At 31.2% G+C, this 71,150-nt stretch overlaps 8 protein-coding genes across 11 annotated transcripts; 3 read left to right on the top strand and 5 right to left on the bottom strand.

The window, feature by feature from the left end:
- The first annotated feature begins 5,847 nt into the window (after nt 1-5,847).
- LOC103503663 (ubiquitin carboxyl-terminal hydrolase 16-like) lies at nt 5,848-12,292 on the top strand. Its single transcript, XM_008467945.3, has 11 exons — nt 5,848-6,560; nt 7,627-8,893; nt 8,979-9,067; nt 9,613-9,698; nt 9,800-9,962; nt 10,064-10,184; nt 10,406-10,563; nt 10,712-10,796; nt 10,875-11,087; nt 11,376-11,437; nt 11,518-12,292. The coding sequence occupies exons 1-11, from the start codon at nt 6,283-6,285 to the stop codon at nt 11,927-11,929; spliced, it is 2,934 nt and encodes a 977-aa protein (XP_008466167.3). The 5' UTR covers nt 5,848-6,282; the 3' UTR covers nt 11,930-12,292.
- Nucleotides 12,293-19,879: 7,587 nt separating this feature from the next.
- Nucleotides 19,880-21,085, bottom strand: LOC103503662 (AT-hook motif nuclear-localized protein 17-like). Its single transcript, XM_008467944.2, has one exon. The coding sequence runs from the start codon at nt 21,007-21,009 to the stop codon at nt 20,146-20,148; it is 864 nt and encodes a 287-aa protein (XP_008466166.1). The 5' UTR covers nt 21,010-21,085; the 3' UTR covers nt 19,880-20,145.
- A 7,027-nt stretch (nt 21,086-28,112) lies between these two features.
- LOC103503660 (uncharacterized) lies at nt 28,113-29,738 on the bottom strand. The gene has a single exon (XM_008467942.3). It carries the CDS (start codon nt 29,677-29,679, stop codon nt 28,429-28,431), a length of 1,251 nt encoding a protein of 416 aa, XP_008466164.3. The 5' UTR covers nt 29,680-29,738; the 3' UTR covers nt 28,113-28,428.
- Nucleotides 29,739-35,249: 5,511 nt separating this feature from the next.
- LOC103503659 (kinesin-like protein KIN-4C) lies at nt 35,250-44,223 on the top strand. The gene is made up of 28 exons (XM_051083582.1): nt 35,250-35,480; nt 35,635-35,798; nt 35,936-36,082; nt 36,195-36,347; nt 36,451-36,698; nt 37,004-37,176; nt 37,350-37,474; nt 37,820-37,856; nt 37,948-38,039; nt 38,129-38,245; nt 38,331-38,444; nt 38,547-38,630; nt 38,709-38,916; nt 39,094-39,194; nt 39,391-39,489; nt 39,635-39,748; nt 40,124-40,240; nt 40,315-40,395; nt 40,785-40,856; nt 40,936-41,026; nt 41,123-41,151; nt 41,275-41,360; nt 41,551-41,619; nt 41,747-41,974; nt 42,155-42,287; nt 42,472-42,525; nt 42,608-43,210; nt 43,900-44,223. Exons 2-28 carry the CDS (start codon nt 35,664-35,666, stop codon nt 44,221-44,223), a joined length of 3,834 nt encoding a protein of 1,277 aa, XP_050939539.1. The 5' UTR covers nt 35,250-35,480; nt 35,635-35,663.
- An 807-nt stretch (nt 44,224-45,030) lies between these two features.
- Nucleotides 45,031-49,924, bottom strand: LOC103503657 (argininosuccinate lyase, chloroplastic). Its single transcript, XM_008467940.3, has 6 exons — nt 49,455-49,924; nt 48,685-49,065; nt 47,943-48,091; nt 47,269-47,560; nt 46,500-46,664; nt 45,031-45,571 (listed from the first exon to the last, which is right to left on the bottom strand). The coding sequence occupies exons 1-6, from the start codon at nt 49,785-49,787 to the stop codon at nt 45,320-45,322; spliced, it is 1,572 nt and encodes a 523-aa protein (XP_008466162.2). The 5' UTR covers nt 49,788-49,924; the 3' UTR covers nt 45,031-45,319.
- A 2,894-nt stretch (nt 49,925-52,818) lies between these two features.
- Nucleotides 52,819-56,962, top strand: LOC103503655 (protein NETWORKED 2A). Its single transcript, XM_051083580.1, has 2 exons — nt 52,819-53,202; nt 53,958-56,962. The coding sequence occupies exons 1-2, from the start codon at nt 53,109-53,111 to the stop codon at nt 56,753-56,755; spliced, it is 2,892 nt and encodes a 963-aa protein (XP_050939537.1). The 5' UTR covers nt 52,819-53,108; the 3' UTR covers nt 56,756-56,962.
- LOC103503656 (uncharacterized) lies at nt 56,792-61,877 on the bottom strand. 4 transcript variants are annotated; one of them, XM_008467937.3, is made up of 7 exons: nt 61,586-61,877; nt 61,312-61,501; nt 60,934-61,126; nt 59,926-60,027; nt 59,378-59,761; nt 58,167-58,308; nt 56,792-57,841 (listed from the first exon to the last, which is right to left on the bottom strand). In XM_008467937.3, exons 2-7 carry the CDS (start codon nt 61,380-61,382, stop codon nt 57,204-57,206), a joined length of 1,530 nt encoding a protein of 509 aa, XP_008466159.1. In that variant the 5' UTR covers nt 61,383-61,501; nt 61,586-61,877; the 3' UTR covers nt 56,792-57,203. The 4 variants fall into 4 exon arrangements, with proteins under 4 accessions (XP_008466159.1, XP_008466160.1, XP_008466161.1 ...); XM_008467938.3 differs by having other exon boundaries at nt 61,312-61,492; XM_008467939.3 differs by having other exon boundaries at nt 59,926-60,012; nt 61,586-61,875.
- A 2,296-nt stretch (nt 61,878-64,173) lies between these two features.
- On the bottom strand, nt 64,174-69,686 carry LOC103503654 (protein ECERIFERUM 2). The gene is made up of 2 exons (XM_008467935.3): nt 69,076-69,686; nt 64,174-65,233 (listed from the first exon to the last, which is right to left on the bottom strand). Exons 1-2 carry the CDS (start codon nt 69,538-69,540, stop codon nt 64,364-64,366), a joined length of 1,335 nt encoding a protein of 444 aa, XP_008466157.2. The 5' UTR covers nt 69,541-69,686; the 3' UTR covers nt 64,174-64,363.
- Between the last annotated feature and the right edge of the window lie 1,464 nt (nt 69,687-71,150).

The raw sequence follows: 71,150 nt of genomic DNA, 5'->3' as shown, positions 1-71,150 counted from the left end.
ACCTCATTCAAGCTGGGATGATTAAGTCCTGGTGGGAGAGGCAGGTCATCACAAGTTTTCTTTTTCATTTTTCAAATACTTGTGAATGTTCGGGTTAGTTTACGTTCAACTCGATTGATCTCATTGGACAACCTGTCTTAAGTTAGTTCACACTCTAGCAGTTGGATGGTAAACATATGTATAGAATACTACTCGGCGTGGATCCTATTTTTAAGCATAAAAACAACCTTGAAGAGTGTACAAAACTTTAATGTGATGATCAATTACAAACCAAGGGACTTTGATTATCTAAAATATATACTACCTTCGATGTTTTATTAAAGCTTGGAAGCAACAAACTATAAAGAGCAATAATAGTCTTTTTAAGGCATAATTAGTTCATGCAAGTTTTTTTGGTAAGACTCACTATATATAAAAAAGTTGCACAAAGAAGCAAAAGCGCAGTTGAAGCGAAAGTATGAAACTAAACACAAGACCTTTTGCATTTAAGCTTAATAAAAAGTTTTAATTAATAAAAGAAATATTACCCTTAAATGCTAATGTAATTTTATAACACACAAATTTAATTTTTCATGTAATTAATTTAAAATAACTAATTTTAATAATACATAAAATATAAAATATAAAAAATATATTAAAATAAGAACGAAAGTGGAGGAAGAAAACTCATTATTTTGACTACAAAATTTTTATATGAAACAAGGACACGATTATGTCATACTCATTTATCGCACACTTATTCTCATTTTAGTTCCCTCAATGTCCAAACGACCCATAAAAGGTGCACACAGCTAAAAAAGCTTTTTAAAACACCGACTATCTTTGTATAATGCATGTGGGTCGAATGTTAAAAGGAAAGAAATATGTACTATTTTCTTGTCCTCCTAAAGAAAGAAACAGGTCTTAGATCAAGGGTTTCTCTTTTCCATTAACCAATGGAAATCTCAACTCTTCAAACTTGCAAAATACACATACAACTAAGGACTAAGGAGGCGTAGGGTAAAAAGTTAAGTTGGTAATTATTATAAAAAGAGAGCAAAATTAAGGGAGTCGATGCGAATAATCATGTGACAAGTGTGAGTTAACGCTAATGATGAGGTAAAAAGACTCTTTAATTATGGTGAACTAAAAGATGGGTTAGTTTTTTTTCTTTTACCCACCTAACTTGGAGGTACGGTTGAAGATGTTTTTTGGAGCAACTTGAAAATTCGGGTTAGTCGGGTTACCAAATAAAGCCTCTAGCATAACTCAACCGCCTTTAAAATTCGGGTTGGGTCGTCCGGTAATAGCTTATTTTTTCTTTTTAATTTTAAATTTGTAAATTTACCAATAACACATAATTAATGCTAAAGTCTCGTTAAATTCAAATATAAAATACTAAATATCCATGGTATCTAATACAAACTTTAAACAAAAGACAAATATCATAATCGTTCTAAAAGAAAAATGTTAAAAATTCACAAAATTAATCAATAAAAAATAGTCAAACTTTAAACACAAATAAAATGTTTATATATATATTAATATTTATGTTAATTTGAGTTGGGTTGGGTCGGGTCAACCCAAAATTTCCTTTTAGACAACTTGCAACTCAACCTAACTCGACAAAAATAGAAATTTATAACTCAACCTAATCCTTACATTTTAGGTTGGGTAATCTAGATTGTCGGATTATTTGAACACCCACGAGACTATACACTCTTAACGTAGTTAGGATAATCTTACTCCCTGTTTCACTCACTGTCCTCTTACAAATGTATAAGACAGACTTCTTGGATGAATTTCATACCCTTAGTGCAATTGATTTGAATAAAATGTTCATACATTCATAAGACATAGAAAATGTACAGTTGCAAATATAGCAATTAGATTCAAAATAATTAAGAAACTATAAATATAGTTAAATCTATCAAAGTTTATCAATGATAAAAGTCTATCAAAGATAGATCGTGTTACAAATATTATAACAGTTTATTAACAATAGAAATTCATCATCGATAAATTTTGTTGTATTTACAACTTTTCTAAAATATTACTTTTATAATTAATTATATTTCCTAAAATTGTTATCTTTTATAATTACCTATAAATATTTATCATATAAATACCATTGTTTTTGCCAATAAACGCACCCCTTTGGAAAAAAGGATATGGAAGGTTTAATTTGAAGCATATCTTATCAAAAGCATTTTCTCATAACTATTCCAAAGTTCTTCATTGACATTTTAGAATTGTAATCACCAACTTCACTACAAATTAGTATTACAAAATGAAGGCATAGAATTATAATGTATTCTTTTCTTCCTTCTTAATAACAAAATTGATTTTGGTTTATATTAGTTTCACACGTTTTTTCGGTTAGTTTCTCACTTTTTTTATCAATAAAATATAGCTCAACTAACACAAACTATGAACCATCGACAAGAAGATCAGAGGTTCGAATTTTCTATTTAATATATTATTGAACTAAAAAAAGCAAACAAACAAAAGGAGCGTGATCTTTAATTTTGTAACTTACGTACCGTGTTGGACTTATTGTTTGTTTAAAGTTCATATATTTTTTCATTCGTTTTACTATTGGTTTAGTGCTTTCAAATTTATTGGTCATTTAATAATCAAATAGAACAATATGAATGGTTAAAATATCATCTAAACAAAAGTAATGCTTTATAAGCTTGAATTTTAAAAACAAACAAAAAAGATAATAGTAATCGAACAAAGTCTAAGTTACTCAACACATTCGAATTATCAATATTCAAATTAAAAAAACATTTGAATTTTGATCAAGGTCAAATAGTATAGTATAAATATGAACCAAGTAGGTTATACTAATCATATATTAATGATTTAAAAGCCATAATGGACTTTTTATGAGTGATTGGAATTAGATACCTTCCAATAGGGAAATGGACAATGGAAATTGTTTGAAAGTCATGAAATTTGAATCTAAAATGGGAAAAGAGAATATAATAATGCTAATAATAAAGTTGTGAAAGTAAAATACAACAAATGTGTTTTTGTCTTTTGGAATGTTTAACCATCCAAATTGCTCCTCTCATGTGGGCCCTTAGTTATTGCCACCCATGCACTTGCAATATTCCCTTTTCTTCATGCTCCCCCACTTACCCATTATTCCCTTCCCTAATATTCTTTTCCCAATTTTGCCAAGGGCCACGACTCGAGGTGGTCACGAAACCGAGCATGAATCTCACGTTATAAGCCAATAAAATAGACTACAGAATATGTTGTCACACACCCTTTTTCTCGCTTACTCACGTAAATCTGTCAATAAGTAAAGTATTATGTTATATGATACAGCTACAAGAAGTAGACACAAACGTATCAACGTCTTTACACAATTATCGACATTTTATATGTGAGTATGTTATTACAACATCTTCTTCTTTTTCTTTTTTTTTTTCTAATAAGAATTTTCTTTTCTCTTTTATAACTATAGTTTGTAATTAATTGATATTAATTTACAAAAATTTATATTCCTACTTGTTTTGATAAGTCAATAATAATCTATTAAAATGGTTACTTTATTTGTTCTTACAAATATATATATATATATATATTAATACAATTACTTATTTACATTAATTAATTGACTAACAATAACTTAGATATAATCTAGAATTAGTTAAATTGAGTTATTACAAACTATTAGTTTTATTGCTATTAATTATCCCTTCCTTCCTCTTCAAGTGGTTAGATCCGATATATCCTATACTTTTATTTCTTATCCTAAATGGTCACGGGTTTTTCTCTTTTCGACCTTTTTTCTTGAGTTATGTACGGTTTTGTTAGTTTTGGGTTTGCAATTTTTTGTTGTTTTGCTGTTATGTTTTAGTATTGTATCTTGATCTCGAGCTATGAAATCCTCTCATACACTTTTGCTTTTCATTGTTTTTCTGAAAGAAAAACTTTAATATCTTTATCGTATCAATTTTTAATTTTGTTTATTAAAATATATTTTTTCTTAGGTTACATTTAATTGATATATTTAGAAAAAATAATAAATAAATACTCCGACTTTTAACAGTCATATTTTCAAAAATAGCAAAATATTCAAACTATTTAACTAGTTTGCAATTTGAATTGACATTTTCCTACAATACTTTTTAAAATATTGATAGAAATGTTGACTTTAATACGCAATTCTATTAATAATTAGATTTTTAGTTATTTCAAAATATAATAAAATAAATAATAAAAAATTATTTTAAATAACAAAATAGTCGAAAATATTTATAAATATAGTAAAATTTTAAAATTTATCAATAATAAGTACTAAATCTTAATAAAAGTGTATCCGATTTTATAATTACTTTGTTATCGATAAATTTTAAAATTTTATAATATTTTAAAAATATTTAAATTTGTTTGATATATTTGAAAAGGATGAAAATAATAAATTGGTATTTAATTTTTGTATTTGAAAAGGGAAGAGAATCTGGAAATTGAGTGGATGCTAGCTAACTACCCTCTCTTTCGACCCCATTACATTCCCATCGCTGCCCGGTTGTCCCTCCGTATCGTTCTTTAAACCTTTTTGAGAAAAGCAAAAAAAAAAAAAAAAAAAAAAAAAGGGCAAAAATAAACAATAATAAATGTTTTTTTTTTTCTTTTTCTTGTTTCCTAAATTTATTTATTTAATAACATTATGAAAAAAACAAAATAAACAAAACATATAACATTTTGTATGAGCTTGAAAGTTGGATTTTATTATTTATGGGTTTAATTTCTCTATAATTATTGTAAGTTTGGAAATCCAACTTTCACATTTGTAGAACTTTAGGGACTCGATGTTTTACTATTGAAAGTTTGAAAATGTATTTGTAACTACTACTATACTTTATGAATGAATTTTGCAATTAAATAAAATTAAAACATCGTCCTAGTTCTCGTAATTTAAAGTTTATATTATTTTAGTTTTTATATTTTTTGTTATTCAATTTAAAATTCTTTTACTCACAATAAATCATAAATTTAGTTTACCCAAACATTTTTCACTTAGATTGATTAATTAATAATAATAATAACGTTAATGCAAAGAAATACAATATAAAAAGGTGCTTTTTCAAAAATAAAAAAAATAAAAAAACTATTTATATATTAAAAAAATTATCAAAAACAATAAATTTGACAAAATATAACAAAATTTCAAATTTTATCAATAATACACCTTGATAGACACAATAGAAGTTTATTAGTTTCTATTGTCAATAGAATCCAAAATTTTACTACAGTTTATTTTACTATATTTGAAAATGCCCGTTAAAAAAACTACTAAGATACATAGATATATTACACTTGATTTTTAGAGTGTAAATATTTTATCTATTTTTTTAAAATTTTTATAAAGAGTTTCAATTCTTTTTACTATTTACCACGATTTCTCTTTTAAAAATATATAATAAAAGATTATTGATAATTTAATAAATGAATAATAAACATAGAACTAAAATTAAGATATATTGATAATATTTGAAGTAAAAAATTGGAGTAGTCAATCATGATATTTTAATTTAAAGGCAAATGAAAAAAGAAAAAAGAAAATTTCAAACGTTTCCGACAAATCTCAAGCGAAGCCACCAACAATAACGGAAACGGCGTTAAACTAACAAAAACCAAACCGGTGCAAAAAACCGGTTCAAACAGGAAAAACGAGAAAAAAAAGGGAATATTTGAGGAGCGGAGAATTCACGCTTTCCAATACCAAGAGAGAAGGAAATTGGAATTCTTTGCCTCCAGCCAGACCGCCAAAAAAACCAAAAACCAAAAACCAAAAAAGAAATAAATTTTTATTTTGGAAAAAAATATTTAATATTTTATTCACATGCATAATTTCATATATCCTCGTTCTACCCTTTTTCCCCTTTCAGCATCTGATTGGTTTTCTCTTTCTCAAGAAAAATTGAAGGAGCCCTAAAATTCTTCTTGATCTGCTCTCCAATTATTGCTTTGATTGTTCGAATCGAAGAGATTAATGTCCTCCCAAGGTTATGTTCTTCTGTCTCTTGCTTGAACTGGGAACAAACATTTTTCTCCTGAGTGAAGATTCAACTTTCTTCTCTTTTTTGGCGCATTTGTTCCTTCCTTCATTGAGAAATTCGTATGCAGTTTTGATTTTCTGGGTTCTTTATGCATAATCAGCGTTATTCGCGGTATCGTTGGCCTACGAACCACCACACTCGGGGAATTTATGCGTGGTGGCGAGGTTATTAGCTTAGGCTGTGGTTTTTTTTTTGGTGGATGTTGTTGGTGGGGGAAGGATAAATGCTTGTTTCGGGAAATATAGGGCTTCAGGTCCTCTTTGTGTTTGTTGTTTTCCCAGTAATCTGCTTGGTTATACGGCGGAAATGGCGGCTTTCTGTGGCGAGGAAGGAAGAAATTAATCGTTTGTTGGTTTTGTCGTCTGAAGAGGCTTTTAGAGCTGAGCTTGAGGCATCTGCTAGATATTCTTCTTCATCGTTTACTCCTCTTGGTCACCAGTGTGCTGTCTGTTACTCTCCAACAACCACACGCTGCTCTCGGTGCAAAGCGGTTCGATATTGGTATGTTTATCATCAATCCTCGATACTTGGAACGATGAATCTTCATTTAGGGATTGAATCTATGTTATTTTCTTCGTACTTTCTTTATTGCCTCACCATTTGAGTTTTAGAACGGGTCTATTTTGAACTTAGCGTGTGAGAAATTGTTGCCTTCAGATTCTGGTAATATGATTCTATTGATGTTCGTCTTGAGCATATAAAGTGCTATATGCCCAGTAATTTGTTAGCTTGCCTTGTTTATCATAAGGGGAGCTCGAGAAGTAACTTCTTGCTATAACATTGGTGTGCAGCAAAACTTTGTGAAGTGATTGGAAAAGCGTTAAGCCATAAACGCATTTCGCCTTACCTTCTCTAATCGAATGTGCATCTCAATATTCTCTATGAGGATTTCAACATCAAATTACATAGTCTTTAGTTTCTTTCCTTAGCTACTTGAACCTTCCGATTTGCACTTTTGACCAAAGAATTTTCAGGACCCATCTCAAACTTTTTATTCTTGGTTTTCTACTTCGAATTTGTTTTTTAATTAAGGTGTAACGAGTCTTCTCAGTAACCCCTTTGGTGTGTAGGGATATCTCATCTCCCTATTTCTTTTGTACTTCCATTTTCAGACAGAACGTTTTTTTTGAACTTTTGTAATCATACCACTTCCCAACATTAGTTTATATTTACGTTATGGTTGGAAACAGGTTTGATCTATTGTCTTCCTGTTCCTACAATGTGTTACTTATTTTCCTGTATGGCTCAGTAATTGTGAACTTCTATGATTGGAATGGAAATGTAGCCCTGACAGCTCATTTATCAAATCATAATGATCACATCAAAATTTGACTCCTTTGTAATTTAAATTTCTACAGGAGTTGGGATGCTGTTTATTATCTTTGCTTGGGTTCTCTGGTGCTTGTACGTTCTAATCAAATAGTAGATAGAAAAATGATTTAAGTTTAATGTGCTGCCCATGGATCTTCTCCTCTTCCTTATCTACTTGGACCAATTATTTTATTAGAGTTTATTGTATACCAATCTTCATTATAGTTATATCAAGTCTTTCGGATTTTTTTTTCAGTTCTGGTAAGTGTCAAATCATACACTGGCGCCAAGGCCATAAGGAAAATTGCCACCCTCCCAATCATGCTGTTGCATCTAGCACAGATTTCGAGACGAAAGTAACAGAACAAGATCATTATGAATCATCTACATCTGACTCATCTGCTGCATCATTTTCTGGATTCTCTAGTTCAATTCTAAGCAGCGAATCATCTGATGATACTTCTACTAGTGATAGTAGTAGTCAAATCGAACCAGAGAAATCCGATGGATATATGTCTGCTGATGCAATGCCCGACTCACTTGAAATTACTAGAGGCACTGACATTGCTGATCAACCCAAGTCATTGACACCAATGTTTGGTAACCTTGTTGATTCCGTCGATAGTTTTCCCTCATCTAGCAAACTGAATCAGCTGAAACCCAGTGGTAGTCATGGAAAGGATTCACGTTCTTCCATTAATTCTTCTAGTTTTGTAATTAATGGCAACCATAAAGAGTCAGTTGCAACAGTTTCTTCTGATTTTTGGGCTAGAACACTTGACCATAAGGGATCTTCAACCGATTCCCTGAGTAATTCTGCCTTACCCAAATTGAGTGGAGGCCATGGTAGGAAGTTGCCTAGTCCACCATCATTTTCATTCAGCTCAACAAATATTTTGCAATGCGGCTCTGAGGGAACGAATGCATCCAGCACCACTCTTTCCAGTACCTCAGAAGATAAGAAAGGTAAAAAGCCTGTAGACGGAGAAAATTTCTCAAAAAACCACAGTATCCCTTCAAATGTGTGCAATTCTGCTGCTTCCAATAATCAAGGTCATAAAAAAACTGGTAACTTTAAGCCAGCATCAACTTCCCATGTACTTAGATCCAGGTCAACCTCAGCTGTTCGTCCACCAAATGGTTCAGGAGGAAAAACACTTGATTCTAATGTCAGCACCTCACCACCTTTGAGATGTGAAAGGTCAACTAAAGTTGTGGTTGACACTATTTCGAAGGTACAGAGTAAAGATGGAAATTTCTCACAAAGAAAAATTGATTCTGAATGTTGTGTACCTTCAAGTGCTGGAGGGACATCAGTTTCACTTTCACGCATTCAGTCAGGAAGAGTAGATACCATGCAGGCGACTTCTGGCATTCCCTCTCAAGTTGCATGTACTCTCAACTCTAAAAATGGCTTGAGAACGTCCATGTTGAAAGTTGTTGATCAGTTTAGAGGGTCCAAGTTGTTAAAAAACAGTCATGCTTGTACTGTCGCTGAAATTCCTGGAAGGTTTAACTATAAGGTTTTGTTCTATTTACTTTTTCTTTCTCCTTTTCTTTTATGAAACATATTTCAGACTTGAAATTAATTTTTCTATTCATTTTTAGGGGCTTTTCTCATATGATCACTTTGTTAAGCTTTATAATTGGAACAAGTTGGAATTGCAGCCGGCAGGCCTCATTAACTGTGGGAACAGGTTAGTGGTCACTGAAATAAGTATTGCTGTTTATGGGAATTATCGACTATGAATCTTTTGATTCTTGGCTGGTTATCACTGAATACATCAGATTTCTTTCTTTATTTTCTGTGGAAGAAAACCTATCTCACATTTCTTACAATTTGTGCATTTCGTTAATGAAGTGCTAGAACCTTTCTAGCTTGATCTTGTATTAGTTCAATTGTTGGTACTTTCTGTTCTTACTTCTAGTATCTTCCTCTAAAGCGTTGTCATAATAGTGAATTGCACTTACGGTTGTTATGTGACTGATACAACCTTCAGTTGCTGAGGTGTGGATTTGCTGAAAAATGAAACAAGAAAAAACCAGGGCTAGATTTGATTTGTGCACCTTGTAAGGTTGTAACTGAATGCAGGCTCATCAATTCTTAGTGAATCTAGTTTTTCATGATATATGCTTAGAAAGATACGTTTGGTGCTATTATCCCTTTTGATTTGAGTTCTTGCGTCCTATATTTATGAAGTTTCTTTTTTCTTCTGTCAACACTGTCTTTACATTCTTGCAGCTGCTATGCTAATGTTGTACTCCAGTGCCTTGCATTCACTCCGCCTTTGACAGCTTATTTTCTCCAAGGCCTTCATTCCAAATCATGTACGTTTCAGATATTGGGCTTCCTTTTTAGCAGTTTCAATTCCAAATCTTCTGATCACTATATTATACATCATATATACTTTCGTTTCTCCCAATATCAGGTATAAAGAAGGGGTGGTGTTTTAATTGTGAGTTTGAAAGTCTAATGTTGAAAGTCAAGGAAGGGAGATCCCCATTATCTCCTGTTGGAATTATTTCTCAGTTACCTAACATTGGTCGTCAACTTGGTAATGGGAAAGAAGAGGATGCACATGAATTTCTGAGGTGTGTAACTGAAATTTTCTTGGGTCACTCCTTCCATATTTATCATGGTGTAACTTCCAAATAATGTTAAACAAAATCATATTGAGAAGGTAATATGGCAGGTATGTTATTGATTCAATGCAATCTATTTGCTGTATGGAATATGGTGTGAGCTCATCGGGTTCTTGGGAAGAAGAAACAACTTTGGTAGGACTTACATTTGGTGGTTACCTTTTGTCAAAGGTAATTTTGAACTTGGAACTTGGAAGTCGGATTTTTTTCTTAGAAGGAAAAACATGTTGTAGTTATTAATGATATCCCTTAATTATCCAAGTAAGTTGGAGCTTAGAACTCATGAATTTTCTGAATTTGAAGTTTTTAACCACAAGTAGTTTATAACGGAATAGTTCATCAAAATGTGAAGTTCACCTTTAGGCTTTAACTTTCATCGTTTAATCAAACAGATAAAATGCACAAGGTGCCAAGGCAGATCAGAACGGCAGGAAAGAATTATGGACCTTACAGTTGAGATAGAAGGGGACATTGGTAGACTGGATGAGGCTCTTCGAAAATTTACTAGCAAAGAGATTTTGGACGGTGACAATAAGTATTTGTGTAGCAGGTGTGCTATATTATTTGTTTTGTGGTGCTCGTAGTTTTTATTTGATCTTCTATGTAATATGATATTTTCCGTCAAGCAAAACTTTCCAACTGTTCTCTTTCTTTTATGGTTTATTTACTTCTCATTAATTCCACTCATTATTGTTCAGATGCAAATCTTACGTAAGGGCAAAAAAGAAATTGAAAATACTGGAAGCTCCTAACATTCTCACTGTCGTATTAAAGCGCTTTCAGGTACTTTTTTATTTCAATGGTTATGCTTGCTCTGAATTGCGTATATAGCTCCTATGTTTATGTGTTATATATTTGCAGTCAGGTAATTTTGGAAAGCTCAATAAGCCTATCAAGTTCCCAGAGATATTAGATCTGGCACCATTTATACGTGGAACCAGTGATAAATCGCCCATATACCGGCTTTATGGAGTGGTTGTTCACTTGGATGTCATGAATTCTTCGTTTTCGGGACACTACGTGTGCTATGTCAAGAATGCCAAAAATAAGTGGTTCAAGATTGATGATAGCACGGTATACATTTCAATGTCATTTTTTTTCATTCATGGTCCAATAAAGCTTCATTTTGGTCATTAGTTAAAAAATATCAACTTTGTTTCCTTTCATTATCACATCTCAATTCAAACCACGATACTTCTGAATGAATTTTACTTGAATAGCCTGCATATTTCCTTTCACGTTTTAGTTATCATCGTGGCATTTGTTCAACAATCATTTAACAAGCCAATAGTTTGTTTCCTTCCATCATATTTGACATTTTTACTAAGCTTTATCTTTTCACCATTACTTTCTACTTTGCAGGTAACTCCCGTCGACATAGAAACCGTATTGACGAAAGGAGCCTACATGCTTCTTTACTCAAGGTAAATCAATATGCCGAGCTGGTAAGATTAACATTACTTTACTTCTCTTCTTTGTTCTGATTTTGTCAGCTACATTTTAGGTGCTTGCCCAGGGCTCCTAGATTATTACGGCATGGCACTGTTGCTGTCGATTCTAAGACGAGAGCAATGCATTCCAGAACAGATGAAAGGAATACAGCATCTAAAACCACAACCACCTCCACACGTCAGTCTTACACGAGGGATACTCCTGGTGAACCTGGAAGCATCGGCTCCATTCATTTTGGACATCCTCAGATTCATAGGATTTTTGAAGAGGACTCATCCAGTGATCATTCATCTCTCATCAGCAGTACCTCCGACGAAGGTTCCTACAGCACGGAGAGCACACGTGACTCTACAAGCGCCGATGAGTTGTCCGATTACATATTTGGTGATCCAGGGCGCGTATGGAACACTTGGCAAAATTTTCCACATCTAAACCCTCACGTTCATCCTCTTCATCTCTCGTGAATTTGAAGTGTTCCCTTCTGGCTCATCTGGACAGGTACGCATCGCCTTCTCCCGCTCGTGCAGAGCCTACTGCAGGAATTAACGGTCTTGCAGAAGATACTAGGGAAGAGGAAGCGTCTCGTTTTTGCCATCTAACTCGAGTAGACGAGGTAGAAATATAGTATAACTAGTAGTAGTAGGCAGTAGTAGTAATAGTTTGGAAACTAACACTGACCATCCATGTAGGTTATAACAATGTAAAGTCTTAGTGTATCTATTAGAAAAATCAACCCAACAAAATATACTGAATTATTTTAACTGTTATATACATTGAGTTAGAAATTGGTAAATAAGAGTTGGAGCAATGCTGTACTTTTTAATTTATGCATTTAGTATATGACTGGCAATTATATATATATATATATATATATATATATATATATATATATATATATATATATATATTGAGGGTAAACAGTGTACTTTTTGAGGTTAATAACAATAATATAATTGTAGAAATTGGGAAAATAATTAAATATTTAGGAGTCTTCTACTTCTTAGCTCATTTATGGCTCAATGGCAGAAAAATCAATCATCAAGTAAAAATTCAAGCAGAAAAGGAGTATTGATTAGTTTATTAATTTTATTGAGTTAAATAAAATATGAAGGAAAGGTTGAGTGATTGTTTTTAATTTCATATTTCAATATTAAGTTAATAATTAAACAAAAAATTTGTAAGTATGAAAATACTTGTTTAAAAGAAATAAATATCATTACCATTAGTTTCTTTCTTTTTTTTTAAATAGAAAGTATTAGTACTTTATCATCATGAACTTTTTAAAAAAACTTTTGAAATATTCTTATTGTTATTATTAAACTTAGAGTTTAAAAGTTAAATGGGAAAGTGTTTTTAGGTAAAAAGTACTAATGCTTTTCATATAAAATAAATGGTAAGGATTATTCTTAATTTTCTTTTAAGCTTAGAATTATTCTTGAAATGTTTTTAGGTTGAAAGATATTTTTGAACTCAAATAAACAAAAACAAAATTCAATATATATTTAAAGCTATTTTTAAAGATAGTAAAATATTATAGTCTATATACCATTTGTATCTGTTATAGATAGACACATATAGTAATATGATGTTTTGGTATATTTTGTAGATATTTTTTAAAGTTTTATTATTTAAAATAATATTTTTATATTTTGTTCGAGTTAAAAAGATATTTATGAAACAAAAAATACAAAGTTTGGTATATGTTTTCTAGAATTTAGTCAAGACGATACATGCTAGCGTCTATTAAGTGGAAACTTGAATTTGAATGGAAGACGTTGGACTAAGAAATCTTGGTGGAAATCCCATCATCTTATTAACCTACAAGAGAGATGTCAACATTGTATCAACTTTAATTTCCATTGTTTCCTTCATTATGGTTTAACAATTTCCCCCCATTTCAAAACAAATTTATTGTTTAATAATTCAATGAATAATATTCATTAAGTAATGGAATGTTACATTACATTTGTGCAAAAAGGAAAGAAAAACTTAATGTTAAAGGAATATCTGCCTAACAAAAAGAAGATTTACAAATTGAATTGACATTTTGGTCAAGAAAAGAGGCGCCAAATTATACAACAAATATATATATATATATATAATCATTTTTTTAATATGTCGAAAGCTTAAAGCTCGACGTATATAAATTTTCTTTTCTCTCCTAATCTAATCGAGATTTATTCCACCGACAGTTATACTTTTCTAGAATTTTTTGAATCTAGTGTATTTTTCTAAATATTTTTACCAACTATAATATTTAAATAAAAGGTGCCTTTTTAAACATAGAATCCATTTGTACGGTGATTAAACCTTATGAAAAGACCATTACAACCATTGAGAAAACGAGTCTAAATTGTTTTAAAGGTGTTTGGGATAAGAGTGGAGTTGTAAAGTCGGAATAATTGTGAACTCTAAACCCCTGAAATAATAAGCCATAAAGTTGATATTTTTAAATTGTGGGACTCACGATTTTATTGAAAGGGTAGTTCGACGAACACTCCCTCCTAGTAATTCTAACATAGAGCGAGGACTTAAAAAGAAAATAAATAAATAAATACAAATAATTAAGGGTGTTAACTATCAAAACAGATCACATGGAGAATTATTTCGATTCCATCTTAGAAGAATCTTTGTTTAGGTTCTCATAGGGCATATTAATCAGTGAAACATGGCACTTAAAAATTGGACAGGTTTTCCTTTTCCTCGATATTTTTAGATGTCGATCTTATTTAATTTACACGACATTTAACACTCGATAAAAGAAAAAAAGTTGAGTTGGTAACTATTATAAGAGGGAGTAATTGGGGGAGTAGACAAGAATAACGAGATGAGAAATATAAGATAACGTGGAAAAACCTCTTCAATTATTGGTGAACCAACCCACCCAACGTGGGGCCAAGAAAAATTCATTCACCTTCGTTGTATGAAAGTTGAGTTTTTTTTTTTATGGTTACTTTCAAAGATGAGAAAGAACTTTCTACCTTCAAGGAAGAAAAATACGTTAATTATCGTTAAATGATATTCAAACAGATAATTTTTGTATCATGGTTAAAAATAACATATTATAATTTTAATCCTTAAACATTCGACTTTCGTGTCTATTAAATATTCATTTTTCATTTTTGACTCAAAGGTCTTTAACATAGTCGAAACTTTAATTTTAGAAATTAACTGTTCTATCAGATACATACTTTAAGTTTATATCTAACATTACGTATATATGAAATCCATAAAATTAGATTAAATTTTGAGAACCTATTAATATTGAACGTTCAAAAGTCCATTATAACTTTTGCATACTTAAAAAAAAAAAAAAAAAAAAAAAACTTTTCAATCCTTTGCTAAGTTTAGCCTAATAAAAATAAATTAAAGACTTAGAAGCTAAACTTATAATTTAACATAACAATATAGAATAAAATATAAATAGTTCAACTTGGGCATACCCATTTTATATATAATTCCAAAGTAGTTCTGATGAGAGCTATTGACCTTTTGGAAGCAAGTTGGAAGAATGGTAATGATAATGTTCCAAGTGATTTCCATAGATGGAATTTTGCAATGCTAGAGGATAAGAATTTTAACTTTGGCTCTTTTCTTTCTTTTTTTCTCTCTGGTCCAAAGTTTAAATGCAATCCAACCTCATCTTACCTTCCAATTATCACTTCTATTTTATTTTTATTTATCTTTTTGGTTTGAAATGACATCAACACTTCCTCTATTTTTGTTTCCTATGAAAATTCTAATTTTTCCATAAAATAATAAAACGGTTACGAAAATATTTATAAAATATAATAAAATTTTAAATTCTATCCATGATAGATATTGGTAGGCTTTTATCACTTCCTACCAACGTCATTGACAAGTACGATTGTATTTTGCTTATATTTTGTAAATATTTTAATTCATTCGGTTGTATTTAAGTGTGTTCATTTTTCTTTTCCATCATTTTTTCTAGTTCGAGAATGGAGATTTTAATTTCAATGTAGTTCTACTAACGTAAATTAAAATATGTTTGTTAATAATTTTGTTTTATTTATTGTTTTAGAAAATCCTTGTGTTCGTTTAATTAGAATTGTGTTAAAAAGTGAAGGGTTCCAAACACAATATAAAGGGATGTTCAATAGAGAATATGAAAACAAAGAATTTAATGAAAATAGAGTTATATTTCATGTTTATTTAAATTTGTTCGATAGTAGTTTCACAAATCGAGTTCTAATTTGTGTTTGATATTGTTATATTTGTAAACTATAAAACTAGTTGTATTTATCCGCAAAATATTAATCGACAATAAATTAATTTATTAACAAGTTATATGTTAAGAAATTTTGTATAATTATTATGTTGTAATATTATATAATTTACGATACATTACATAATATATATTTGAGTTTTAACTAAGGTTGAATTGTTTTGTCTTTGATCAATATAATATTTAGAATTTGTACGTTTTAAAATTATTAAAAGAGTTTTTAAAAAATGAAAGAAAAAAAAGTAAATTATTTACACTTCATAGAAGAGAACCACTTAGAGATAAAATTCATAACATTTGTTTTTTTTACGAAGTATAAATAGACGATTTTTCTTTATTTAAGCTTAATAAATAAATAAACATGTAAAAGAGAAGTCTAAAAAAACTTAAAACATATTGAAGTAAAAGTACACAAACATTAGGGTGTAAATTGGTCATCTAAGGGATACTCAATAAATTGGTTTTAAAAGAAAAACTACTCTATTTATAAATTATTTTGCTTTTTTCTTCCTTTTTTTTCTTTTGTTGAAATTTATGTTTATTTTCTCTCCATTATTCAATCTTTGTTTCTCAGGTTGAAATTGATGCTAATTGTGGATATTTAATTTCTAATTTTGTTCATGAGAAGAAATATTTGAAATTCGAATCAATTTTAAAATTAAAACAAAAAGGTTTTAGAAAACAAATTTAAATAGTTTACAAATTTTTATTTTATTATATATATATTTATAGATGTAGTTGAGTCCGAGACTCTTTTTTATTAGGGTTTTCCAATTGCTTTAGATTTATTCTTTGAAGTAATTCTTGGGCTAAGGTATATACCATGTGTTTGACATTTTATTAGGGTTAGTCTTGACCTTGGATCGAACCAAACAGCTCATTCCAGTTATTGTCGCAATGATCATTTGGGTTGGGGTATGAGTGAGGCATGTCCTATTAGGCATTCACTATTCGTGAGACTCGTGCCTATTTTATAAGCATACTAACATAACAAACAATATATATATATATAAATACATTAAGATAGCTTCAAAGGAAGTTGGTCTATTCCAGTACTCTAACTCTCTACACTTGCTACGCATATACATTATTTTTTAACTTAAGCATGGTCGGGACCTGTATGCAGATATTTTTGTCGGGCATATCCCATTCTTTCTTAAGTTACAAATTTATTATCGTATCTACGTGAATGCCATACGTGGTTTTTCATATCTAAGTTTTTGTATCAACAAGAAAAGAAAGGAAGTATAGATGGTTTTTACAAAGATATACTATCCAAATACTTCACCTAAGAAACCATTAAATGCAAATATATATATATATATATATATATATATATATATATATATATATATATATATATATATATATATATATATATATATATATATATATATATATATATATACATACACACATGCATGCTATTAAATTACAAACACAAAAGTTCATCTTTTGATCGTTTAGCATAATCATCAACTTTTTCCCATAAGTTGAAATTTCTTATAATGATTTAGAGAAACCTTACATTTCATCCTTTCCATCATCATTATATTAAACATATTCTTCACCTGAAAAATAAATTGTTTACTTACTATTTAGTAATTATATCAATTTATTTACTAACAAAAGTCAACTTTAATATATATAACTCAACAAATTTAGATACCAAGTCCTAATTCAAAAGTAAAAATTTTGATTAGTCTCGACGTCTACTTTACAAATTAGCTTTAAACTTCTAAAATTATTAAGAGCGTTGAGTCGGTTATTATAGTCTATCAGTTAAAAATAGTTAGGTAACATATATTATTGTTTAGAGTTCAATCTAAATAGAAAATAGTAAATTTGTATTATCGAACAAATAAAGACGAATAATTAATAATAAAAAACTATAATAAAGAGAGATTTACAATAGTAACAAAGTTGCAAAAATGTCCACTACCTACAGGATGTTTGGTGACATATAATGAGATGAAATTTATAATGTAATGTAATCCAAATTAAACACATTGTTCCGATTAAGCTTTTTTTCTTTTTTTTTTATTCAATTTGCAATATAAAATTTATTCTATTCTAACCGTTTTTAACTCTACATTTTACAAACTCATTTTCATTCCATCTTTCTATTACTTCTATTAATTCAGTACATTTCAGTTCTCTAAACAATCCCTAAAAAACAAAATTAATTAACCTAATATATTTAATTCAATGAAGAAAGAAAAGAAAAGAAGTAAAGAGAGAGAGAGAGAGAAATGTGAATTTGTTTTTGTTTTAAATATAATTTTGTAAGAGAGAGAGAAAGGATAAAGATAGGAAATGGTTTAGAGTAAAGATAGAGAGAGTGAAGAGAAAGAAAGAAGTAAAAGTCGAAAGAAAAGAAAAACAAAAAAGAATAGAGAAAGATAAGATTGATGGGATTGGATATTGAATTGGAGTATTAGGCCTTCCTTCCCTATAACCCTACATCTACTCTCTCTCTCTCTCTTTCCCAATTCTCATCCTTTTGGGTCAGACATATATTTAATGCAAAAGCTATAAACTGACAAAAACATATAATAACTAAACTACTAACTCTACACTCTCTAACTCTTTACATCCCAACTAAACTTCCAATCTAATCATTTATTATTTCCTTTCTCTCTTCACACACACACACACACATATATATAATTTATCACAAAAGTTCATCTCTGTTGATACCTATATGTATTTTTGTACATCCTATCTATTTTGGTTTTTGGGTTGAATGACAAACCCTATTTCGATCGGACAAACTTGTAAACTATCAACTTAAAGATAACAATCTTAGGACTTTCACGACTCTATTTCCTAACCCTAGAAACTCACAATGGATATGCACTTTTCTTTTTTAATTTACATAAACTAAAATATAAGAGTTGTGTATATACGTAAAATTTTCGAAATCCAAAAAATTTAGGGTAGATAGATATTTCAAGAACTTATTCTCTCAACATCTTTGTAATTTTGAAAGTAAAAAAAAAGAAAGAAGAGCCCAAAGAGCTTAGAGAGTAAAGCTTTTTTCAGTGGCAAGGATTGTTCAAATGTTGAAGTCATCAAACCAAATTAGTCTTTCAAGACGAGAATTTTTACAAATATAAATATAACTTGAAAAAGGAAAAAACAAAAGTGAAAAGAGGAAAGAAAAAATAGAAGGAAGAACCTGCAGTTTGCAGAGAGATAAAGAAGAAGCACAGATACTTATGATCATATAGAGCGATGCTTTCAAAAGCACTTTCATATTTATCGCTACGTCTTTTCCTTCATTAAACATAAAAATACAACTTTCTCCCATTTATCCATCATGCAATAATAATACCCCATAATTCAAATTAATACACAAACAACCCCTCTCCATTACACCTAATAGGAATTTTTCGATCAAACTATCACTGAACCATCTATGGTCAAATGCTCAACCCAACCTCCGTCTTAAGTTCGATTCGATTGCTCATAGTTACTCTTGATTTTTGTTTCACCATGAAACAGTTCTAAGTTTTAGAACTATGAATAAAGTGTTCATACATTTACTTAAAAAATATATATATATATATAGTTAACTAACTATAATAATAATAATAATTCCTCCCACCAAATGCAGTAACACAAACCAAAAAGGAAAAAGGAAAAAAAATTCAAATCCATACACAAGAACTCTCTTAATTATGGGTATCTTTCAAATTATTTCTTTCCCTCCAATTTTTCACAATATTTTCAATAAAAGAAAGAGGAAAAACAAATAATTACCAAACAAACACATAATAATAATTATTATTGTTACTAGAATTTTAAAAAAACTATCTTAATTATGTCCTGTTTCAAATAATTATTGCTTCTTTCCCTCCAATTTTTTAACATTTTTCATCTGTAATAAAATTTCACCATAGTTTTTAAAAAAACACTTAATATTACTACTAAAAAAGAATTGAATTAAAGAAAAAAAACAAGAAAAATAAATAGTGAACAAACAAACCCATAATAATTTCTCCCACCAAATGCAATCAGCCAATCAATATTTGACAATCAGATCATTATATTTTTCTTTTATATATATATATATATATATATATATATTAAAGGAAAAAAGAAAAAAAGAAAGAAAAGAAAGAAAAGAGAATAAAAAAGAAAAGGGTTGAAGATAATGAAGTAAGTAAGGGCGGGGGGTTCAAATTTCAATGGGATTCATTCCAAAGTTTTCTTTTCGAGGGTTGCTTCCGGAAATTTCCTTCATCTTGAGGGACTAAAAATTTAGAAACAAAAAACAAAAAAACCTAAAGAAATTTGACACAACAAAAATCAAAAAACGCAACCCTAACAGAATCACAAAACTAATTGAAAAAAAAAAAAAAAAAACGAAAAAAAACCTTCACAAATTTAGAAAAATAAACCAATTAGAAACAGAAATCGAAATAATTAGTACTGGCGATGGTGATGCGGCGGCGGGGGTTGTCTGGCCGCCGGAGTCCATATTACGTCCGAAGATGAGTGAGTGCTGTACATCGGCAGCAAACCGCAAGTCTCAGGGGCGCCACCCGCGGCGGTGTTTTCGCTATCTTTCCCGCCGGAGATCGGAGAGTGAGCTTCTTCCACATCGCTGAATGTTAATTTTCTGACTTCGTCCTCCGACGGCAGCCGCTGATACGATGGATTGTTGAACGAGGCGGCGATTACGTAGACGGTTCCAACACCGATTAAAGATCCGGCGACCAAGCCGCCGAAGATCTGACCCTGTGGTCCCGCTAGCGTGATGGTGAATCCGTTAGGAATTGGAAACGACGTCGTTTGGGGAACAAAGGTAGCGCAAACGGAAAGAATATCAAATCGTCCATGGAAAGTGACGGTACCGACCGAAGACGAAGCCGGCTGCCGGAGAGTGACGTCACCGACTGTTCCGTAAGCGTTGAGAATACAAAGCCCTGTGTTCCTGCGGCGGCAAAATCGGGAAATAGCTTCGACGATATCGCTACCGCCGGGTACTTCAAGAACGTAAGGACTCATCGGCGGCTCGGCGTCACGGCCGGCGACAACGACGGCCGTTGGCTTTGGCTTGTTCTTGGATCCAGGAGGACGGCCACGGGGGCGACGGACGACCTCGATGGAAGCTCCGTCGGCGGAGGCGGGCGGTTCTTTAAGGACGATGGCGTGAGAGAGAGGGGAAGGGGCGGCGGCGGAATCGTCATCGGGGGAATCTCTCGGTGGTGGAGTGGCGGTGACGGGAAAGGAACGGGGAAAAGGCTGAGAATGGGACGGTGGTTGGTGGTGGGGCTTTGGGAACATTGTTGAGAGCTTCGGTTTTCTTTGGATTTTTTAGATTGCGGAAAGAAGCGATTTCTGCATGTTTTTCTTTTTGATTTTTTTTCACCAAAAAACAAATATATAAATATATATATATATATATATATATATTTATTTATTTATTTATTTATTTATTTCTAATAATAATAACTTTGGGGAAAGAGAAAGGGTATGTAGAATGTTCTGTAGAAAATAAGAGACTTATTCACTATTTTTACGAACGTATTGTTTTGATTTCATTAAAATATATTTCATATATATTATTTTATTTTATTTTCTTTGGAAGGAAACTATTTGATTTTTTTGTTCATATACCTTTAATAAATCCATGGAAATTAATTTTTTATTAAATGTTTAGTTAACCATTAAAATATCAATTATATATATCCAGATAATTTAATAATAAATTAATTGTACTTTTCGAACCTAACAAAAAAACAAACAAAATATCACATAATTTCTTATTTAGACAATCATAGTTAAATTGTTATTAGAATCTAAAAATTTTCTATATTTTAAATTTTCTATTTTTGTTAGTATATTTTTTAAATCGATCTTTTCTTTAAGTTAATTTTTGAATATTTTTAAATAGATTGAAATTGTTTATAAATATAATAAAATCTATCCAATTATTTGTAATTTCAGTTGAATTATATATCTAGTAAATAATTTCAATTTTTTATTTATAAGAATTTCTCTTAATTTTTTTAATTGGTTAATAATACCAATTTCATGAAAAAATATAATATGCGAATATATTTTTAAAATTATTGATGAAAATTTCAATAACAAAAGAAATTGAGAAAAAAGGATATACCGACATTGACTAAAATAACTTTAAAATGAGATTTTTTATATAATAGAATTAAGTTAATGTCAATTTTTATCATTTATCTACGATTTTAGGCCAACATTTCTTAAGTAATCATAACCTTTTAGGCATTGAGATTGTCTCTATTTTTTACCTTAGGTCAACCCATAATGGTTATTGATTGTTATTATTAAAAAAAGTTAAAAATATCGCAACCGTTATCTTAATTTAAGAGTGGTTTTTGCGATCTTGTGGTATTATATTGTTCTCACCATGAGTGAAAATTTAAGTAAATATTCTTTTACCTTACCTCAACTTTAGAATCATTATTTTTCTTTTTATTAACTTGGTCCAAACCTATTTTTAAAAATAAAAGTAAGAGAAAAAATATTTTAAAAACACACTATGATAATAGAAATCTACTGACATTTATTAGTAATAGATGGTTAACTGATAGTATCAACGATGCACTTTGAACGGTTTTTATCACTAATAAACCCTAACAAATTTCTCTCGGTCTTTATCAATGATAGATTTTTATTAGTTTTTAACTTAGATACTAATAACCTTATATCAACATCTATCAGTGATAAACTACTATCAGTTTTTATCACTAATATATGTTGATTAACTCTTTCATCTGCCTCGTATGAATTGTAATGAATGTATAATATTTTGTTATAACTTGTAAATAGTTTGCCTCTTTCTCTATATTAAAAGAAAAACTCTAACTCCAACTAATTTAATTTTTTGCTAATTTTTCATTAGTATTAAAATTAACTCCTAAAAAGCATTTGAAAGTTAAGTCAAAAACCAAAACATAACACCTAAAAAAACACTTAGACAAAATGTAAAAGATTAAAACCAAAATACTTCATAAAAACTAAGGTCAAACTCGAACATAAAAATACAACATTTTGAAACTTAAAAATCGAATAAAAACTTCACTCGACATTCATAAATAAGAGTATACGGCATCTTGAAAACAAGAATCAAAACGAGAACCCGACAAAATCGTCCCAGATAATTTTTTTTTTTAAAAAAAAAAACAAACACAAGATACAAAATACATAATGAAATTATTATTATTATTTATTATTTAATAATTATAGAGAGATGGAAGAATAGAGAAAAGGGATGAATGTGGAAGATGACATTTCTAGTACTATTTCTAAAAATGGAAGATTTGATCTCAACTTCCCCACTTTCTAGACAGTTGGATTCTATACACAGAGACAAGGAGAAGAGTTTGCTTTGTTTGGGACCATACAAACATAAACATATCATACCATTATATTCATTTATTTCCTTATTATTTTCTTCTTCTCCTCAAACAAATATATTATTATAAAATCTACCAATCTTCTCAACCCCACTCTATTGGCTTATCACTTACTTCTACTTTGTTGGATTATTATTATATATCATTCTTTTTCTAAAACTAAACTAAGACGTTAGGTCGTTCCTTTAATCAATTTCTTAAGTTGACGTTAAAAACGTTCGATATTTCGATAGTAAAACAGTCTTAGGGTATGTATATTTATTATATTTTCTCTCATTTTTCTTTACTTTCTATAGTTACCGAGAAATTTCACATTTTTCTCTTTCAAATGGAGCGTTTGAAGTGGTTAATTTAGTTTATTATAATTAGTGGTTGTTTGTAGTACATTAGTTGTAATAATATGAGTTTGAGCCTTGGGGTATAAACTATTTTGGTATTAGATTGTAAACAACGAGAAAAAAACAAATAGGAAAAATAGTAAACACGATAATCAATAGAATTTTAAAATGATAATATTATAATTAATTGTTGGTTATAATACTTGTTGAACACCACATCGACCAACTTACCAACTATTATGATTTTAGTATCAACCATTATATCTCACTCGTGCACCTACTCAAAGTTGGATGCTCAAATAATGACTGACTTTGGTCGATAGTTGAACCAACATAGAGTTGTACTATTAACCTTAAGATTTAAGGTTTGATCTTCCATTCGGTCCACATAATGTCAAAGAAAAAGAGTTTGTTTGGTGAGCCGTTGGTTTTAGGAACGTTTTTAAAATACAAATTAAAAAAACACACAATAAAAAATTGTTTTTCTGTTTAAAAATTGATTGAAAATTTAAAGTACTTCGAAAATATGAAAACTATAGAATGAAATGTAGGAGGACGTAAATATAAATTTGAAGAACTAAAAGAAAATATGTTAAAAGAACACAACTTTCTAATTTATTTTTAAGTTTTCCTTTTGTTTATCAGACAACAAATTTTATATGTGTTTGATATTTCAAGTTTACATTTATACATATCGACAATATACTCGATATTTAGAAAAAAAATGAATATATTAAACACAAAATTAAAGATTAGTATATATATATTAAAAATCTTATAGTTTTCAATTGTCCATGGAGTGAATTTTTTTTTCATATCTGTTACATGTAAATTAAGTTAGAAAAATATTATTAAATATAGTAAATATTGAAACTATTTACGAAACGTAATAAAATCTAAAAATTTCTTAATTAAGTTATTATATATTTTTAAATCGTAAAGATTTGTTACACACAACCTAAATAATTCATTAGCGAAACATAAAAAGAATCGAATATTTAAATTTTCTCACCTCAAATTTTTAGAATTCAACGAATTTTCAAATTTTCAATAGAATGTCAAAAAAAACCCATAAAAAGGACTCACAACTCATAGAAAATAAAGATTCTCTTATCCCATCTAAATTACTTTGGAAAATAACTCAATTTTGTCATTACATACAAAGGGTAACATCACAAATGAGGGTTTTTTTTTCTAATTAATTAAATTGAGAAGAAAAAAAATGAACAATCAAGAAATTAAAATTGAAAAATTGCAACAATAGAAAAAAAAATTAAACAGAAAAGGAAAGGAGAAGAGAGACCCACACCCATAAGTTTGGCCCTCTGCCAAACCCATGTGAAAGGGAGGAATAAACAATAATAATAATGAAAGATGAAATATTGATATTTTGGAAGGCAATAAGGATTTTGAAGTAACATGACATGATAGCTTAGCTTACAAACCCATTATCCATTTACTAGACTACTAAATAGTACATATACACCCACCATCTTTTCCCACCTCACTTTCAAGTTCACTCCACTTTTTTCTCAAGTTTCTTTTCTTTTCTTTTTTTATTATATTGAAGAGAAGAAAAAAAAAACAATATGTCGGGTGGGAGAGTTGACCGATTTATTAAGAAATCGACGATAAAAGATAAATAGAACAACAAAAACGATGGAGAAAAGTGTGTTAGTTACACCCACATGTGCAGAAAGAAACAGTAGTTTATTATAAAAGAAGAGATATCATACTTGGAATATCAACGTCGTATCGAGATTTCGATTTTAAGAATATATCAATGAATATATCGGAAAAGTATCAACATTAAAAGATAGTTCTATAAGCCATAGATTTATAAATTTTGCTTGGATTAATAACTAAGTTGTTTTTTTACTCCTAAACTATGTTTTTTTATTTTTGTTATCAATATTTATATTTATGTTCGACTACATTGATGACATTCATTTAAGCTTTACGAGTACTTATTTTTGCATTTTTTGATTTTTGAAGAATCTCACGCAGAAATGACACGTTTTCTACAACTTCAAGTCTCCATTTATAATAAAAAAGAAATCAATTTAAAGTTTGAGAGTTTGAATATGTGTAGTCGGATCGAATTATGTTGGTTTTGAACTATTTATCATGACCCAAAACAGTAACTAGCCAAAATAGGATGGTCTAAATCCAATGCTGTCAATATGCCTCTTTTTTCTCCAAGTTGTTCAGTGGCTAACAAGAAATGCCATCAAAAAAGTTTGGGAAGCAAAGAGGGACATTTCTTTCACAAAAGTGGTGGGTTGTGAAAGCAAACCAACCTACAAAAGCAAAGGCCATATTTTCCTTCACTTCATCATCTGCCAAATAAAAACAAAGAATCCAACAGTATAAGTAGCAGTTGATATCAACAGATCAGAGACAAATCAAACAACTTGGCTCAAAATGACATTGTTCCTCATGACTTCAGGATAGCGATATTAATAAAGGAGAATGAATAGAATGTTAAGACAAATAAGTTTTCGAGAATAAGATCTCGAACGTAGAGTAGTTCATAAAGATACCCTTTGATCAATAATAACATACCTAACAACCAGAACATTTGTACGTACGTCAAACCCAAACATAAATGGATTAAATAGAATCTCCAAATCGTAATCTAAGTTTCTCCAAGCATGCTCTTGATGATATCGAAAACACGAGGATCGATAATTCATATTTTATAGAGCACTCAACACAACGGTCAGATGCATCGTAGTTAGAAATACATCCATCAGTCATAAATCAACCAAATAAGCTTGAATGGACTAGATTCCTCGTTGCTACATGTTGGCAATGAAAACTAGAGCAAAAAGAAAATCAAAACAATTCTATTGATCGCTATAGACATTTGAAACTAGCTTTTTAATGTTGCTCTTGCTCAGAAGGAACAATTTATCTTTCACGAGAAATTTATGACATAATTGCACAACTTGTAGTCTAGATCCTATTCAAATAAGGTCGTTCTTTTCAGAAAATTTATAGTGTTAAACACATTGCAAACTTGCTTCAACTAATAACGAAAATTGTAGATCTCATAATAGAACAATTTATCTACTGTATATTGATGAAGGGAATATATACTTTAAAGTAGTAAGGGGAATTTTCCAAACCTACATCCCCATCCCACTTGAATAAGAGATCATTAAAGGGGTAGAGAGGGTATAACCAAAAGCCAACTATGGCCTGTAACCTGATTGCAAAAAGAGAGAGAAAAAAAAAACACAGATAGATCCAATGAAAAGGACGGACACTTTTCATTCAGCTTTTGTATAGTTTTTTTTCTTCTTTATGATATCTATTAGTGTTCGGACCATTACGTGCTACTTGGCTAATGTCATGAGATAACCCTTTTAATCCTACAACACTTAGATGTCAAGAAAACATTTTTTATAGGGTTAAAAATGTATCCCTTTCATATCCCTTACAAACAGAACTATGGAGGACAATAGTATTAGCAACAAGTCATAAGTTTGAGATCCAGGTCAGCACATTGATTTATAAATCACAAGTTGATAGATACATAACATAAGCCGTGTGGTTTTGAAATAATGACCAACTAAAGTTAAACAGCAATCCAGCATTGATTGAAGGAAAGAACTCCTCCATACCTATTTTACTAGGCCAACACCAATAATGCACAAGAGAAGAGCAATGTTTAACTTGATAAGACCCTATTCCAGAACTATTTGATTTTTAGTTTTTAGAAGTTTGAGAATTCAGCTTATAAACACTACTTTCACCGATAAAGTTTTATGTTATTTTATCCACTCTATACTAATATTTTCAAAAATTAAGTTAATGCTTTGAAAAGATAAAAAAGAGTAATTTTCAAAAACTTGCTGGTTTTAGAATTTGATTTTAATTCATGGGTAGAAAAATTTGAAAATCATAAAACGAAATTTAGGAGAAAACAAGCAAGCATATTGAAAATGAACCAAAATATTTATAAAATATAACGAAATAACCGATAGACAAGTAAACAATATTTTCAGTATTTTTATTATTTAAATAATTTTTCAAAACAAAATTATTATCGGATAGGATCCAACCAAAACAATATCCCAAATGAAAACAATCAACTTGATCAAGAGTGGACTCTCCAACGACAATTTGCCAAAAGCAAGGCAAGGCAACATCATTGAACTTCAACCTTAATAATCTACCATTGTGTGCAAATTAATCATTGTAACAGCAAGGAGAATGGAAATGGGAAGTGTGGCCCAACTGTCAAACAAGAGTTACATCTTTAGGTTGTTGCTACAGATAATGGCAAGGGGAAGGAAGAGAACTTAAAATTTGTAGTTCGTACACAGAACCATCTAGCAAAACCACTTCAACAGTTGTGCCAACTAGCAACTGGCGACTTCATAATTTAGTTAAGAGTAAATCAGTATCAAAGCAAACTAGCAACTTACGTTACCATTAAAGGTGAAACGGACAGCTCCCATTCATAATACTTTTAAACTTTATTTGGATTAATTTTCCAAATACTTTTAAAAAAATTAGCTAAAAAACCCGCGTTTCTTTAACTCACAAAATCATTCCACACATGCCCTCGGTTAATTGTAGGATAAGCACACAAACTGTCACTTGAACCTGCAGAAGGTGGGTGGCAGTGCAGCCTCAGATGGAATTGGATAGGGAACTCCAAATTATCATTGGTGGTTTGAATAAAATTACATCTTACATATCAACATGCAGAAGAAAATGAGGAACTAGCCATCTAATTTCTACATCTGAAGCCTAAAATCAACATGAAAAAAAAGTTAAAACAGAAGGCCCCCAACATTTGCACCAAAATGTTACCTCAAATTTCCCCAGCTTCAGCCTTCCTTGTTCTAACTCGCCTGGACATAACCGCTTAATATAAAGACTACAACAGAGAGAATCAGACATTTCCAATTGGCTCCATAAATATTGGCGTTATTCTTGAAAATTTTTACAATAGCTTAGGCTGCAATCGGATTCTTCCGTGGCCTGCCCCTCTTCTTACCTGTGCCAGTGCCACGCACTATGGGAGCCCTAACAATGGGAGGAGCATTCACCACCACTCCCTCTCTACCAGTCGGAGTCGCCTCCCCCGCCACCGGGGCTGCCGTTTGTCCATTTCTACTAGTTTCTTGAGGCTTGTTAGAAAATATTGGGGGCATCCAATTGGGGAACGCCGTTGTTGGTGGGGCTGTTTCGCTGCCCTTCCCACTTTTCTCGTTCTGTTGAGCTGCAAATCCCATCGGAAAAAAACCCCAGCAGCAATAATAGGCTTCTTGGCCCTGAACGAGCGGCGGAAGCGACGGAAGCAACACCGCTTGAAATGCCCTCTTGCAATTCTGACATCGCAAACAGCAACCCTCATAAACCCTAGGGTACTCAAATAACACGTAACAGTAAGGACAAGCTGTCCAGAAACTCAATAATTTCAGCCGCTGATTTGGAGATTGATCGTCATCGGCGTTGGCGCCGTCGTTACTCTCAAATTCTTGCTGTTTCTTACCACCAGATCGTTGGCTCCGGCGCACTGGCAATTTGTTCTGATGAGACAAATCGATCTTAGCATAAAGGTTAAGCTCGTTATCGTAAAGCGATTTCTTCGTACTGTCGGACAATACAGCCCACGAATCCGCAACCAACTTGAAAGCTTGATCAGCAAAAGGAAATTTGTTCTTATCGGGATGTAGAAGTAACGCAAGTTTCCGATACTGCTTCTTGATGAGATCTGAATCATCAGATCGCCGTTCAATTTGAAGAATCGAATACCAATCATTTTGGTTGTTGATTAGCTTCTCCGATGCCAATAACACATCGGCAACAGCTAGGATCTGATCAGAGCCATCCAAAAGTGGCTCGGTTTCTTGAGCTAAGATGGCGAAATCTTTAGAGCCGGTGAAATCACGATTGTGCAAGAGTTTTTCAGCGATTCCAAGCAAGCGTTCTGCTTCAACCCTATTGGAATTTTCCATCAAAATTCCCACTGATTCTTCCCGAAACTGACGGGTTTGTTTGGGAAGAAATAAAATCAAAGGTCCTGATTTTGCAATCGCATAAGCTCTTGAATTTTTGCTGATCCAAAAATTGTAACGAAAGATGAGAAAAATGGATTCACCCTTACCTTCTTCGATCCATTTCCAAACTTTTCTTCTCTTTAATTCCTGTAAAATGTATTGATACCCAATAAGGGTGCTTTTCGACTTGAAAACTAGCATGCTTTTTCCCAATTTGGAAAAACAGTGCTGGAGTGAACTACCAAATTACTTTTTTGCCCTTTCCCAATTTTGACTTTTTTATTGGGAATTTTTTTTTTTCGTTTTTAAAAGTAGCACGTTCTTTTAAAACTCTGAATCTATTTTTTTCGGTCAATCTCGTTCGGGCGACCATCGAAATAATTAAGATTTTGGAAAAAAAATGTCAAAATAGTTAAGATTTTGGAAGTTTTGAATAATTTTTTTTGAAAAGATAAATAGTGTATACCAAGATGTATTGGAAAAACCCAAAACAATTGATAAGTTGAAAATTTTTAATATTTTAGGAAAATCTCAATGGTCGTCCGACATTGATTGAAATCTCGATGGTCGTCCAAGATCGATCGAGAAAAACAGGATTTTAAAAAATGCGCTACTTTTAAAAATAAAAACAAAAGTATGTTACTTTTGACAATTTTTCTTTTTCATTCCCTATTTTCTAAAATCCCTTAGTTTTGAAAATGAATTTTTTTAAAAATCTCATCTTTATAAAATAGACTCGTTTGATCGATCAGAGTTTTCAAAATATATCATTTTCGGTTTACTTATGTTCGCGCAGATAACTTTGTACTTTTATTTTAAATAATTATATTACATTATAAAAATAGAATAATAATTTTTAAAAATTATATCCTCCCAAAAACTATCGTTTTCCTAATTGAGGTATTTTTAAAAATAGCAAAATAATTTAAAATATTTACAAATTATCGCAAAATTTTGAATTTTATCGATAATAGAAAACGAATGTCTATAAATACCATTGATAGAAGGATATCGGTGGCTATCAAACGTTTGTTATCGAATTTTGATATAGCTTGTATATATTTTATCAAATTTACTATTTTTTACGATTCTCCTTCCTAATTTTATATATCATATAATAATTATTATTTTTTAAATCAAACAAAAAATACTCCTAAAACTCTAATCAATCTAATATATAAATAAGTCTTTTCTCATAGACAAGGAAATTAGAATGATTCATTCTTAACCAAACATACATAATCATAAAATTTTAGGAACTAGAAAGAAAAAATTATATATATATATATATTTTTTTTTTTGAGTAAAACTTAAGTATGTTTTATTCTCCATATTTTATTTGAAATTGCAACCAAAATTATCCTCTATTCTAAAGATACAATTCAATAACTTTTTGGACAAAATATAAACTTTGTTGTTACGTTTTTAGAGTAATGATTTTGTTTCTTTCTTAAAAGCAAACAAATTGTTTTGTCTCTAAAACTTTATGTGCAGCAAATCAATTATTTTAATTCTTTAAAAAGAAAAACAACGATCCGGCCAAAGAATTATATCAGAAAAAATCAAAGATTTGAATCACAAAGGATACAGAAGAAGTTGTATGCTCCTTCAAAGAATGAGCGAGAACATTATTCCACCTTCTAGCATGGCGAAAAGAGATATCAACCAACATTTGTGCATGAGGCTTTGCCTCGTGAATAAAAAATGATACTTTAGTGAGATCCGAATGGAATACCAAACAAAAGGTTGACAATCTCTAAACAGGCAAACTCCACGATAATGGTGTGAATATTAAGAGAATGCAACATGAAAGACATTCGTAAATTGCCTTGGCTTCAAGGATCTTTATCCCATTACATATTTTAATGAACTTAAAGCCAACAAGACGACCACACCTCATATGATCACGAAACACCCAATGGAAAACAAATTAATTTGTACCACAAAAATTTGTTTCAATAGTTATTTGAGACTACGATAAATAGTTGGTTCAAAATAAAGTCTATCATCATTTTTATACATAATTCACGTAAATAAAGTAAATAACAAAATTGTCAATTTTTAGAAGTTTCATAATAGAATTTTAACTGTATAGGCACTCTTGTATGTTAGTCCAGTCTATACCAAATTGAAAGTTTAAATTATATAGAGACTAAAACAAATTAAGAATAAAAGTAAAATAATATTTAAATCTACCTTTGACCTATCGAAAGTAAAATTTTACTATATTTCGTAAATTTATTGAGTGGGAAACTCAAGTCTTTTTATGATTTTTTTTATTATTATCATTATTATTATTATTTTGGTTGGCATTGAGAAGTGGAGAGGAACAATGGTTCCCTTTGTTAAACTTGGAATTTTGAATGTAAATTCCTCTAGTGAATTATTGTTAATATTATATGTAATTAATGTATGACATTTTCTGGTAACTAAACCGTTTTTCATAATTATTTTTTAAAATATTATGCTTTTATTATTTTTTTCTTACACTTTAAATTATGCTCATTTTAATGATTTTTTCTGTTTTAATGATTTTTCTTAATCTAAATTTATGATTTTATTGTTATCTTAATAAGATTTAGCCAATTTTTAGGACAAATTTAGCTCGTCAATAATTAAATAAACATTTATAAAAATTTGATTATATTTATTTACCACAAAGTATACTTAACTGCATAAAACAAACATATTTTAACTATTAATTATGTAATATCTTCTTTTATTTATTTGATTCTATTTAATAATGATTCTAACTAATCATGGTATATTATAGGTCTTCAATTTTGTTTAAAAATAATAGGCATACATAGATAAGTTTTAGTGTAACAAAATCAAAGAGTCCATGATATTTCCATAAATTCAAGGTTTTTCTTTGAATAATGCTGATTATTTTTCACTTATTCTTTTTATTTACGATTTATTCATCTCCTTTTTATATTACTAATTTTTTCATACTATTACTTCTTATTCATTTTACAATATCATGATTATTTATGTAAATATTTACCAATTTTTTATTTCTTCTTCCAGAATTTTCTTTCTTCTTCTTCTTTTTTTCCTTTTTGGTACAGAATCATATTGTTTAGACTAGGTACAATGGTACAATATTGTTTAGACTTGCAACGAGATCGTTTAGACTAAGTAGAATGATACAAGATCGTCTAGACTATGTAGAAAGACACAAGATCGTTTAAATTTGCTATAAGACCGTTTAGATTTGCTACGAGATTGTTTAGATTTGCTACAAGATTGTTTAAACGAGATAGAAGGGTCCAAGATTGTTTACACTTGATATAAGAGTACAATATCGTTTAAACTTTATACAATGGTACAAGATCGTTTAGACTTGCTACGAGATCGTTTTTAAGAGATCATTGCTAGGATATCGTTTAGATTGGGTATGAGATCGTTTAGACTGAGTTCAAAATCATTTTTTCACGCATGTGTGACTGATTAATCGTATGGGTGTTTTTGTTATTTCACGTTGTGGGTTTGTGGACTTGTTTTTAAAAATTGTTTTATATGTTGTAAATATCTTTGCGCTTTGTTCTATTTTTTAGGGAAAAAAAAACCTTTTTTCATGTTTTTGAATTTATTTTCTATTAAATGTCAATATTATTTTTTAGTAAAAAAATCTACTTTCTAAATTAACTATGTATATTATCCACAATTTTTGTTGAATTGCAGCTAAATATATTACATTTATGAGATAATATTATTATTCTTATATTTAAAGTTATGTTTCTAAATTAACATAATATATTTTTCATATTATTCGTTGAAGTCAATCTAAAACGACACATTAAATATATGTTAGTATACGAAAAACTCGATGTATACCGAATAAGAAACGAATATATTACAATCATTAACAACTAATTTTATTATATGATATATTATCGGATCAGATTGATTAGATCTTGAAGATGTAATAGGTTTTATATAGAACATTATTATCGTTGTTTATATTATAATATGATGTGCATGTGTATATATGAAAAAGTACGTAAACTATATATCTTACTATTAGATAATTTACTGAAAAATTATAATTTATAATTATATTTGATATAAATATAGTATGAATTTAAAATTAATAACTAAACCAAATAGTACACTCACACATCACAATTTTACCATATATCATCTTCTATACCAAATAATACGAGATAAAATATTTTCAATTTCCAATTTTTCAATATATTTATCGAGACCGCAAATAAAACCACATGATATATATTTTTCTTTTTGGTATGATGTTAAGTGGGTTTACTTTGAACTCTTGAAATTTGATCCGATCACCCGCCTGTTCAATTTGAAACCAAACCCGCGTGGGCCCCACTTGCCCAGCCCCTTATTACCGTTTGAGTCCGAATTTTGCAATAAAACAATATGTATATATAATTATTATTTTATTATTTTTGTTCCTATCTCTCTCCTTAAGTTACAAAAACAATAATATATTTCATCATTACCGTTGCCTTTCCTTCACTATCTTTATCATCCCTTTTCCTATGGTATTTCTTTCTTCATACTCCATAGTGCGACAATATTCAATTCCCATAATGTAGTCTCAAAGATAGGATGAAGGACAATTGGAAACATTCAGGCTACAATCAAATAAAACTCTAACAAATGTACGAGCGGTTGACTTATAATCGGTGACAGATTCGAAAAAAATAATATAAGGAACTGGGTTGAATCTAAATTTAAAAAAAGTTGAAAGACTAACTTACCACTTAGACCAACTAATAATATTAATATAACACAAAGTTGAGTAGTGACTCGAGTTTCCAAAGCCCATACTAAATTTATCGGTAGTTATAATAGTACGTGAATCATAATAATTTGTATGTATATGAAATATAGTAAACATTGTAGTTAAAAAAATATTTCAAATAGTACCATAGAGATTGTAGATAGTACTATCGTGTATAGTTGTTGAATACAATTAGTTGTAAAATATTGATAGTATCTTTCGATCTAAAGTTCAATATCATAATCTCTAAGGTTTATTTACTTAATTTTTTCTTATCTATTTTGTTTTAATAAAGTTTTTTTTATCGATAAAATTTAGCTCAACAAACCAACCAATTGTGCATAATCATATCATATAACACTCGGGATTTAGGAAACATTTCTATCTTTTGGATGTTCATTATTGAACTAAATCCAATATTAATTTAATTAATGATAAAATTTATATTTATTAAAAAAGTCAAAAGTATTTATTGACCCAATAAAATTGTTTATCCATAAATTATAAATTTGATAGAGTTATCCAATTTTGTAATACAAATTAAAGTTGTCATTTATCGAACTATAGATTATTGTAACTTGCGATACATAAAGCCGGTATAAAACATATACTTTAATCCTATACGTCAGATAAAGTTGGTACGAAATATACTATTCCTATAAGAATTTCATTTAATTTCACGAATGTAAATGACAAAAATTGCTAAAGATATTTATAAATGAAAAAATCTAATAGACGTGGATTAACTATCCGCAGTTGGTTAAGAAATTTTATATGGAATAAATTGATTTTATATTTTTGTATATATTTTGTTTTAGTCTATATAAGTGGATAAATGGATAATTACAAAATAATTTTGGAAGAGGAAGTCGACCAGGTCACGCGAGTTGCATGTGACCCGTTTAAGGAGGATTAGATCCGTACCTCTCCCGTTCCGTTCTATTTTAAGTTTTCGCCGTGAATTGTATTTCCCAAATTTGTCTTAAAAAGAGAGGGAGAGAGAGGAAAAAGAAAGAAAGCCGTTTCCCCATCACGTGACAAGCACATGACTTCGTCATTTGAATCCGGACGTGGGCGCCAATTCCCTATTCATTTCAATTAATAAAATAAGCCAATATTGCAAATTTGCCATTTTAAAAATCCCCAAACAGCTTTCTTCTCGTTGTTTTGTCATTACGAATTTGAATTTCTTCCCAGACAACGCCCCCCCCCCCCCCGGGCTTCATTTCTCGATCTTCTTCAGGTAATTTCGAATCACATTTTGGTTTTAATATTATCAGATTTGATTATGAAATGTGATTAAGAAATTTTGAGAGTTCTTGCAAAATCTGTAAATCGTTTTATGTTGATCTATTGGTAATTTAAACTTTTTTTTCTTTTGTTCTTGTCTGGAATAGGTTAATTTTAGGTTTTTTTAGGCTTGCCAATGGAAAACTTAGATGGAAAGAGTTCAGATTCTTCGCAATGCGTTCGCGTTGCTGTTAATATTAGACCTTTGATTACACCGGAGCTAATGGTTGGATGTACGGATTGTATTACGGTTGTGCCTGGCGAGCCTCAGGTGTTGGTTTTTTTTTTTTTTTTTTTTTTTTTTTTTTTTTTGCTAATATGTTGATTGTGATGGTTGGATTATTATGGATGGTTTTTTTTTCCTTCTGTTTTTTTGTTTGAGTTAATTTTGAATTGGCCTATTGACAGGTTCAAATTGGGTCGCATATATTCACTTACGATAATGTGTATGGTAGTGCTGGATCGCCATCTTATGCATTGTACGACGACTGTGTTGCTCCATTGGTGGAGTCATTATTTCAGGGTTATAATGCTACTGTTCTTGCTTATGGACAGGTCAAACGTTTTTTTTTTTTTTGTAGTTTCATTTCTTCAATTGTTTATACTTTGACTTTTTATGGTTATTTTGCTGCTCGTATGACGGTTTTAGTGCTCATCATTTTTACAGACGGGGTCTGGAAAGACCTACACAATGGGGACAAATTATAGCGGCGAAGGAACCAATGATGGAGTAATACCTAAAGTCATGGAAAAAATATTTAAAAAGGTCGAGGCAATGAAGGATTCGACAGAGTTCTTGATCAGAGTATCATTTATTGAGGTGACATGCTACTGACTGCTGAAGTGCTATTGAGTTTTTGTTTTGTTGTTTGAAATATATTTTTTTAGTATTTATTCATATTTCGTGAATATGCCAATGACAGATATTCAAGGAAGAAGTTTTTGATTTGCTTGATGCAAGTACTTGCGTTAATAATACAAAGGGTGAAGGGACAAAGCCTTTTGCTCCTCCACGAGTTCCAATACAAATACGAGAAACTGTAAATGGTGGAATTACGCTTGTTGGTGTCACTGAGGCCGAAGTTCGCACCACAGAAGAAATGACATCTTACTTGTCTCGTGGTTCATTAGCACGTGCAACTGGAAGTACCAACATGAATAGTCAGTCAAGGTATAAAATTGACAAAATTTATATACACGCACATAGTCTGTCTAGTGACCTTCTAGATGTGAACCATCCATTTCTGTACTTTATCATGGTTTTTATGATATATAAAAATTGGAATCTTTTATTTTTCCTACATTGGAATTACAACATATTGGTGGTACAAGAAGCCAAATTTTCTTGCTGGACTCTTGCAATCAGAAAGAAATTCGTTAAATTTTTGTTTCTATTGTATATTAAATTGTTGGAGTTGGTATATTTCATTTAGTTCATTCACAAAATATGAACATGGTGTCCTTCTACATTTCCAGTCGATCACATGCCATCTTTACTATTACTATGGAGCAAAAGAAAAAGCTTGGGCAAGGCACGTCTCATGATGATACATGCGATGACATTCTATGTGCAAAGCTCCATTTGGTGGATCTTGCTGGTTCTGAAAGAGCAAAACGAACAGGTGCCGATGGCATGCGCTTTAAAGAAGGTATTGTTGATAATGCTACTGTATGAGATTTATGGGAGTTACTCTGCTTCTAATTCGACCTCTTGACAGACTAATATCTGACTTTTGAATCAAACTTTTGTTTTCTAGTTGTTAGTTGACCTTAGAATGATATGTTTGCGATGAAATCTTTTTGCGGTTATTGTTTATTTTAGGTGTTCATATCAACAAAGGCCTTTTGGCACTCGGCAATGTCATAAGTGCACTGGGAGATGAGAAGAAACGAAGAGAAGGATGTCACGTTCCCTATCGTGATAGCAAGTTAACGCGTTTGCTACAGGCATGCCTTTTTTTTTTTCAACCATTAGCTTTGGAGCTCTGTATTTTTGCATGTATTTCCCACAATTCAGAGAAAAATGGCTTTGTTGGTTTGCAATTAAAGCAATTCATTTGTGACTGGTCAATGTGCTTTGTTTGCTTCTAGATCTTATAAGACCAGATAGTCATTGGGCTATTGGATCCTTTGGCTACAATTTTTGATCACGTGTTACAAAGTAAATAAGAAGTTAAATGACGTCGTCTTTACTGAAGAAAGATGCCAATAATTTTAGTCTAATAGTTAGTGTGTGGTATCTTGTCTCACAATTCATTCAGACTTGGCTAACTGCGGGAGTTGAATTTACAGGATTCTCTCGGAGGCAACAGCAGAACGGTGATGATTGGTATACAATTTAATCGAGTTTAATTTGATACTAATTGATAGTTTCTTTTGACATATATCTTAACAAGTATGTTTATCATCCACATGAATAGCTTGTGTGAGTCCTGCCGACTCAAATGCAGAAGAGACCCTAAATACGCTGAAATATGCCAATCGTGCTCGCAATATTCAAAATAAAGCAGTCGTAAGTTTATTCTACAAATTCTTTTCTTAAGATTTATTAGTTTTCTTTGAGAAGTTTTCTTCATTGCTATTAATATTTTTCATTTTTAGATCAACCGAGATCCTGTAGGAGCTCAAATACAGAAAATGCGAAGTCAAATTGAGCAGTTGCAAGCTGAGCTTCTGTTCTATCGCGGTGATGCAGGTTTACCGTATGAAGAGCTACAGGTTTATATTAATATTAGTGAATTACCTCTCTGTGATGCCACATAACATGATATAGAGGTATAACTACCATCACTTTTGTGTTTAGATTCTAAAGCACAAAATATCATTGCTCGAAGCAAGCAATGGAGAGTTGTTGCGGGAACTTCAAGAACGTCGACTCACTTGTGACCATCTGTCTCAGCGTGCTATTGATGCTCAGGTTCTCTTTTGAAAAACTTTATGTTTATTGTTCAAATTTCTATTCATGTTTGATATCTCTATCCTCATCGTATAAATAATTTTATTCTACTGAACAATTCAGGTTGAAAAAGACAAATTTGCCATGATAATTGAATCTGTGCGGAATGGAAAATCTTTAGATGAGATTGAATCCAACTACGATAAGGTCTGATGCAATCTTTTTCTTTCTTAAATTTGCTTGCTCAAAAAAATGCATTTGTTTCTAACCTTTTTCCCCATCTAGGATTGTGAGTTGATTAAGAGTTATGTTTCGAAAATTCAAGAGCTAGAAGGCGAGGTACTGAGATTGCAAAGCTTTAAGAGTTCAAAACACAGTCAATATGCTGATCTTGCGGAGTCTGATGATGATAGGCCCCAGTCTGGTAACATCTTATTTCCATGTTCAAATGAGTATTCGTCGGAATATGATCCCAAAGCTGGAGATATTTCAGGTGAGCATGCAAATTTTTATGGATTATGTCAATGACATTTTATTATGGTTTAATGGATTGTATTTGCAAAGCATTGTTGGGTTTTTTTTCCTTCCCTTCCCCTTTCTCTGATTGGAGTCTTTTATTATGGTATGAGTTTGGTATGTCAACACATAAAGGGCTGGTTGTTTTTTGTAGATGGAATTGAAGATCATGAAAAGGAGCTTGAACATTCGACAATGCAAGAAAGACTAGACAGAGAGCTAAAAGAATTGGATAAGAAACTTGAGCAGAAGGAGGTGTGCCATTGGGCATTTAGACATTTTATTTATGATGTTTTCTTTAAATTCGTTCATCTATACTGTCAACTTTTAGACAGTTGTCTTGTTCTACTCTGCATAAGATTGATCTTTTCTTGAGGTTGCATCACTTAAGTTTTATTATTCTATATTGTTGTTTGCCTTTTTGATGCATATTAATTCTCTTTTGTTGAAGGCTGAAATGAAACGGTTTGCCGGTACGGATACCTCTGTTCTTAAACAACATTATGAAAAAAAGGTTCATGAATTGGAACAAGAAAAGAGAGCTTTACAGGTCATTGCTCATTCCAAAATATACTGCAAGCTCAATTATCACACACACACACACATATACATACAAGGTTGCCTGTATATACATTGCCTGTATATACAGAGACTTATATGAATATATATTTAGTTTTTATCTTGTTTCTTTTCAGAAAGAGATCGAGGAACTTAGATGTAATCTTTCAAACATATCTTCTACATCTGATGATGGGGCTCAAAAGTTGAAGCAAGAATATCTTCAGAAATTGAATTTCTTGGAGACTCAGGTAAATAAATTTACGTTAGAACATTAACCTACTAATAATTAAGATCTCGTTTGATAACCATTTCTTTTATAACCTTTAGTTTTTTGAATTTTATACTTCTTTCCTTACAATTGTTTAACTACAGCTTTCACCTTTCTGAATTAAAGGTTTGAATGCTTAATCCAAAAAGTTCTTAAAAACCAGCTTTTATTTATTTTATTATTATTATTATTATTATTTTAATTTTCAAAACCTTGGCTTGGATTTTGAAAAGTACTTTTAGAAAGTAGATAAAAAGTAGACTCATACGTGGAAGTAGTTGTTGTAAGCTTAATTTTAGAAAAGAAAACGATTAGCAAGCAGTCCGTATGTCGTAGTCTCATATTTTGAACTTAGGTCTCGGAGTTGAAGAAGAAACAAGACGCTCAAGCTCAACTATTGAGACAGAAGCAAAAGAGTGATGAGGCAGCAAAAAGATTACAGGATGAGATCCACAGAATTAAGACCCAGAAGGTATTTTTTATCCTGAAGATTATAAGATCTTTTTTATAAGTCTTCTAAACATTGAACACAATTTTGTCTGCTAGGTTCAACTTCAACACAAGATTAAACAGGAATCTGAGCAATTTAGATCATGGAAGGCTTCAAGAGAGAAGGAAGTTCTCCAGGTATTGATTCTCTTGTTTTTTAATTTATATGGTGCTTGACGTATTTTAAGGTGGAATTCACTTGACAATGATTAAGTTCTCGTATAGCTTTGTTTCGGACCATGTGGCTATATATCTTTAATATCTCATAGGTGGCGTATATTTATCAATTAAGTTTTTATAAAATAGATACTAAGTAATAGAATTTTCTTTTTTTCATAGCTTAAAATATTGATAAATCTAATTGAGCTTACTATGAATCATTGTTTAAAATGATTTATTTTCTATTTTAAGGATGAATACTAGGAGTACACATTCTTTAGAAACTATATAACTAGTTATCGCAATTATCAAAACATTTTCTTTTTGAAATTATTGTTTATAATTAATATTTGTTCACGTGTGATCAGCTGAAGAAGGAGGGTAGGAGAAACGAATATGAGATGCACAAGCTCTTAGCTTTGAATCAAAGACAGAAGATGGTAAGTCGATTATCAATCAGCACACTCTTTTTTATAAATTTATTTAGGATGGTTCTGATGTCTACATGTGCTCGAACAGGTCTTGCAACGAAAGACAGAAGAAGCTGCCCAGGCAACAAAAAGGCTGAAAGAGCTTTTAGAATCTCGGAAGGCAGCACGTGAAACTTCCAGTGAGTAGTGTTATATAGCATTGGAAGATTTCTTTTTATCAGTTTTCCACTATTGTTTGGGTGTGTTAACTATTGGAGTTTGTATTCCCTCTGCAGGTGGGGGATCAAATGGTCCTGGAATTCAGGTATTTATTTAACTTTTAAGAAGAAAAGGGCTATTCAAAACATGCATTCCAAAATAGCCTTAATGTTGATATCTCAAATGAAGTTATGAATGAATATTAATACATCTTTCCTCTCTGTTGAAGGCACTAATGCAGAATATTGAGCATGAGCTTGAAGTTACGGTTCGGGTGCACGAAGTTCGTTCTGAATATGAACGTCAAATGGAAGAGTAAGTTTTCTTTTGCGTGAGTTCGAGATAAGTTCTGAGCGTTTTATTTTTAGGTGAAACACCTTTTCCATAAGCACTTATATGAAAAACACTTCCAAGTATTCTTTTCTAAGCATCCTTGAAAATTTCAAAATCATTTTAACTAATCAATGAATATCAATATGATAACGAGAATTCTTTGCTATTACAGGAGGTCTAAGATGGCCAAAGAATTGGCCAAGCTTAAGGAGGAGGAACTGAACAGAGGATCGAATTTAAGGTGAATAAAGTAGTTTCCTACTTTAACGAGTATACGTATTTGAATTGGCCAAGTTAGGTTCATTGTAATATCTGGTTGTCAGATAAATATATTTTTAACACATCGATATTTGAATTGTTCTGGGCAGTGACTGTACTCAAACAATGTCACCTGGTGCAAGAAATTCAAGAATCTTTGCCCTTGAAAACATGCTTGCTACATCATCTAGCTCTCTGGTTTCTATGGCCTCACATTTGTCAGAGGCAGAAGAGCGTGAACGCATTCTTGGTGGCAGGGGACGTTGGCATCAAGTTCGCTCTCTAGCCGATGCAAAGAATATTATGAATTTTTTGATGAATTTAGCATCTTCTTCAAGGTAATATAGTGATCCTTTGTCGACAGCGAAGCATCAACATGTGGAACTTTTGTTCTTATTGTCAGTTTTCTAATGTCAATCACAACCTCCTTTTGTTCATAACTGGAACTTTTGATAGTTTAATTATTTCAATTATGAGCTCGTACTTATCTGGACACCCTTTCTTTTCCTTTTTGTCAGGTGTTTGCTATGGGATAAAGAGTTTGCTTCAAGAGAGAAGGATTCGGAAATTAGGGAACTGAAACAAAAAATAGTAAATCTTAGCGGAATGCTAAAAAAATCAGAAGCACAGAAGGCAGAACTTATTCATGAGGTAAAACTTATAGTTTATTTTATTTTCCTAGATTTGCAATTGGTAGAATTCCCTTGTATCTTCTCTTAAGTTTTCTTTTGTCGTTTTTTTTCACATTCCATCGCTCGTAGACAGTTCCTGTGCTTCAAAAATCAATAATTTTCCTAAACTGAGAACTTAATTTGACATAAATATTCAATTGCAGAACTCAGCTTTGAAAAGATATTCCCAAGGGCATAACTATGATCTACGAAAACAGGTAACTGGCTTTTCTTTCTTCAAAATAAGTTCACCTTCCCCCCCATTTTTTATTTATTGAATTCTATGCTATTTGTGAGTAGGAGCATCGAAACTCTGTCATCATACAGGCAGACATGGATACCTCAGAATCAGATTATGCAAATTATAGTTCAGATGGCGATGATGATAATTATGATTGGGAGAGATCCATGAAACGAAGATTGAATAGAAAAAAAACCTCTAAAACCAAGGGTCGTGTAAGTATGGCTGTCTCAAATGGCACAGATAGTAGAGAGTTCAACTTGGATAGTTCTGGCGATGGCGGCATAATTCGCGGGAATGAATCTACGGCTACTTCCGTTGTTTGTTGTACTTGTAGCAAATTTTCTTCTTGCAAGACATCAAAGTGCCAATGCAGAGCGAATGGTGGTGCTTGTGGCGCGTCATGTGGTTGCATACCATCGAAGTGTTCAAACAGAGGCAGTAAAAGTGACCGGGACGCTTCAATGCAACCGGATTCATTCAAGGATGTTCGAAATGGTACGGAAAACGAAGAAACCGATGAGGAAAATCAGGACCTTGTTTCTCGTGGTGCTAGGTTACTTCAAAATGCATTGGCTGAGAGGCCAAGTGATGCTCCTCCTCCTCCTACTGCTGAAGATGGTGCAAAAAGAAAGCCTCTATCAGACATCGGAAACACATTGGTACATTTGCTTTTTCCTTATTGATTAAAGTTTGATAGATAGTCATTCATACAACAATAGTTATACACACGCATTTATGCATATCTAACACTTCAAAATATAGATATCATAATATATATATACACACATCCACACACTTTTATACACACATCCACACACTTTTGCATAGGATGATCATCATCGGTTGTCATTATCAGTTTTTTTAAAAAAATCGACCACAAACCAACTACAGCCAGTTTACTAAAGTGTCGTCCGAACATCGATGATTAAGGATCGATTTGACACTTAAAAATATATTTTGAAAATTCTCAATTTGGAACTTTCTTAAACCGACACCGACCGACCTACTAACTTTGGTTTGGTTGGTTGGCTCGGTTATTCGATCTATCATACTCACTATTGTGCATATCTAATAATTAAACGTTTGTCGTGGTAAATCCAACATGAACAACACGGTTACACTCAAAGTTGGGATGGTTGGTTAAATTACAAATTTGGCCAATAAGGTTTAATGAACCCTCTCGAATAGTTTTATTAGCCTCAACCGTACCGTAGACTAAACGAGAGTTCTATTCAATTTTTATATAAAGGTTATTTTTGAGATTTTATCACTAAATTTCGACCTTTTAGTTTGAGGCCTTCTAATTCTTCCCTCCTCTTTTTACCATTTTTGATGTGATCCAAAACAGGTAAAATCAAAGGCAAACAAGCCAAACCAAAGAAAGAAATGGCGAAAATCTACAATTCAACTGATTCCAACCCCACAACAAGCGTCGTCCGAACCCGAAAAACCCTCGGCCACCGAGAAGACAGAGAATGACCCAAATGAGGTTGTCAACATCCCGTTGAAACTTCCCCGAGCTATGCGATCCGCTGCCGTCGTCAATGGCGGGAACAACAACCTACTGAGAGAGAGAAACGCCGATCAGCCGGAAGATTCGATCGGCGGCAACAAAGGACATGAACTTGTTGTTCCGAAAAGAGTGGATGAGAAAGAGAATTGCAACCGTTAAATAGGTGTGTGTTTGGTGGAGTGTAAACGGCGGAAAAAAAAAACAGAAAAGAAAAGAAAAGAAGACCCGTTTGGATGGTAGATAAGTTTGAAAAGATTTGTGTTGATGATGATGATGATGGATGATGATGTGTGTGTATTTTAGAGAGGGCATTTTCACTATTTCTGGGAATTTTTTTGTTATTCCCTTGGAATTTTTTTATAATTATTCTGATATATAGCTTTTGTAGAATGTTCACTATATTAACGAACAGAATGATATGGGCAATTTTCTTCTTCGGCAAAAAAATCAATTCGATGACCTATTTTTAAGTTTTGAAATTTCATTAGTATACTTTTCTTTTTCTAAGATCTTTTTTTAGCTTTTAAATTGGCTACTTTTATTTGAATATATGAAGATTTAAAATAAGTAAGTATATTGCAAATATAGCAAAATTTGTCAAATAGAAGTTTATCGTCGATAGATTTTACTACATTTGTAATTTTTTATAAATTTTGTTGTACGCTATATTCTTATTCCTAATATTGCTATCGATTATTATTACCTATTTGAAAATATTTTCAGCTATTTAAAACAATTTTACTAATTTAATTATAACTAATGCATATTATTTATCCTCTATAAGTTTGATGATTCCAATATTCATACCTCCACTAGTTGATCAAATTCTGCCACTATTATGAAATATATTTAAAAAATTATTAAAATTAAAGGATCAATATATAAATATATATAAGCAATTAATCGACAATTTAGAACAAAACATAAAGTTTATTCATCAAAATGTGATATAAAACTAATTACGAATTTAAAAATATTACTTATACCATTCAATTTTCAATGCTATAAACTAAATGTAATCTTTTTTAAAAAGTTTAAGAGAATAAACAAAGCATCAGCATTTGGTTAAGAGATCGAGAAAAAATTAGACAAGAAATATTCATACAAAAATACTTTTAACTTGCACACACACTACCTTAATATATCCTAATTTCAACCCACGATTTTTCCTAAAATTCGTACCTATAACTCCAAAATGTTGCGGCAAGACGTTGGACTCGAGAACGGTCATTTCCAGATTGCTTGCAAATCAGATCTACGCATTGATTTGGAGTTTATTAACCCAGTACTCGATTTGAGTAGCAACACATGCTGCTCCAGTGGAACCATACGAACAAAACTTATTAATCGCGTTCTCGGCCCCGAGAAACTCGTAAACATCCTCTTCAAATACTGGACTTATGCTTCTTAGCTCATCCAGACTCAAGTCCTGGAGGCAACATTTTTTTGTGACACATAAGGCAACGGACTTTCCGACTATGTCATGACCGGTTCTGAAAGGTATTCCCTGCAAAGGAAAAAACAAATAGAAGAATTATTAAAGGGATTAAAAGTCGGATTGAAACGACATTGATCGAATTTGATTCTACACAATTAAGGAGGCCTTGGATAAATTGAAGTTGGTCCTCTTTACTTAGCCGTTTTTAGGGTTTAGGGTTATCATTTATATGTTATGGAGTGTAATAAACAGATCACTTGATGTTGGTTTCGTTACAGTAATCCGAAATACTATGACACTTAAAAGAAAAGGGAAAACAACATTTTTCCTGACCATGGGAATGGGTGCGTTTGGTCCTAAAGTTTTTGAAACATATCCTTTTAGTCCTCAAATTTATTAGAATAGGTATGTTTGGTTCTTAAAGTTTTAAAATAAAAAAAGTCAATAAAAAAGAAGTTTAATCACATTTCTAAATAAAAAATAAGTTTAGAAATAATTTTAAGGAAAAGAGTTACACTTTTAAAATTATTTTGGGAATTTTCAGATATAATAAAATAAACTAAAATATTTACAAACTATAACAAAATTTTTGATACTATTTTACTTTCTATCAATGTCACTCATAGAAACATATCAATGTCTATCAATGTTTATTGTCGATGGAATCTGAAATTTGGTTATATTTTGTAAATATATTGTCAAATTTGTCATTTTTACAATTTTCCAATTATTTTTCTAATTTAAAATTAAAAAGAAAAACAAAAATATATTATAAACCTTTTAAACCTATTTTCAAAAAAATCAGGAGTTAAAAAAAAGTGCATTTAGAAAACTTATAAACCAAATCTACGTGTTCTTAAAACTCGAGATCTACAGAGGAAGGTTTTGAGAAGTCAAAAGGACCATACACACATATTCTCTTTAATTCTTAAAGCAAAAAGAAAAGAAAAGGAAAAAAAAGATATTTGCAAGGTCTAAAGCTATGGGAAGTAGTTACCTTCTTCACAAGGTAATCAGCAAGCGTTGTGGCATCAAGATACCCAGCAGGTAAAGCCTTTTCTATTCTCTCCCTATTGAAAGAAATATTCTGAGCAAATTCAGCTGACACTTCAAGCATTCCCAGTATTGTCTTTACGCTGTCAAATACGGGTTCCTTGTCTTCCTATCAAATATCGACACGTATTTGTATTGGAAAAGGCTAAAAGAACAACATTAAGAAAATCACATTGTAAAATGAAGCATCATTTGCTCAAGGATCGAAATCACTCTAAAGCAAAGCTTTAATTATTCAAAACTAGTTTAACGTTTGATTTACACTTTAACAACCCGTTCTCATACCTTCAAAGTTCGTACATTTGTAGTGGTTTTGAATATGACAAAACTACTTTTCACTATTTTTAAAATCTCTCAAACATGCTATAGAAATGCCTAAACAAGAAAAATACAACGTGTGTGTTTTTGTTGTGCGAAGTGCATGTTTATGAGTGGTTTTGAAGCTGTTAAAATCACTTATGTCATATGCAAAAGCACTCCAAAACACATCTTTAATCCATCAAAATTAATTTAATATTTAATTTTACAAGGTTAAATGCAATCTTTGTATCATCAAAATTAGTTTTGAATAATTAAAAGCATGTTTCAAAGTGATTTAAACCATTTTCAGCTCTCGAACATGTTGTGTAAGCCTCTACAAAATTCACTTCGGAAATGTCGATCCTTGATCAAATAGATATCAAATGGTCAAAAGAACATGTATAAAGATTTACCTGCAAATCACGATTGTAGGCAAGAGGCAGACCTTTGCATAACGTGAGAGTGGTTACCAAGTCTCCGATAACTCTTGCGGACTTCCCACGAACAAGTTCCATTGGATCTGGATTTTTCTTCTGAGGCATTATGCTACTTCCGGTTGAAACAGAATCATTGGGTGTTATGAATCCGAACTCTTCAGAAGCCCACAACACCCATTCTTCTCCTAGCCTTGAAAGATGGATAGCAGTAATCGCATTGGCGGACAGAAATTCCAAGGCAAAATCTCGATCCGAAACTGCGTCAATGCTGTAGAGATGATGAAAAATTACTACTGATTCAACACACCCAGATGTGAAAATAGAAGCCATTCAACTTCCTACAGAGTAAAAGCACAATCGACTAGAGAGTATTTACTTCCTAACATTGAAGTTGGTTTCATTCCAAAGCTTTTCTATGACCAAAATCATCAGTTTAAGTGAAGGACACAATGCAGTGATATTGCTTCACGTTTTTGGTTAGCTTCATTGAGAGCAATTGTGAACAAGAGAGCAAAGACCAAAAACGATATCGGCACACTGATATAAACGACCAGCCACATACACACGTATCTGAAGAATATCTTTAAATAGCAAATCAAAGGGGAAGATGGTCTTTAGCGACTCAGACAGATTTTAGTGAAGCTTCATACCTGTTTCTCAAGGGACCTGTGAACCCTAAAGCCTCAGCAGTCATAAACCGATCAATGGGAAGGCCTGTACCAGCCAGCGCACATGCACCTAGCGGGGAGAAATTTAGCCTAACTCTGCAATCCGACAAACGACCAGCGTCTCTTTCAAGCTATAAAACAATGGTTTTACAACAATCAAGTCTACTAAAGATTTTAAGTTGAGAGAGAGTGTGTGTGAGAAAAGAAAAATACTAAACTGCAAAAAACCAACATTTTAGGTAGGAAACTAAGAGTAAGGTTGATTGTTATGCAGACCTAATGACAAACTATTAATCCATTTGCCAACTAATCATTATATAAAGAAATAATCAATCATCAAAGTGATAAAAATTCACCATTGGTCAAAGGATGAAGATATAAATCCAAATGTTTTCAATGTACACTTGAACTTGCATGAGCTCTCATGGTTTTTTTTTATTTAAAATGACAACAGCCATACGTGAATATTATTACAGAAGCTATAGTTCTTTTATTCAACAAAAATATCTGTTTTTAACTTAAAAAATGAATTTATGATAAACAAACAGTCAAAAACGCTATCAATAAATTGGATAAGAATTTAAGGAGATCGTGATGAAATAGCCTTAATTCCTAAAATGTACGAGCCTTCAAATTTTTTAATTTGTTGTCTATTGCTAATCCTGATAAGTAGAAACTAAGCTCTAGGAAGGCAGAGGAATTGCACCAAAAAAATCAAGCTTACCTGCTCTACGAATGCTAAGAGCAGATGCTGGAGAAGAACCGGTTGTGCTCTTTGTAAATGTGTATAACCCGGAACGATTAATCCCTCGTTCTTCAATGCCAGAGTTACCATGGAAACTTGCAGGTACTTAATAGCATCTAATATAGCATCAATTGCGTCCCGGCACCATAATCGGAAATCAGTCAGAACTTGATCGTTGCGGCTTCGAGCAGTATGTAGCTTCTTTGCAGGTTCACCAATCATATCAATCAAGGCAGCCTCAATGTTCATATGAACATCCTCCCTATCTGTTCTCCAAACAAAATCACCACTTTCAATTTGCCTCTCAATTTGATCCAAACCTTCAAGAATACTATCCCTTTCATCAACACTCATCAGTCCCTAAAGTAATAAGTTTCCAATCATTCATTAAAAACACTAAAAGGAAAGTATTCATAATATATTAATCCTTAATTATATATATTTCTCAGTTCATCAAAAAACATGATGGATAAATTCCATAAACTAACTGGCGAACTGGTAAACTACGGTTATGTTAAGGAGTTTGAATTTTATCTGCAATCTTAAATCAATGTATCCGCTCGAATTACCCTCTCAATTAAAAGATAAAATCACCTAAAAATGGCGAAATGAATTCGTTTATGTTCTTCTGCAAGATTGTTTAGTGAAGTTGAAGGAAATGCAGTGCTCAAAAGGAGAAAAACGAAAGAGCATTATCAAACGAATGAGATTTTTTGTTTATTTAGAGAAATGGAGGAATTGAAATAAACCTGCTTAGCTAGCATAGTAGCATGAGCTCGACTCCCTCTGATATCGTGCTTGTAAAGCTGCTTATCGTAGGAGATCGATTCGGTAAATCGCTCGACTGCATCAGTGACGCTCTCCTCGAAACGACCGCCCCAAAGCTTAACCTCTTTATCAGTGCGGTTTTCCGGCGAGTCGTCAACAGACGGAGGCGCGTTCGCGGTGTGAGATGCTCTGAGAACTCCAAACATCGGCATGGCTCCACGAGCGACGGCGAGAAATGGCGGCTTAGAGAGTGAAACGGAAGGCTTAGAGAAGGCAAATGCGGCTGGTAAAGAGTAGGAGGTCAAGCAATCCATCTTCAACGGCCGGAGATTTTGACGGCTGACGGCGTGTCGTCGGCGACTTGGAGCTGTCTAGTGTCGTGCCCGATATTTTGAGGCACATTTAACCTTTTTTTTTTCCTAAATAATCCAAATATTACTAAAGAAGCTTCAAAATATTCAATATTTACACCCAAAATCAAACAATTCTATTTATAAATATTCACATCAACAAATAACTCATAAATAGATCGTAATATTTTATTATATTAGTAGATTTTTCATAAATTTTTTTTAAAAAAATAATTTCATTCATGATATGTTATATGTGTTAAAGTACATTAACAACAAAACTAATATGATAAAATCTAAAATCTGGACATACAGACATAGAAATCATTCAATCATTCTTTCAAGTAGTTAACTGAAAATGTTTAGAAACCATACTGTGATTTCAACCTAATATTATATATCGAAAAATATATAAATTGTATAATTTACATTTTGATGTTATTTGTATATCCAATATATGCTTGAAATACCAATAGAAACATGATCGCGTCTCATACAGAAATATAAAAGAAAACAAACAAAATATCTTTAAATAAAAAATATTTTACTCGAAATAACTTACCTGTCAATCGAAAATAATAAATAACAAAAACAAAGTCAAAATTTCGAAGACCACGTTCAATGAGAATTGAATTAAAGATTTTGAAATTTTTTAAATAAAGGTGAAAAAGTAAATTAGAAAAAAAAACTAAAAAATCTTTTTGAAATAACTCAGGTATTTATGAAATAATATATTATGTATATATTATAAATATCCATAATCTATACATTGGTTACCAATTTTTATATAACTCTCGTTTCATTCTATGTTACACATTTATCTCATTAAATTTATGATGTAATTTATAACATAATATGTCCTATAAATAGAGATGTGTGGTGCTTTTGTAAGACATATCATACTTGAGTTCACTTGTTCTCTTCTTCATCTCTTCTCTATTATTTTATTTAATTGTTTCCTTTTTCTTTTAGTTGTTTCATTCTCCTTATTTAGCATCTTTGGTTTTTTAAAAAAAAAAACATCTCTATTTTTCCTAAATCCTAAATTAATAATACTGGACCTGGTCAATTTTGCCTAAGCCCATCTAAACTCAAGGTCCATTGCTGCATCTTAAGTTCTTTTTTTAAAAAAGATAATTCTAAATTATCTTGAAATTTTGATTTGAATATATTTATGGCACATTTTCAAATGTAATAAAATAAATTGAAATATTTAGTAAAGTATAGAAACTTTTTTATGTATATTTATAAATATTTTTAATAATTTTATTATTTACAATAATTTATATATATATTTGTCTTCAACTGATATGGATATTTTGGTCCATAGCTAGTTATCTATACAAATCAAGATTAGTTAGTTATTTTTCAAATTTGAGTAAAAAAAAGAAAATAAAACAAATATATAGTTCATTCTAGTAAAAATTTGTGTTATTCCTTTACTCATTATTTTTTGGATAATGGGAAATAGAACAATATATATATATATATATATATATATATATATATATATATATATATATATATATAATTTTGCAGATACAATGTTATAATATATAGTGACATTATACAAAAACCCAACTGCACTTTTTAGAAGATTTATTTATCCAACTCTTCAACAATGCATCCACCAAATAAGTTACTAAAATTGATCATGATTTAACAAATTAACAAAAATGTTGCACAATGACAAACAAAAATAACTTCTTAAAAGCACAAAAAAAAAAAAAAAAACTAAAATAGTTTTCTTAGTTTGGAGCTAAAGATTTTTTATCTTTTAACGTATATAAGGGGTAGTAGAAGGATTATGTTACAAAGAAAATTAAAATGACATGTTAAAAGACAAAAACAGAATCGTTTGCCGTTTAATTTGAAACAAAAAAGGTCTAGTAGAATCAAGTCTAGATAAATCTTTATCCAATTACAACGGAGATAGATGTTCTTTTCTTAGTTCAGTACAAATAGTGTCACATGAACAATAAAAATCAAATTATCTATTCAATAAAAGTAGAACATCATTTAAAATATATAGGGACATATCTAAAACCATCTACGCGTGACTAAACTTGTGTCAAAATAAGCTCAACTCAGTGATAATTGACATAATCCTCGACTAATCGATATAATCTTCTTCTTTCAAAGTCGAAGGTTCAATCCTTTACCCATAATTGTTGTATTAAGAAAATAAGCCAGAGTATCTTTTTGGTTCCTAGGTTTAGTTTCTATTTAGTCTTTAGGTTTCATTTTGGCTTCAATTTAACCTCTAAGTTACAATTTTACTCCTAAGATTTGAGTTTTGTTTCAAAGATGTTACATTTCTAAACTTAATTTTTCATTAGTTACTCACTTTCAAACATTGATGTGTAATAATCGATTTAAGTAATTACGAGATAAAATTTTGTCTTAATTTTAAAAGTGATGATAAACAATTAATTTATAATTTTTTTTAAGTATTTAGTGAAAATTTGAAATTAAATATGTAATATTCAAATCCATGGACCAAATTAAAACAAAACTCAAAGGAAAATGTTATAACATTTTAACCGAAGGACCAAATCGAAATCAAATTCTAAACTTAAAACTAAGTACGTAACGTTACAAAACTTAATAAAAACTAATCCAAAGTTGAGAGACTAAAAAGTAATTTTTCCTGTAAAAATACTAAATTGGTGATTTGACAAAGAAAGTTGAAACTGTCCGATTGGGGAAAGTTATTTTCATTATAACAAAGACTAACTGAAATAATATGTATGCCTTGAGAAACACACACTAAGACAACAGAAATAGTTAGTAAAATCATTAATTAATTAAAAAAGATTAGCTCAAGATTAGTTTTAAATTAGTTAATTAAAAGGCAAATGAAAAATTAATAAACAGTGAGCCAAGCTGGCAACGACACGTGGCAGTAAATAGAAGGGGAAAGGTCATCCATTGCCAAAAGCTATAAACAAGCCGCTGTATTCTCTCATCCATGGCTGTGATCTCAATCTCATCTTTCCATTGTTCCAACAAGCGGTTTCTCTTCATCTTCGTCTTCGTCTTCGTCTTCAACAATTAGGGTTTTCTTTTTCTTTTCTTTTCTTTTCTTTTCTTTTTGGAGATAATCTGTGATCCACCATTATCCTCCATTGCTTACTGTAATAATCTATTCTCCCTTGAGTGTGATCTTGCTTTTCCATATATCTCATTTTTTTCGTTTCTTCTTCGGGTTTGGATATCGACGGTTGTTGTTCTTCCTCGTTGGATGGATTTTGAATCTCTTTCGATTCTATAGAGGAGAAAGAGATGTTGCAAAGAGCTGCTAGTAACGCATATTCATGGTGGTGGGCAAGTCATATCCGAACCAAACAATCGAAATGGCTCGAACAAAACCTCCACGGTACGTTTTATATATATGTATATATTTATTTGACTTTGAATATTATGTATAATGTATAATATAGTTTTGGGAATTCCACAATGCAGTGTATTGAATAGTTTGCTTTTCTAATCCATGCATTGTTCCTACACTTCCATTGCATGGAATCAAATGACTTGTATTTGATAGATTTTGTTTTTTGTCTTCACAATATTTTTTGGTTTCATAAAATAATAATTTTTCTAAGGAAACAACTTTTATTAAGAAAAAGAAATTGAAAAAAAAAAAACAGGGACTTAACTAGACCACCAAACACAACTAGAAGAATGGGTTCCGGATAAATAAAATGTTACCGATGTAATAATTACAAAAGGTCTACAATATCGAAACTCAACGAGATACATAAAACCTAATAAGAGACCAAGCCTCGGTGTGATCCTTCTTCCTACCACGAAAAACCCCATCATTCCTCTCCCTAACTATACCTCCCTAACTATACCAAATCACCGCACACTCCACAATCATAAAATAATCCATTAGTTGAGAGTGTTTTGAAATGATATTTGTATTGACCCGCATGTACATTTACATATATATAGATACACATACTAAGTTTTCCCATCTAGTTAATGTTATGCATAATTTACTTTTGTAATCAATGCTCCGTTCCTAAAATTTTGTACTTTTTTTTTTCATTTTTTTAAAAATAATTTATTACCTAAGAGTGTTTTAAAATGATATTTGTACTTACACTGCAAATGCTTTTGGAATTGTAGACATGGAGGAGAAAGTTGATAGCATGATGAGAATCATTGAAGGCGATGGAGATTCTTTTGCAAGGAGGGCTGAAATGTATTACAGGAAGAGACCTGAACTTGTAGAACACGTAGAAGAGTCTTTCCGAGCATACCGAGCTTTGGCAGAGAGATATGATCACCTATCAAAAGAGTTTCAAGGAGCAAATCGGACAATAGCTTCGATTTTTCCTGAACGAGTTCATTACACAATTGATGATGACGACTGTGAAGTTGATTTCTTTTCTCGAGAATCATCTTCAGCGAAAAGTCCTTCCCAATCTTCAAATGAATTGGATAGCTCCCCAAACCCAAGAATTCCTGAAGTTCCAAAGTTTCCTGAGAGGATTTTTAGAAGTCCTTCCATGATAAAAAGAAAGACACAACTAAAGAGAAATGCAAGCACTCCCAAAGATAGAGTTGCCTTTACTCCAAAATCGGGGCTCGATAAAACCGAAGCCTTAGAAGAGATTGATATGCTCCAGAAAGAAATTCTGGCCCGACAAACGGAAATGGAATTCGTGAAGAGTTTGTACGAACGTGAATGTGAGAAATATTGGGAGATGGAAAGCAGTATCACAAAGATGCAAAAGAGAGTAAGCAACTTGCAAGACGAGTTCGGGATTGGCACTGTTATTGAAGATAATGAAGCTCGAACATTAATGGCATCAACTGCTCTAAAATCTTGTAGAGAAACTCTGACCAAGTTGCAAGAGGAACAGGAGAAAACGGTTGAAGAAACAAAACTAGAGAATAGTAGAATAAAAGATGTAGTTGCAAAGTTCGAAAGCCTCAAATGTAAGTTCCTTCCCAAGCAAATAGACCATCACGAGTCCACTGATTTACATGAAGATCAAAGCAATGAACCAGAATTGAATATCTCAGATCAAATAGTCAATTGCACAGCAGAAGACAAACATGATATAGAACTCCTTGATCAGAAGATCAGAGAACATCTGGAAATGGATTCGAACAGCTCGTTCACTATTTCTGAGTTGGCTGAGAAAATTGACGAACTTGTAAATAAAATTGTGACACTTGAAGCTGCAGTTTCTTCTCAAACGTCTCTTGTAAGACGACTAAAATCAGAAACAGAGGTGCTCCAGGCGAACGTCCAACAGTTGGAAGAAGACAAGGAAATTCTAGTGGAGAGTTCAGAAACCAAGAAGAAGAAGATAAAGGAATTGGAAGCCGAACTTGCAAGAGTGAAAAATCTAAATCAGAATGCAGAAAGTCAAAATAACAACCTTCAAACCCAATTCACCAAAGCAAGTAGTAATCTCGACCACTTATCTGATAGATTGCAGACCATGAAAATGGATGATGTCGAAATTTGTGACCTCTCACGAGATGTGATGATGGTCGATCCTGATGTGAAAACAACAGAACTTTCAACAAATTCAGGATTTGATGGGAGGAAATTAGGAACTACAAAACTTGGTGATTTTTTCATAGATGAGGATAAGAGCTTTAATCTTGCAGAGGATGACGTAAAAGAATCGGGGCATGAGGAAAACGATGGAAGACCACAACTTCATACAGAAAATACTTCTCTTGATTCGGAGGCAAATGAATCTCATGGGGAAGAAACAAGTCCCACATTGAGGCAGACGTTCTTGAAAGGAATAGAAGATAGAGAAAAGATTTTACTGGAAGAGTATACTTCAGTTCTTAGAGACTATAAAGACGTAAGAAACAAGTTAAATGAAGTTGAACAAAAGAACCGTGATAGCATCTTCGAATTGGCAATGCAAGTTAAAGAACTGAAAGATGCCATTTCCTCTAAAGATGATGTTATAAAATCATTAGTAAATAATGGTGAAACAGATGAAGACACGAATGCAAGAGATGCGGACCAAGAACTACCTCAAGAAAGCATTCATGAGGATCCTAGCTATTTGTACTCTGAATCCTCAACTCCATATATAGATCAAGTTTCAACTCCTGATTCCTACCGCGAACAAAGTATTGAGCCCACGGAAGGAAGCTACAGATCAATGAAAAATGCAAGAAGCTTGAAGAAGAAAGAGGATGTAAACAAGAAATCAATTGGGGGTGATAAATTCATTACCATGTCACCTACGGAAGAAAGATTCCGCTCCCATATTGACGGACAACTAGAGATGAATCTCGAGTTTTGGTTGCGATTTAGCACCGCAGTCCACCAGATTCAAAAATTCCAGACTTCAATCCAGGATCTGCAATCAGAGCTGCAAAAGTTGAATGAAAACAAGCAAGAAGGAAGTGTAAAACAAGCAGCAATTGAATCCGATGGTCGGCCGATATATACACATCTGAGAGAGATACAAACCGAATTATCACTTTGGTTGGAACACAGTGCCGTACTAAAAGATGAACTATGCAATAGATTCTCAACCTTATGTGACATACAAAGCGATATATCAAAAATCACAGATGAAGGAACAGCTGAAGAAAAGGCAGAACTGAGTGATTATCAATCTGCAAAGTTTCAAGGTGAAGTCCTCAACATGAAGCAAGAAAATAGAAAGATAGCAGATGAGTTACAAGCTGGTCAAGATCGGGTGAGTCTACTACAAGTCCAAGTTGAGAAGGCTTTGGAGAGACTTGATCAAGAATTTGGTATTTCAGCAGGCAAAAGCATGCAACAATCAAAATCCTTAAGCCGAACACGAATTCCTTTACGATCTTTCTTGTTTGGGGTGAAGTTAAAGAGGCAAAAGCCATCACTTTTCTCATGTGCAAGTCCACAACTACAGAAACAATATAGTGATCTAGCTAAAGGGCCCCTACCTCAGTGATGAGCTTTTTTTTTTTAGGGTGTAATTTCTCCAATGTAATGTAAGGAAGAAAATCTATTAACTTATAGAATGAATTATACCTTCAATTACAGATAAACTGTAGCTATACAATTTCCCTTTCTTGTTGAAGAATATGAGCTTCCAAATTCCAGTGGTTGTTGAGCATTTGCATTGACCCCACACCCCAAATAACAACAGAATTCATAAATAAAAGAATGTGCACACTATACTATTTCTTAGGGGGGGAAAAGTTGGACAATTAATGTTGATTAGCAAGCGAGAAAACCTGAAATTCTTTGTTGCCGTATAATTCACTATTTACACCTACTGATGTTCCTGTACATTCACCTGCTATTACCGTGCTTGTCAAGCTCGGCTGTTTATTATTTGTGCATTGGCCCCCATGATTATATGGTATAGACTTTTTCTCACTTCCTTTTATGTTTAGTCAGCCCCTAATCTTGACATCATTCCCCGTGCTGTTTTCTCGAAACTCCTCTTTTGCGGTAATGATTGCCTCGGGAGTTTTACGTTCTTCTGAACTGTTAACCTCTTGCTTCAATGGAGACTCAGTTGTTGGGCTTACTTGGTTTGATGGTGTATTTGTCGAAATAGCAGCAGAACGATGATGCAGAATTTTTGGTGAGACAGCCTTCATTGAGTTATTGCCTACCATAGTAGATTTACCGCTTACATAGTTTGAGCTTGGAGTTGGCGTTTTTCCAGTGGAAATATAATGTACATTAGGGCGTGCATCCAAGTGCATTGGTGTGCATTTGGACTTTATGTGGATGGCATTTTTCGTCTGTGTGGCTTTCATTAGAGATGCAGCATCAGATGGAGAAACAATCCGGGCCCCTGCAGCTACAGCAGTTGCTCTAACAATAGAATCAGAATTGTGAGTTGAATTTATCATCAATGAATTCTTGGAAGTGTTGATTCCAGATTTCACAGCTGAGGGTAAAGGGTCTACTAGCAGCGGTCGTGAAGGCATGGAAATCTGTGGAGACTGATTCTGCATTTGAACCGAAGATTCGGAAGCACTTGCAGAAGAAGAAACAATGCTACTGTTTATGTTTGAATTTGCTGCTACAAGATAACAATGAAAATATTAAAATTGCAGAAGTGGAAGCAACAAAACTACTGAGATGAATGCAACAACATACATTGCACCCCAACTAATCTATTAGTGAATTTTTTTTATTTTCAAACAGTCATTAGAAGCTCCAGAGGTTGCAAAATCAGCCTGTTCTATGCAGTCCTGCCATCAATCTTTTTTAATATATAGTACCTTGAACGGAAGGGTAAGTTACTTTCAACAGAATGATCATTCCACCGAAAAATAAAACTTAAAAAGCTAAGTAACTAAAGTTATTCAAACATAGATAATAATCAAGGTCAATAGAACAACCTGTTTTTGTGTTATTCACAGGCAAATCAAGGGCAAAGTTCAATGCACGGTGTGCAGCATCAATCTGAGCTTTCTGAGTAGTACTTGAGGTGCTAGCTCCCAAATTCAAATTACAACGTCGCTTCCTAATAACGGACCACCTCTAAAGAATGAAAATAAATTAATTGAAATAAAAGAGGAAGAATATTCAATCATAAATAAATTTTAAGTTTAAAAGGAAAAAAAATCTATAGAACCTAAGGTTATACAACATATAGAGAATATATTTTATTTTAAGAGCATAAGCTTAATCAATATCTGGGATGCTTTTTATAAATACACATAAAACATACCAAATAGTTGCCTATTAATCTCTACATGAATTTGAATACTAATAATAAGATTTATAACTTATTTTAGAAGTAAAAACAACTATATCGATTTTAATCATTTTTATAAATTTTTTATTTAAAAGAATGTCTATCAATATCAATATCATATCAATATATCCGTAAAATTGAACTCCCAAAATCCATTTCAACATCAATATTTTAATCCTTTAATCCCATTCATCATGGCTCCACAACAATGGATAGTGGTGAAGGGTTAAAGAAGAAATTTTCCCAGAATCTGACTAAATTTTGATTAGAATGAGAATTGTATTCAGTACATGAACAGGGACTCCCTATAAAGTGGATAGTAAAAAGAATTAATCTAGGATCTACCCAATATTAACCTAATTTTTCTTAACTCTCCCTACATCAGATAGATTAGTGGTATAGTAGTAACTTTTTTAGGCTTTAAAGAAAATAGGCACAACTGCTTTCATTGAGAAAAAATATGAAATAATACAATGGCGTAAAAAAAGTCGAAACCCACTGGAAAAATCTGAGCCTCATCTCTTTGACGTTTAATACGTCGATCGAATGTAATTGACAACAAACAGGGATAAGCCATATAAAGCCATAACATAAATACAGTTTTGCGATTTACATTCAATAAATGATTATGTTTTATATACAGGAAAATTACAGCTGGACATTAAATATGGATATTATAACAAATCTCTCTCTAACATCCATGCAAGTTTTTCCTGAAGTTTTTCTCGTAAAAAATCATCCATGTAAGATCAAAATAAGAAATGTATTAGTGAAATTGATATAATATAGGATAACTTATTAAGTTAAAAGAATGGTGGAGAATGGCATCGGAAAAGATGTACGGAATAACACCTGAGAAAGTTGTGAAGCAGTTCTATCCCCCTTGAAGTCTCCCTTCAAGATATTCGCCCAATTTCCTTCACCACACTTCTCCACAGCAGCTATCAATTCCAAATCCTCCGCCTTCGACCAAGGTTTTCTTCTTTTTCGAGAAGCTGCACTAGCACCAGCTGCTCCATTCACATCAAAAACTTCAGCTGCTGGTGGCACTGGAATAGGCTGTCTCTGAATTGAAAGTGGAATCGTAACAGAGATTCCTTGCAAAGAAGCAGATTGATGATTGTCAAAATTGTCTGTAGGTGGTTGACTATTGGATATACGTATAGTCAATGGGGCCTCAACTGCAGAACTATTTGGAACATCTGACTCATTTGGTATACCATTAGCAATAAGCACCTGTCAAGACATCGATTTGAAACAAAATGTGAAGTTTAACTAAACCTAGAACTACAAATAGATTTTCATTGTCTGGGAAAGTTTTTATTGAATGTCGAGGACGTCAACATTCCAAAACCACATAACTAGAAGAAAAAAACTGTTAGATGAACAAATGGACTGACCTTCACACATGCTGCAGCTTCATTAGAGGACTCACTGCCGACAGATGGAAAAGGTTCTACTTCAAAATCTAAGTCACTATCATAATCCTGTAAATCAAACTCCTAAATAAGAATATCAGTATTGGAATGCAACAAGTTCAAATCATGAGCATCTCCTCTAAGCAAATTTACGCTCATTCAATCAATTGTAAGCGCACATGCCATGAAACTCAACTAGTACCCTTCCAGAAAATAGAAGTTAATTCAGTTACTTGTGGACTCCAGTGGTTTCAGCAAACAGAAAGTCTATCAAATGTCAAAAGTCTCTATCAAAATGCCTTTTTCTTATACCATCATAAAGAAAATATACAACCATACAAGTATATAAAGGAATAAACTCGCAATAGTCACACAATGAGACAAGTTACAATATCAGTAAACAAAAAAACTGGATCAGACAAAGCAAAGAAAAACAACCATATGGCATAAATGAAATAGGAAAACCTAAGTTGGAGTTAAGGATAGTACAAATCATAAAGAAACAGAGTCAATGAATGACCTATTGGCTATGGCTGAAAGCTTTGACAGCACAAAAACCTTCTCATATAATGGTCTATTTATTTTCAGATCTGAAGGCATTTTTTAACTTTAAAAATCCAGACTATAATAGATCAAATTCGCAAAATTTCCCATTCGATTAAATATTTTCACACCCTCATTTATGATACAAAAGGTTGTATTAGTAAAATCATCTTTTCCTTCCGTTTCGAATGAACGTCCTAAAAAGACAAACTTAATCATATTCATTTCAAAATCTCTCACATACTTCTAGTTTTTTTTATTATTATTAATCTCATACTTCTAGTTTAGATTTATTTCTCATACTTTCTTAAGCCCGAGAGATCTTACTATTCCTCTCAACCCCCTTATTTATCATACTCCCTTAAGCTCACAATTTTAGGGCTTAAGAATAAGGTAAAAATATTGTCATGACATCAATAGACGCTTGAAGAAAACTGCTAAACTGACCAATGAATCAGTAACAGAATGCATGTCCTCCAGTAAAGTGTGACGATAAGCCAAGTGCCGCCATAACAACTGATATTCCCGAGCATCAGAAATCCCAGTGGACGTGTTCTTCACCAATTTGTCCCAATCAATTCTCACTCCCGAAACCTGGGCCACCTCCCGAAGCAAAGTAAATATTGTCCTCACTGAATATCTATCCACAACCAAAAACTCCTCATTAAATAGCATCTAAATACGTGAAGAACAAAAACTCAGCTTCTATTTTAAAAAAAAAAAAAACGACCAAAAACTCGGCAGTGACGGTTAGCCACAAACAAAAAAGGAGAAATAACTCATCAAATTCAATAACATGGAAGCAGGAATAGAAAGGCCTAATACCTTCCCAATAGAGTGGAACAATCCTCCATACTAATTGTCCCTGTCCTTCGATTCTCTTTCTTCCCAATCATTATAGAGCTCGTAATCAAATAGCGTAAGAAGAGTAGCAAGAACAATAGAAGCCTTTAGAAGCAAAAACGACCAAAATCCTTTAATCGGAGGTCAGCCAAAACCCTAAACCCTGCAAAAACTTGAACGAGAGAGAAGCTTATGGAATGTTAATCAAAATGTGAAATGCTGAACGGAAAGAAAGATGGAGATAAGAGAAACTTACTGGTGCAGCGTCGGTGAACGTCGCCGCCGAAGAGACTGAAATAATCGGCTATCGGATATTGTTTGAAGACAAAACCGGAAAACGAAGGCTAAGCGTTGCCTTTTGCGGTTGCAAAAGCAATGCGGACTTATCGGCGACGGTGGTGGGGTGCAGTGTTTATTGATAGACACGCACGCACAGAAGTACGGTTCATTCGAAGTGAAACTTGCTGAATCTTTGCGCCTAATTGCAAATATTCCAATTTGAGAAAGAGAGACAAAAAAGGGGGAAAGTATACTTTACATTAGATCTATACTTCCAACGAGTTCAACTCAACCGGCACCTAATATGCTTTTGCGATACTTTTCGAAAAAATACAAAAGAAAAACAATAAGAACGTGTGTTGGTATAAATGTTATAAAAACGATTTCAAAAAACAGCACTCAAAATAGCCTATTTGCAAAAACAATAAATGATTCTTTCCTTTGTTTTAAGATTTTCTTTTCAAAAATTGTGAACATGAGATGCACTATTGCATTTTGAAATTCACGACCAAACATAAATTTTGAATTTTGAATATGAATTTTAAATTTTTTAATGACACCAAACGTGATTTTGATTACACTAAAAAATACAATTTTGTTTTTGGGTTTCCACGTAATTCTTTATTTTTCATAATAACTCTGTAATCACGAAGTCAACGATGCCATTTTTTATGGTAATTTTGGGTCAAACAAAAATTTGACTATTTTTAAAATAAATGAATCACCAACTAATTTTTTTTTTTTTTTGTTAATCAGTGATTTAAGATAGTATCATAACACATAAATTCAGGAGTTCCTATGTTCTGTCTTGTTGTCATTCCGAAGTTGATGGTCTTCAACACTCCATATTCACTCTCGTGATCATTTGTACAAAATCCTTTAATTTTAGGTTCATTTAATTATTGGACTCTCAAGAATTGTATCTTGAGTATGATAACTTTGAGCATATTTCGGATTCACCAAATAAAAAATTGTTTTACATCGAAGTTATTCTTAAACAAAACTTGTATATAAAAACAACTTTCCATCAAATATAATAAAACACATGAATTAATATTTTTATTTTAAACAATTTTTATATTTTAAAAGTATATATTTAAATGAAGAAGTAAGACGACAAATTTATATAATTATATATTATCTTTTAGGACTTTTTTTTTCTTTTTTTTTTTCACGATATCATAACTCATACTTCTTCGTTATCTTATTTGATTCAAAATCATTCATATTCTCCCCCGCAATTAGGAGTCATTTGTTTCACAAACATCATAGATTCTTATGCAGGAAACATCTAATTAAATTGTTGCGAATGTTTGAATATCCTCCTAAAATATAGGTTTTCTATATTGCTGTATCCTTTTTATTATATTGTATGTATTATTATTTTAAGTTATTAAAAAATATACATTATATTAAAAACAAAAACACTGTTTGTCGTGTTAGTTCAAATTATATCATATTTTATTTTATTTGGTTCTCTTATCACCTCCATCTTTGTTTGTTACAATATAATTTTTTTTTCAATAATATAATAGAAAATTATTTTTAAAAAACCTATTTTTGAATTAAGAATAGATATATTTTCTATCTTCATCCCACTTGATTTGCCAATAATACAATAGATATATATACTTTTAAGTTAAATGTTTGAATCATATATTAATGATTTAGATCTTAAATTTTGGTTGAATTAAATTAGATTAGTTATTTGGTAGCAGTTGGAATTTTGAAAATTAGTTTTCATAATGTCAAATTTAGCCCTCATTTTCCTATGATTTAGCTATTATAATTGCATGGTGGAATTTTCAAAAAGTTTATTTAATTATATTTTTATACTTCAAAGTTTAACAAAATTTGTATTAATGATAAATAGTTTGTTTGTTCTTTTCTATTTTTCTATTTAAAAAAATCCATTAAGAAGTTAATATTTTGAAATAGTTAAAAATGGTAAAAATTGATAAATATTTACCTTCCACAAAATTTTGCAAAATAAATTTTATTTTTTAGTGACTTTTGATCATGAAGTGTGATTTATTTATTATTATTATTTTTGAAAGCAAACCTTCGTACTTCAACTTTTTAAATTAGTACTACAAATATTAAGCTATACAAAGTGATCGATAATTTTGTTGGTTTCCTATAATAAGAAAATTTTAGTTCGAATAAGAGATATAAATTAATTTATTTACGTATTTGTTTGAATAATACTTTTATTTTAAAAATTATATCTATCGAAAGATATCGATAATGTGTAAAATAATTGTTAAAATATCATTTGTATATACTTTGAAATTTATTCATTTTTTGTACTTTAGATTTACCATTTCGAAATTAATTATTGCTAGTAATTGTTAAATAATAATCATAATAATAATTTTATTTGGGTCAAAGAAAACTTTAACAATTATAATTTTCACGTAATTATATATTATAAGTAAATATATCTTCGAAGCAACTTTTAAGATAACAAGGGAAAATGTATATTAGACATAGATAGAAATTTATTTTTTTAGTAGTCATTTACTTTATAATAATTTTAAAAAAATATATTAAACGAAAACAATATTTTAACGAAAAAAGTAATTATAAAATGCTCATTTTAAATCAACATTTATTTACAAATATGTATAGAATGAACAAATTTTATACTGAGTTCGATTTTAAATTACAAATTTAATCACATAAAAACATTACTTAATTTATTTATTTCAATACGAAATTCATCTCTTTAATATATAAAATTAGCATTTTGATTTCAAACAATTCCCCATTGCTTCACCATTTCATCAATGAGCTCCGGCAGCTCTTTCTCCGGCAAGATAACTGTCACCGTCCGTCCACCGCCGTCTCTTCCATCACTACGCGGCGGTCCTGGAAGTACTAGAACGACGCCGTTTTCACCAACTCCTCCAATTTCATAGTTCACATGAACAGCCTTTTGCCCTTCCAATTCGAAGCCGTAAATATCCGCTTCTTCCAAATCAACGAACGTCAATCTCGCTCCGTACGCTATGAAATCTGAATCGTTCATTTTTGTCTCCACCAATTCCTCAATTTCTCCGCCTTCATCGATTTTCTTCTTCACGATCACCTCCGCTAATTCCCCTTCCGCTGCTCCGGCCACAGGAAAATCGGCCTCGACGCCGCTCATTTCCATTCCGTTACTCGGAATTTCGCCTTCTCTGTTAGGGAATTTCGTCGAATAGATCGAGATCGTCCTGGAGCCCGAATCCTCAAGGCGTATTTTCGACAGAGATTTCCAGAAAACTGCAGTTATAGATTCGAATGTTGAGAAGTTCACGGATCGATTCCGGCCGACGACGCTCGTGATTCGATCCAATTGCTCCGACGCGATTCGGAATGACCGCGTCGCCATCTTGCAGTCGGTCGACCCGATCCAGAGGTCTCCAGTGGGGTCGAGTCTCTTGAGCGGTGGTGTGGAGATCAGTCTGGATGATGTGGATGGGGGGATATGGGTAGCTGGCGCCGGACGGAGTTGATGGAGGGGGCGGTAGTTCATGATGTGACCCCATACGTTGATGAAGGTGGAGGCGGAGAAGATGTCGCCGAGAACGTGAGTCCAACTAAGGCCCACGGATAGTCCGCCGCACTTGAACCGAGTTAGCTGCGTGCAGGCAAAAGTCATTTTCTTCTTTAGCATTCATTCATTCAGTGAGCTGTCACTTTTTTTATCTTTTTACTTTTTCTTTTAATTTTTGTAACAGCTAGGTTAAAAAATATATAAATAATTATTTTTAAATATTGAAAATTAATTAAAATATTTACAAAATGTAGGAAACCATCTCAATTAATCTAATTAGAGTTGTTGTAGTTTTGAAATAATTTGGTTTTGTTAGTTTTTTTTTTTTTTTAACATTGAATAAAATATTCTTTTGATTTTTCAACTTTATAATTTGTTGAGTGTTAGTTTTTTATTTTCAAATTTTTAATTTTAGTTTTTAAACTTAAATAACCTTTCTATTTTTCTTTTAAAACTGGTTGTCTATTGAGGACGAGTTGGGTTGAGAGACTCCATATATTTAGGCTGGTTGGGTTGACAATCCTAATAACCAGAATAATATTCTCAACCAAAATTTTCAACTTAACCCAATTTGAAGGAAAAAAAAACCTAAATTTTGAATCGACCTAACCTAAGTTTTGAACTAGCCCAACTCAATGCTTATAATATGGGTTAGATTGTCGGGTTATTCCCCTGTTGTCTATTAGTATTTTTAAAATAAATACAAAAAATGAGACATTTTTAAAAATAGAAAAATATTAAAATTATTTATAAAATATAATAAAATTCATTAAATTCATTAATTTTGCTATATTTTACAAATAATTTTATCCTAGATGCTTCCTTCCAAGATAATTTATATTTGTATTTTCACAATGGTATTTATTATTATTATTTAACAAATTAGGACCAAACTTAACTTTCAAATACTCAATTTAAAATTTATTAAAACATACAATAATTAAACACTTGAAAGCATAGGAATTGAGATTGTACGAACCCAAACATATATGGACAATAAAAAATAATAATTCTTTTTAGTCAGAACACTAATGAATAATAAAAATATTTTTTGTTCTTACTTTCCAATAATGTAGAACTTGGAAGGACCATTGTTGATTATAAATACACTATATAATATTAAAATAAATAACAATAAAGTCACATTTTTGTCACGTGAGATTTCAACAACTTTTAATGATAGGTGGAGAACTTTGCTCCAACACTGACATTAATATGAACCAATACGTTCAAGAACTTTGCTGTTAACTAAATAAATAAACAAACCAACAATATCACACATTTCATGGTTCTTATACCTCATGCTGTCTATTCATAACTAGCCGTCCTAGACGACAAATATAATACCAATTTAATAGAATTCCAATTCCAACTCCATTTTTTATGTATCGATCTGCTCGATGTTTTTAATTGCGATTACACTAAATTAATAAAGAAAAGTTTGACCTTTTCCATCTTCGAGTTTTGATGAATTTGTAGGTCTAGTTCTTAAATTAAAAAAAAAATGTACTCTTTTAACCTTTTAAGTTCATACAAATAGACTTATTTAGTTAGTTTTCAAAATCTATTATTTTAAATATTATATAATTATTTAAAATTATTTGAGCGATATTTTCAGTCCAATTTTCAAAACCCATCTACTAAAATTGGGGACCAAATTAATATACTCTCGTAAACTAAGTATTAAAAAGTACAATTTTAGAATTCATATATCAAGCACATGTGTATTCTTTCAAACTTAGGAACTAAAATGATATTCTTTTTCAATTAAATTTTTATTAAAGTTTTGCTATAATTTTATGATGTACAAAGAATGCATCATTGAGTGTTTAATATAAAAAATAAATTACTTTTTTTTTTTAAAAAAAGCTAGACTTGTTTGACAACACGTTGAAATATATTTTAAGTAATACTTTATCAAAACACTTTATATATATATATATATATATATATATATATATATATATATATATATATATATATATATATATATATAAAGCATTATTTTCAAGTCAATTTTAAGAAGTCTGTAATCTGTTTTAAAAAATCAACCTAAATTTTTTAAAACTAAAAAGGAATTAAAAGTTTTTGCTCTTTTCTTGGAGTTTGACGGAAATTCAAATATTTGTTGCACATAAAAAGAACAACAATAAAAACAGGAAAAAAAAAATCAACTCGATGTTAAACCCCTATTTTAAAAATGAGGGATTACGTTGATACAACACAAGAAAGGTATTTTATTTTACACACAAAAGTCGACTAAGATATTCCATGAAAATAATCGTTATGAATAATACACAAAATGAAACTATATACAAAATATAGCAAAATCTTGAAATGGAATATAGAGAATTTAATAAATTTTTGCTATAGTTTGTAAATAGTTTTCACCACGCGTCCAATATAGAAAATTGTCAAAATTATAACAATTAACAAAATATTTACACTTAATTAAAAAAACAAGTGTAATTAATTTTGTCTTTTTAGTGATTTTGTTATAGAGCGTAAATAGTCCGTCAAATTTTCTATTTTTAAAAAAATCTCTTTCAATCCTTTTGCTAAATATTTTTATCAATTAATATTTAAATAAATAGAAATTTTATTTAAATGAATAACAAAGTTGAATATACACTAAACTTAATTATTATGGTGAGATTACTATAACATTAAGTGTAGGGCAATTTGGGTCATAATTTTCTTTATTGTGAGATTATTATAAAATTAAACAATAAAACAAACAGTTAATCACGTGACATTTCAACAACTTTTTTGCATGTTGGATAGCTCATAATAGTTCAAGCTGTCACGTCCACAATTAACCGTACTCAGAAAAAAAGAACGTACATATATTCAATCGTGTTAATGGAAATTAAGACGATTGACAGCTCCATTGAGAGCTCGAAGCTTTTAAGTTACGCTTAATCATTGCTCTAATGTCCTATCACATCTATAGTTTAGTTGGCATTGACGTTCTTAACTTAATTAGTAACGTTTTATTCATTTTCTAATCTTCAACCTTATAATTCAAAGATATTAAATAATCTAAAAAGAAGTCAATTATTAAATAATCAATTTTTTAGATTTTCATTTTAAAATTTAGGGTCAAAATTTGATACGTCTCTAGAAATTACATTTCACTCGAGATTAACTATTAACTATTATATTTAGGTTAATAGACATTTACCGTTCGAGCCCATCCTAACTACACAAAAAACTAAATTAAAAGGATGTTTAAAAGAAACCGAGTGATGTTTAGGTAGAAGTTGTCCCTGTGCAACTTGGTAGCACAAAGACGGGAGGTTTGAAGGCAATTTCTTTAATAAAAATTTTGACATTCTTTTTTTATATCGCGAGTGTTCAAGTCATTTTGTACAAACTTTAACTAAACTCATTTAACCCAACAATATTTAGGTGTCAACGAAATTCGTAATAAATTAATTTTTAGGTTAGATGACCTGTGACCACCCTAAATTGAATTTCAAACTTCTTTATCATTTATTGAGATTCATCTATGTCGATAAACTTTAAAAGTAACTAATCGAAATAAACCATTTGAAACTATAGGAATGATCCCTTTTGAAATAAGTAAAATATTTTAATTAACCTTCGATAAATTTTGCTATATTTTATAAATGATTTCAATTTTTTACTTTTCTTTTAATATCCTTTCAATTAAAAAAAAAAAAGGCTTTTGTTTAATAACTTTTTTTCAAAAGTGATTTTTTTATGTAAAAGTTTATTTTAACATTTTTACTAATTTTAAATTAAGATAAAAGAAGAGTAGTTAATCCAAAAACCTCCAAATTTCATATTTTTCAAAATTTCTTCATGAAAGATATTCAAAACACACTTTATATTATACATATGAATTTTTTTTTTTCATTTTGAGTTAGAACAAGAAGAAAAATCAAACAACATGAACATACCTGAATGAAAGCAAGAGGGGAAAATCCAAGATCAGGACCAATAGCTTGAGAATGAACCAAACAACCATCACGATTCAAAATTTTATCATCATCATCATCTTCAATCGAAAGCCATTCCTCAATCGTTTTCTCACAATCTGCTTCAACAATCCTCACTCCACTATCATTACACTTAATAAAAGCCCGATCTCCATCATTATCTCCGATGATTCTCCGTCGAATCCTCCCTGAAACGACGTAGTATTTCTCCAACAATAGAAACAGAGGCTTTTTCAAGTCATAAATCGTCAGATTCTTCACCTCTTCGCTCGCTCTGAAGAAATAAACTCCTCTGATGTAATGAAGTCTCATCGCTAAATCCATCGCCGTCAGTTCCTTCACCTCGTCTTCGCCGGTGGCCTTCGCCGGAACCACCGACGAAAATTTCAAATCGGAAATTGGAGTGGTTTTAGCAACTCCGTCCATATTGGCGCCGCCGTGATGGAAAAGCAGAGACGATGAATTAATTGTGTGGAGTAATGAGAGAAGTTGAATTTATAGAAATGGGGGAGATTAGTGGTGTGGCGAAGGAGCTTCGTGTCGATGCGGTTGGGGAAAAGAACCATTTATGAGAGCTTTTAATGAATGAAGGCAGTTTAGAATTGATGAAAATTATTAAAACAAATGCCATTTTACAAAAATGTCATAATTGTTTTTGAAAAATCATAAAAAAAAAATCTAAAATTTCAAGAAATGTTTTACAAAATATAGCAAAATTTCAGATTCTATATATCAATAATAGACATTAATAAATATTGATATACTTTATAGATAATAATATAAATTTATCTATTTATAACTTTATAGAATCTAAAATTTTGCTATATTTTGTAAATATTTGTTTTATCTATGTTTATATTTACTTATCTTCGTTCAAATAAATGCTTTGGATATTTTGTTATTTTTAAAGTTTATTTATATAAATATGTTTATTAGGTATATATGAGATTTATCACATCTAAAAAGTCTATTAAGTGTATATTGAATGTATCGGTTTTATTCTTACTTCATTTTTTAAATATCTTAATTCATTGTTTGTACGTGTTATTTGTGTTCGAGGAGAGTGAGATACATAAATACAAGTGCTTTTTGTCTTACACTCCCGACTTTTCAAATTTAGTTTATTGTGCTTTTGATAAATTTGAAACGTAGGCATGATTTGTTTGTGATTTCGTTTGTTGCTGTTGACTAATATTGTAATCAATCGATGGCAATAAGGAAAAAGGTGAGACCTCAATTTAATTTGTTGTTTTGTATTAGTATTTTGTAAAATCGTAAGCTCTACAACAATATCCCTAATTCGATAATAGAGACAAGAGTGCTCGATCCAATTATATTTGAAAATCATATAAGACGTATCGTAATTTTTTCTCAATTTCTTTTTGTTCTATATGTAACCTTTGGATTAGTTTGTTATAAAAATTTAATTCGAGAATATAGATTAAATAACATAATCTTATTAAATCAAATAACTATAAATCTTATTTGAAAATCGTTATTTTCTATTACAATTATATCAATTTGTAGCAAAATAAAAACCCCATCCAAAGAATCTCATTTACAATTAAAGTTCATTGTAATCAATACGTGAGCGAAACACATTACGATTGCAATAACCGTAAGTGCGACCTAAAATACATTGAACCAAAGTACATACAACAAAAGGTCTCCCTCATGTTGCTTTTTTAAGAAAACATAAAATTTAAAAAAAAAACACAACAAAATGTCGTAAGCCACGTGGCATGTAACTTTTTTGTATGAAAAAAAAACAATAATATAAAGAACATATAGTTATTAAGAAAGAAAAAAAACATTTCTTTTTATGGATCAAAAAATAAATACGAAGTATATGAAAAATAAGAACAAGAACGAACTCGAAGAGGGGTCACCTTTTTCATAAATGTGATTTGTTGGGAAGTGGACGAAAGGGTATTGGAGTTTCCTTTTGATAGGGAAGTTTAATTATTTATATGTTAGATTTAATTTAATATTTAATACATTTTGAGTCAGCATTTTAATAGAGTAATTAACTATTT

Source organism: Cucumis melo, chromosome 4 (assembly GCF_025177605.1).
Source record: "Cucumis melo cultivar AY chromosome 4, USDA_Cmelo_AY_1.0, whole genome shotgun sequence".
In the NCBI taxonomy this organism is placed as follows: Eukaryota; Viridiplantae; Streptophyta; class Magnoliopsida; order Cucurbitales; family Cucurbitaceae; genus Cucumis; species Cucumis melo.
The sequence above is the reverse complement of the archived record's forward strand: the minus strand, read 5'-3'. Positions and strand labels throughout refer to the sequence as shown.

Bases quoted from the DNA above. Each gene is read 5' to 3' on its own strand.
- LOC103503660 (XM_008467942.3), bottom strand. From the start codon at position 29,679: ATGCTAGTTTTCAAGTCGAAAAGCACCCTTATTGGGTATCAATACATT.
- LOC103503662 (XM_008467944.2), bottom strand. From the start codon at position 21,009: ATGTTCCCAAAGCCCCACCACCAACCACCGTCCCATTCTCAGCCTTTT.
- LOC103503659 (XM_051083582.1), top strand. From the start codon at position 35,664: ATGGAAAACTTAGATGGAAAGAGTTCAGATTCTTCGCAATGCGTTCGC. The intron at 38,631-38,708 runs GTCTGATGCAAT...TTCCCCATCTAG, and splicing joins TTGAATCCAACTACGATAAG to GATTGTGAGTTGATTAAGAG. The intron at 39,490-39,634 runs GTCATTGCTCAT...GTTTCTTTTCAG, and splicing joins AAGAAAAGAGAGCTTTACAG to AAAGAGATCGAGGAACTTAG.
- LOC103503655 (XM_051083580.1), top strand. From the start codon at position 53,109: ATGTTGCAAAGAGCTGCTAGTAACGCATATTCATGGTGGTGGGCAAGT. The intron at 53,203-53,957 runs GTACGTTTTATA...TTGGAATTGTAG, and splicing joins GCTCGAACAAAACCTCCACG to ACATGGAGGAGAAAGTTGAT.
- LOC103503656 (XM_008467937.3), bottom strand. From the start codon at position 61,382: ATGATTGGGAAGAAAGAGAATCGAAGGACAGGGACAATTAGTATGGAG. The intron at 60,028-60,933 runs GTCAGTTTAGCA...ATTCTTATTTAG, and splicing joins ATTCTGTTACTGATTCATTG to GAGTTTGATTTACAGGATTA. The intron at 59,762-59,925 runs GTCAGTCCATTT...ATGTCTTGACAG, and splicing joins AAGCTGCAGCATGTGTGAAG to GTGCTTATTGCTAATGGTAT.
- LOC103503657 (XM_008467940.3), bottom strand. From the start codon at position 49,787: ATGGATTGCTTGACCTCCTACTCTTTACCAGCCGCATTTGCCTTCTCT. The intron at 49,066-49,454 runs GTTTATTTCAAT...TTATTACTTTAG, and splicing joins CTACTATGCTAGCTAAGCAG to GGACTGATGAGTGTTGATGA. The intron at 47,561-47,942 runs GTATGAAGCTTC...TCATCTCTACAG, and splicing joins ACAGGTCCCTTGAGAAACAG to CATTGACGCAGTTTCGGATC.
- LOC103503654 (XM_008467935.3), bottom strand. From the start codon at position 69,540: ATGGACGGAGTTGCTAAAACCACTCCAATTTCCGATTTGAAATTTTCG. The intron at 65,234-69,075 runs GTATGTTCATGT...GCCTGCACGCAG, and splicing joins CCCCTCTTGCTTTCATTCAG to CTAACTCGGTTCAAGTGCGG.
- LOC103503663 (XM_008467945.3), top strand. From the start codon at position 6,283: ATGCTTGTTTCGGGAAATATAGGGCTTCAGGTCCTCTTTGTGTTTGTT. The intron at 9,068-9,612 runs GTTAGTGGTCAC...ACATTCTTGCAG, and splicing joins CTCATTAACTGTGGGAACAG to CTGCTATGCTAATGTTGTAC. The intron at 10,185-10,405 runs GTAATTTTGAAC...TTAATCAAACAG, and splicing joins GTGGTTACCTTTTGTCAAAG to ATAAAATGCACAAGGTGCCA.